At 37.9% G+C, this 72,089-nt stretch overlaps 2 protein-coding genes across 6 annotated transcripts in view; one reads left to right on the top strand and one right to left on the bottom strand.

The window, feature by feature from the left end:
* Ano3 (anoctamin 3) overlaps positions 1 to 1,477 on the top strand; it is a 245,044-nt gene extending 243,567 nt beyond the window's left edge. For all 5 annotated transcript variants that reach the window (XM_052726591.1, XM_052726589.1, XM_052726590.1 and 2 more), the window contains one exon: positions 1 to 1,477. This exon is cut by the window's left edge and continues 1,595 nt beyond it. The gene's annotated coding sequence lies outside the window, so the exon portion shown is untranslated.
* A 10,842-nt stretch (positions 1,478 to 12,319) lies between these two features.
* Slc5a12 (solute carrier family 5 member 12) lies at positions 12,320 to 61,140 on the bottom strand. Its single transcript, XM_052725353.1, has 15 exons — positions 60,802 to 61,140; positions 57,028 to 57,093; positions 54,748 to 54,799; positions 53,844 to 53,911; positions 44,673 to 44,827; positions 44,416 to 44,556; positions 40,983 to 41,112; positions 39,960 to 40,048; positions 37,361 to 37,473; positions 30,668 to 30,735; positions 24,079 to 24,165; positions 20,417 to 20,583; positions 19,571 to 19,674; positions 15,363 to 15,490; positions 12,320 to 12,472 (listed from the first exon to the last, which is right to left on the bottom strand). The coding sequence occupies exons 1-15, from the start codon at positions 61,138 to 61,140 to the stop codon at positions 12,320 to 12,322; spliced, it is 1,860 nt and encodes a 619-aa protein (XP_052581313.1).
* Positions 61,141 to 72,089: the final 10,949 nt, after the last annotated feature.

Genomic DNA, 72,089 nt, shown 5'->3' with positions numbered 1-72,089 from the left:
AAGATGGGCTAAGCTTTTTTCCCTTGAGAATAAGATGGGAAATCACAGAGAACACACACATACACATACACACAGAGAATACACACATACACATACACACAGAAAGAGAGCATGATTTGTTCAATTTGCTTTTGTTCAATTAAGCAAAACAGAAATATTTACAAAATTTAAAATATTGGATTAGGCACACACAAAAATGAAACTACTTTGCACACATACTAATAAATCTCTAAAACTAATCAAGGAAATTAGTTTCACTTACTGGAAGTGTGCTATCCTAATCCTAAAACTTAAAAAAAGATTTGTTGACTTGATTATGGTTGTTTTATAGTTTCTCCCAAGGACATTCACTTGTCTACTTTCTTTGTGATTCTGGGCCAGGTATGCCCTGGGACTCTAAATTCTTCCACAGGATCTGAAAATGTAGCTCAGTGGTAATGTGTGTCTAACATGCATGAGGCACACATGGACTCAACTCTGAGCACCACTAAATACATACATATATACTTAATACATAATACATGCATACATCCATATATATATACATATGAGATAGGTGGTAAATTCCTACAGAAATCCTTGTTCCTGGGATTCTTTTGCTGCAAATATAATGGCTAATTCCACAAATTATCCAATAGAGATTTCAGCTCCTCAATTTTGGAGCATTTGTGCTCCCTTTTCTTTATTAATTAAATGTATACACATGCCTGAGCATAATATTTTCTTTACCTAGCATTTACATCTTTTCCAAATTAGGGATGCAAGACATACATGGGTCGTACAGGAGGACAAACAATAAAAGCTGTTTCCTTGAGAATTCTTTTTCTAGGGTTTTCTATAGTCCATTGGGTTTTAAGTCATATTGATTGATATGAACAAAGAAAGATATTTTAATAAAAGTTGTAGTATATTAATTTAGAAATGTGTTCCCTGATATTTTTGAAACAGATATGAGAAACAGAGAACAAAAAAAATTGTCTGAAATATTTGTTTTGTAAGCAGTTGCAGGACAATCAAACTTGGTTTTATCATAACTGACAATAAAACACAGACAGCCCCTCACAGTATGTTAACTTTAGAGGATCACTCTGCTTAAGTTGAGAGAAATGTTTTATACATGTTTTTCATATGAATATGAATTATTTCTCAAAGATTTATAGCACACTATATTCTCAGGAATTCTGTATGATGTGAATGCTGCTCATATATTTTCATATTCTCACTTGTTATCTTTTTACGCTAATAATTAATGGATATGTGCATGCAGTCTGCCTTGACAAGTTGTGTGAACCACTTTAAGTCTTAACTGTAATAGTTCTCAATCGTCTGAGTCTGAGTAGGCACTTTTAGGTGAGACACTGCTGCCTGGCTGCATGATGAGATTCAACTTGAATGCTAAATGATTCTTGGCACAATATACTATACAATGGAATGGATAGATTTTTTTTCACTCAATAAATTATCATTTTTACTATAATCCGCATATTACAGTTCATTCTGTTTTGGGGTTTTTTGTTTGTTTGTTTGTTGTTTGTTGTTTTTGTTTTTTCAAGACAGAGTTTCTCTGTGTAGCTTTGTGCCTTTCCTGGATTTCACTCTGTAGACCAGGCTGGCCTCGAACACACAGAGAACCACCTGCCTCTTCCTCTGGAGTGCTGGGATTAAAAGCGTGCGCCACCACCGCCTGGCTCTGTTTGTTCTTTAAATGATTCAGTTGGGATCTGTTGAATGGGTATGGGCTGGAAAGATTGCGCATTCTTTAGCCCCTGAAAGCAATAGTTTTGTTATTCTTGGGAAACTCACCACTTTCAGACTATCTCCTGATAATGTTCTCGTCTTAAAGTCATTTGTAGTACTGGGTAAAATGGGTAAAGTGTTTGCTGTGCAAGCTTGGTGACCTATTTCTACATTATCAATACTCACATAAAAAGCCAAACATGGTGGAATATGTCTGTGACCCCCAACTCTAGGAGACTGAAATAGAAGGATCCTCAGGGCCAGCTAGTGTGGCCAATTAGTGAGCTCCAGATTTAGTGAGAGACCCTGTCTTAAAAGATAAGGTAGAAATCAATAGAAAATCCTAGACATTGACTTTTGGTCCACACACACAGGCATGCACACATGCATACACACACACACACACACACAAACACACACACACACACACACACACACACACACACACACACACACACACCACAAAAAGGAAGAAAATAGATGTTTGCATATTAAAGTGCATGTGAGATATCACATTAATACTAAAGATATTTGTGCTAGAAGCAGATGAGAAAATAAATTTGATTAGGTCATATGAGGGCAAATAGGCTTCTATCACACCCAATCACTTTCTTTCTTCACATATATGCTGCCTTTCCCAATCACTATTAAATTCACCCAGGAAAAATAAACCTTAAAACATTGGTTTGAAGAGATGGCTCAGCAGATAAGAGCACTTGATGCTCTTGCAGACCAGTTTGATTCCCAGCACTCATTTGGTGGTGTACAACCATCTGTAACTACAGTTCCAGGAGATCCAGTGCCCTCATCCAGTCTCTGGGGGCAAGAGGCACGCGTGGTGTGCAAACATACGTTCATGCAAAATGATCATATACAAAACACAATAAAAAATATTGTTTTGAAGGAAAAAAGGCTTTATTTTAGTCTATGGTTCCATGGGGATAGAGTCCTTGTCTCAACAAAGGCATAGTAGCAAGCAAGATGCTAGCTGATTATATTTTTCATCCATACACAGGAAGCAGAATGAAGGAACAGGAAATGGGTTGAGGCTATAAACCCTCAAAGCCCATCCTCAGTGACATACTTCATACAGCAAGGTTCCACCTCCCACAGATTCCATAACCTCCTCAAACTGCACTACCAACTGTGGACTAAGTTTTGAAACACATAAACCTATGAGAAGCATTGCTCATTCAGACCACAGAACTTGCAAGGCAGCTCTGGTCATTTGAATGTGATTTCACTCCATAATTTCATAGGGAGTGGCACTACAAGGAGGTGTAGCTTTGTTGAAGTGGGTATGGCCTTGTTGGAGGAAGTATGTCACTGTGGGGATGGGCTTTGAGGTTCCCTACACTTAGGATATAACCCAGTGTCTCAGGTGACTTTCTGTTGCCTGCAAGATATAATACTCTCAGCTCCAGCACCATGTCTGTCTGCATGTCACCATGCTCCTTGCCATAATGATAGTGGATTGACCCTCTGAACTATAAGTGAGCCACCCTAATTAAATGTTATTCTTATAAGAGTTGTCATGATCATGGCGTCTCCTTACAGCAACAAAAACCCTGATACAACAGCTTAAGGGTGTGAGCCAAGGAGCTGAGGATTTGAACATTGTTCTAACAATCTATGTGGAAATAACCAGTATAATCTCCCTGGGACAGGACAAGAAATTAGACACAAATGCAGTGCAAGCCAAGGAAGGAGACTCTTATCTTATAGCCAAGAATCACCAACTTACCCCTTTTTTGGTTTTAGATTTGATGGTTCAACTTGAAAATTAGTGCTGCTTATTGAATAACTTAACTATATAGTTGGATAGGTTAATTGGTCAATTAGAGGAAAGTTTAAAAAAATGTAATCAGACATGTGTACTCCATTGTACCCAAATTAGATTAACTCAATGACTTCCAAACAGCATTCTCGGTTTTATAGAGAGAGTCAGTTAACATCTTATCTCACTGCTTCTATTTTTGGAGCTCCAAAGAGACCTTTTTGAAGAGACCAAATATCCTGGTTTCATTTGGAAAGTTAAATGTTTTCCTATAAGCATTTCTATTCAAAATGAAGTGTGCCAGCAATGCATAGTCTAAAGGAAGGATTAATTGAGATTTAGCTTCAATTATTAATCAGCCCAAGTTCCTACTGCTGTGGAGTTTTATCTTTGTAGAGATGATAAATTTCTTCCCATCAAACCTGCCATCTTTGTTCAAGTGGAAATTATCCTTGTGACTATATTTGATAGATTTTTCCTAAAGACCATCCTTGTTTCATCCACAGTAGACCTTTAAAAAAAGCAAAAGTGAAAGCAGGAGGGTTGTTGAAATGTCTCCTAGTTGGGGCTAATCTAATATATAGTGTCATCCAAGTCTACCATCATAGAATAGTAATCTAGTAGATTCCTAAATCTGCTAGGTGCTTTGTAATGGGTGAGCTGTTAAAGCAACCTGATAAAGTTGCTTCAGCATTTCTTGACCCTAAGTGGCAACCCTAGGTTACAATGGACAATCAGCATCAGTTTTTCTCTCTGTCTTTCCGTAAGAAGGCAAGGCACAATTTTAGAGCCTATCTGCTCTGACTTCTTTAATTCATTTTTCCAACTTAAATCTTTGGATGTAGAAAACAATACTGTTGCTAGAGTTTTTCTGCCTGGCCCACAGTCAGGGCAAATCTCTCTCACCCGCCAGTCCCAAGCCGCTCAAACCCGATCAAGTAAACACAGAGACTTATTTTGGTTACAAACTGTATGGCCGTGGCAGGCTTCTTGCTAACTGTTCTTACAGCTTAAATTAATCCATTTCTATTAATCTATACCTTGCCACGTGGCTTGTGGCTTACCGGTACTTTACATCTTCCTTGTCCTCATGGCAGCTGGCAGTGTCTCCCTTCCCAGCTTCCTGTTCTCTCAATTTTCCTCTCTGTTAGTCCCACCTATACTTCCTGCCTGGCCACTGCCAATCAGTGATTTATTCATTGACCAATCAGCAACACATTTGACATACAGACCATCCCACAGCACCTCCCCTTTTCTTTTCTTAAAAAGGAAGGTTTTAACCTTTACATATCTCCAAAGTCAGCTTGGTATATTTGGGAATTTGGGCATAGCTTCTCTTACTACTTCCTGCTGGAGGGGGGCGCTGTATCTTCTGGGAAAACAAAGAAAATTTTAGGATCATGGAGTAGTCCGTGAGGCTGTATCATCTGAGCCAGTTGCCTTGAAACGGTTCTGGATGTTGGATCATCTGGGCCATGGTGTCATCGGAGACCTTTCAGGGGGTCTTGACTGGTCAAACCTGATGTATCTTACTCTGGAACAAATCCATAGCCTCTTGCTTTCTGTGGAAACAAAAGAGACTCTTTTCCAAAGCAACATATCCTTACATCCAAATTTTGAAGTCAAAGTATCTTTAAAATATACATATTGGTTTAACTCAGTTTCCTTTACAATCAAATATCTCTCTGTAGTTAATAATCCCAAAGACAACACAATCCAGATTCTCTGTGTAATAGTCATCTCTATGTGGCTTATTTTTTATATTAATTTTACTGTCTCTTTAAAGACTTTATTTTTTAAAACCATGTATTTGTTTCTATACTGTATATATCACCTTTTTTTGTCTCTTTTAAGCCTACGTATATTTTACACACATTTTAAACTATTGCATCTGAATCTGTCTTATTGTGAATCTATTGCTTTAAGCTGCAGCAGCTGTGGCTGCTGGCTCCTCCCACCTCAGCTTCCCAACATGGCCTGGTACTTTACCACCAGCTCTGGGAGCTATCATGGGTCTATGCTTTTATCCAAGCAGCGTGTAGCCCAGAAACCTCTTTTGTTTTGTACTAGCAAAGGCTAAATCCACAATGTAGCTTAATGTGCCACTTGCAGAGGCCTCATTCCCGCCATACGGGGGCAGGTCGAGCGCACACGCCAGCAACCCGCCAGTAGCTCAAACCGGCAGCTGCCGCTCATTTGAGAGAAACAATTAGGAACTGTTTTTAGCTCCGTTTTAGAATCTTTTTTCTCAGTTTTTAGGTGGAAACTCTTGCCACCACGTTGGACGCCATTTGTTGCTAGAGTTTTCCTGCCTGGCCCACAGTCAGGACAAATTTCTCTCACCTGCCAGTCCCACAGCCTCTCAGACCCGACCAAGAAAACACAGAGACTTATTTTGGTTACAAACTGTATGGCCGTGGCAGGCTTCTTGCTAACTGTTCTTACAGCTTAAATTAATCCATTTCTATTAATCTATACCTTGCCACGTGGCTTGTGGCTTACCGGTACTTTACATCTTCCTTGTCCTCATGGCGGCTGGCAGTGTCTCCTTTCCCAGCTTCCTGTTCTCTCAATTTTCCTCTCTGTTAGTCCCGCCTATACTTCCTGCCTGGCCACTGCCAATCAGTGATTTATTCATTGACCAATCAGCAACACATTTGACATACAGACCATCCCACAGCACAATACATTTACTCTCTTTATTTTTGACAAAGCAAAATTCCTAAATTACTAGTTGAAAAGAAAACATGAGAGATATATTTGGAACTTCTCAGAAATGTAATTGTGGTGTGGATGGCCAGCCATACATGATGCTAAGTCTCACAGTCTCCATTTTACCTAATGCTACCAAACATTTTAGGCCAAATTCACTATATTTTGAAGCAAGAATTATCAATAGACACTATTTTTCTTGGTGCCTTATCTAAGTGAGCAACAAGGGATTGAATGACCAGAAAGGAAAACAAATCCAATTGCAAAGTATTAGTGGAAGTAATGCTTTGGAGGTGGTGGTGGCAACTTGGGAATATCTGACCTAGGTACAAAAGCATGTCTTCTCTGCAGGTGCTCCTTTACCTTCAATTGTGAATATATCTTGCTTTTTTTCTATCCAGATACCAAACATGTTCACTTCATGTTTGAACACTTAAAAACAAATGAGATTCATTTTCATCCTGTGTATTTGTGTTTGTGTGTCTACCATAAGGCATAAATAAACCAAACACTGCATAATATATCCAAAACATTGAAAAGAACGGCCTTATATAAAATACAGTGAAGTTTATTATAACATGTGTTTACTTCTTAGCTAATAGTTCCATCTTAGTTTCTAAAGTTTACAGAAAGGTTTTCAAAGTAGTAGACCACCTTTCACCCTACTCATAGGAAATATTTCAGAAGTCATTTCCGTATTTTTCATTCTGAATTTATTTTTAAAAGAAATAATTTAAATAATCTTAATTAAACATCATTCCCCACTTTCTTTAAAATTAAATAGTTATATAAACAAGACATCAAATTTAGAAGTATCCCAGGATTCATGAATACAAAACAGTGTTAAATTTTAGAAATAAAAAAAATCTCATTAAATTTCCTATTGATAAGCATAAGTACTGTTATCATTGCACATTTTCTTCTGTAAGGTCTAATTACAATTTCTTGTCTAATTTGCAATGAAAACCTGAAACTCTCAGTTGGTTATATTTCTACTAAGCCACATATTAATACGTGAACATCTATTCTGAAGATTTCTGACAATTCAAACACACAAAGTATTCTATTGGAAAACTACATTTTTCAGTATTTGTTATTCACATGTTTGCAAATCTTTATTGACTTGTTCAGGAGTTTTAAATCATAGCATTCAGTCTTCCCAAGAACTACAAATAAAAATAACCCAACAGTGATTTTCTATCAAAAGTTACAATTGATTTTGAAGGCTCTAGCATTTCAATAGGTACCTTTGGTGATACCCAATTAATTACAGTTGTTCAAAATGGCTCAGGTTACTGTGATTTTAATATTGGGCAAGGTGGTTAAATCCTCATTATATCTACTTTACAATATTTAGATTATAAGCACATAGAATCTGTAATTACACAAATGGACACAGTAAAAATTTCTGCAATATTTTAAGATAATGTATTACTAAGAGAACAGGTGAAGGAAAACTCATGTTTTTTCTGACATATCTATTTTTTATATTCTGAGAAGATTATAATGCCATCAAAATATTTCAATAATATTCACTTTTAAATACTGTGTGGAAGTGTCACAGCCTACAGGGCTTTCTATATTCCTGTTGAAACACCGTTTGTTACCCCTGATAGTCACAAATAGTAAAATTACGCAAAAAAAAAAAATGGTGTTTGAATTAAACAAAAGCAAATCCCACTCTCCTACTGCTGTTTGAAGATTCACCCTTGCAGAACTCCTATGTGCTGTTATTAACTTAGCTTATGATGTTGGCTCAAAGCTTGCATTTACAAATGTAAGGCTTATTAAACCACAACAGGGCATTTTGTTTTCAGTAATGAACTTGTGGATCTTTATGATGAGATCTTTCTGATTTGTAGGAATGTAAGACTTTTAATAATGCTTTATGAATACTCTAACATAAAAAAACTAGTGTTTACCCCCACTCACGTCCAGGTTGTTCATGTAGATCTCATCCATTTCTCTGTCATTGGGCAATCCCTGTGTCTTTCTTAGAGTTTTGTTTTCTAGGTAGCCTCCCTGGAGTTGTGAGTAGCAGTCTAGTCATCTTTGTTTTACATCTAGTATCCTCCTATGAGTGAGTACATACCATGTTTGTCTTTCTGAGTCTGGGTTACCTCATTCAGGATGATTTTTTCTAGATCCATCCATTTGCCTGCAAACCTCATGATGTCATTGTTTTTCTCTGCTGAGCACTATTCCATTGTGTATATGTACCACATTTTATTTATCCATTCTTCAGTTGAAGGGTATCTAGGTTGTTTCCAGGCTCTGACTATTACAAACAATGCTGATATATTACAATATATCAATTGTGATATTACAAACAATAGCTGAGCAAGTGCCCTTGTGGTATGATTGAGCATTCCTTGGGTATATGCCCAAGAATGGCATAGCTGGGTCTTGGGGGAGATTGATTCCCAATTTTCTGAGAAAGCGCCATATTGATTTCCAAAGTGGTTGTACAAGCTTGCATTCCCACTAGCAGTGGAAGAGAGTTCCCCTAGCTCCACATCCTCTCCAGCATAAGCTGTCTTCAGTATTTTTTATCTTAGTCATTCTGACAGGTGTAAGGTGGTATCTCAGAGTCATTTTGATTTGCATTTCCCTGATGATCAAGGTTCGAGGGAATGAGAGCTTAGGGAAATGGAAGATCCCAGCTGGATCAAGAACAGAGAGGGAGAACAAGAAATAAGAGACCATGATAAATGAAGACCACATGAGAATAGGAAGAAGCGAAGTGCTAGAGAGGTCCACAGAAATCCACAAAGATACCTCCACAATAGACTATTGGCAATGGTCAAGAGAAAGCCCGAACTGACCTACTCTGGTGATAGGATAGCCAAACACCCTAATTGTTGAGCTAGAAATCTCATCCAATGACTGAGGGAATGGGATGCAGAGATCCACGGCCAGGCCCTGGGTGGAACTCCAGGAGTCCAATTGTCGAGAAAGAGGAGGGTTTGTATGATCGAGAACTGTTGAGACCAAGATTGGAAAAAGCACAGGGACAAATAGCCAAACGAATGGAAACACATGAACTATGAACCAATGACTGAGGAGCCCCCAACTGGATCAGGCCCTCTGGATAAGTGAGACAGTTGATTAGCTTGATCTGTTTGGGAGGCATCCAGGCAGTGGGACTGGGACCTGTCCTCAGTGCTTGTGCTGGCTGTATGGAACCTGGGGCTTATACAGGGACACTTGGCTCAGCCTTGGAGGAGGGGACTGGACCTGCCTGGACTGAATCTACCAAGTTGAACTCAATCCTCAGGGGAGTCTTTGCCCTGGAGGAGATGGGAATGGGGGGCGCAGGAGTGGGGAGGACAAGGGAATCCATGGCTGATATGTAAAATTAAATTAAATTATAAAATAAAATTTAAAAAAAAACTAGTGTTTGGGAATCAGGACATAATTTTTAATTTGTAATTTTGCTTACCTCATTAGTTCTATTTCTGTACAGCACCTTTGTAATACATGTACTAAGTCAATGTCCTCAAAGAGAAACAGTGAAACGATCACTTAAAATGAACACCATTTTCTTCATACACTACACAGTGAGTGGCATTATTGAACTCTCTGAATGGGCCAGTCACTGGGGTAAGTCCTCACAATAATTCTGTTAAATAAAAATAGTTTCTATTCCCTTTCATTGGCAAATAAACTAATATTTTTAAAAGTTTTTTCCCCAAACAACCAGGATAATTTGTGTTAGTACTCATGTTTGAGTCTAAGTCATTTGACTCAGATACCTCGTGCCAGCCAACAAACTACACTTTTTGCTCCAAATCATAACACAGAGAATGTCAGCCATCTAAATGGGTTTAATGAGGTCAAGGAAAAGAGTCATTCTCACCAATGTCAGCAATTATACTTAAGAGGCACAAAGGCCAGCACTGACTTTAACACTTGCCACACTTCTGTAAACTCATCACTCACAGCACAATGTATTGAGAAGTCTCATTCTGTGACAAAGCAACCCCAAGTTTAACCTATTCCACTGAACGTGGCCCTGTAACACCATTCCGAGTGCCATTTCTAGACTAGGAGATGGGAGGAAAGGGATGCTGGGACTAGCTGAGCCTATTGACCATGCACGTTGTGGTTTTCCTCCACTTCACCACACAATTAACCACACTTAACCCCTGCATAATACGCTTACTTTTTCAGATTTCTTTCTGCTCTCTACCTAAAGGCATATTTGTTTGGATGAGCAAAATGCAACCTCTACTCAGAGTTCGAAAAGGTCTTTATATTTTATCAACTTGTGCCTTATAACTACAAGAGGAGACTAAGCTATTTCTATAATAAAATGGTTGTATGTCATTTTATTTGTGTGCTTTTGATAATACATTAAGAAAATTATAGACTGAAAAAAGAACAAAGGTATTTTAGATCTAACTCCAAGTGTTGATTTAGTGAGGTAGCCTTAGGGTAACTTTTAGTAAAACGAGAAAAAAAATTGAGATATTTTGCTTTTGGAAAGTTCCACATGAAAATTTACAGCTATAAAATGGCTTCCAAATCAATCACTTATGTGTTACTATGAGCATATACATAGGAATGTAAACATATCCTGTATATACATTTACTGCTATTGTTGACATAATCTGATTCCCAGACATTGGTTTTTCTTTTCACTTACTTTTTAAGAATTTATTTTCTATTTCCAACTGAGTTTCACTGCACCCTCATGTCTCAAATTACCTTTTACTTTGTAATACCCTCTGCTCCAGAACTTTGAAGTTACTCTCTAGAATTAAAATGGTATAGTATTTACATCTGATGGAGTGACTTAAGCTTGCACCTGTGACATGAATGAATTCTGTGGATAGTGAGTAAGCCTCCACAGTTAATGAGCTCTGCTCTGAATAGTAAGCTCCTCCAGAGGTTCATTTACAATATGCTGGTTGACATCACAGCTTTCTGTAAAGCGTGACTTCCCCTTTATTCAGCTTTGTAGAGTAGACTTTCAACTTTTGGGTGAGCACAGAGTTTTTTCACTTAAAAAATTTGAGTTCTTTACTATGTGTAGGTGTGTGTGTGTCTGTGTGTGGCTATGTGCACATGAAAGTGGACGCCAATGGAAGTCACAAAAAGGTACCAGATTCTCTGGAGCTGGATTTATAGGCAGCCATAAGCTACTCAACTTGAGTGCTAGGAATTGAATACAGGTCCTCTGAAAGAGCAACAAGTTCTCCTAACTGCTGAGAGTCATCTTTCTAGGTCCAAATTTATCATTTCAAAAGGATAGAAGTAAAGATGAAACATTTCCTCAACAGGAAAAAGCTAATAGTGTATTTAGATGTGATTACCCCACTGGGAAAACTGATTTTTTTCCTCCTCCTGTACTTAGTACATTTATCCTTAAAGTTTAATCATGACAGCTTTAGCGGCAGAATCACTAAAGGAATACATAAAGGAGGCAGTATGAGGATACTAATGGAAGTTAAGTGTGCTAGCTGTGGCCATATGGAAGGCATGGATATGTCTACTTGTTACACACATGTGAGACATGACACGGGAGATAACGTCAGTCCTGTTTCATCAGCCATGTCAGAGAAGCACTGAAGACTCAGATTCCCCTTTATGTTGTCTCCACCTCCATCACAATAGTTTGAATGTTAAAACTTTGAAATGTGGACTAGGGTCAGTAGTCAGGCACATATTTTGTCGGAACAAGGTCCTATGCTTAATTCTCAGCACCAAAACCAAACATAAACCTGCAAATAAACAACAAACCCTGAGATTTAACCTGACAAGAAGCAAAAAGTGTTTGACTCCCTGCATTACGATTAAATTCATTCCTGACTTAGTTATGTAGCATCAGGCACTTGGGGCCTTGGCTAATTTTTCTCAAACGAATTTGGAACTTTCCAAAGAATATCCTGAGAAATAGTCTTATTATCTCTATAAATAAGTATAAATAGGTATTGGGCATCTTTGTTTTCTGAAAGGAATCTGTACACAATTCTATGACAGGAAGAAGTAGCATAGAGTGTGTGTGTGTGTGTGTGTGTGTGTGTGTGTGTGTGTGTGTGTGTGTGTGTGTTTGTGTGCATGAATATATTATCAGTTGATAGTATTGTTCTAGAAATGAGTGGTCTTCTCCTGAACACTGTTGCTGTAGCTTTTGTCCTTGGGGTTGTAGCCTGGAATCTGAGCCAGACTTTCTTGCTTGAGTCCATTCTGTAGGGCAGATTCAACCCCCTGTTTCCAGGCACTGCCACTGTCAAGGTAATCCTGAGAAATGTAGAAAGACACATATTAAAAGCCAATCGTGACAGGTTTAAAAACCAACTCAAGGGATATTGTGGAACTTCTGCACATTTATGAAGGATGATCAAGATAGTTTTGCATTCATTTCTACTTTTTCAACATCTTTCACAATCCTTCCACTGTTCAAAACATACAAAAGCATATCCTGCCTCCCTCCTGAAGAGGTTCAGTATTTCTTATCTCTTCTGCAGTTAGTTCCTCGGCTTGCTCCATTGTCAGTCAGCCCAATTTACTTCCAGCTCAAGCTGATCATGGTGGGTCTTGACTGATGAGAATGCAACTCTTAAAAGTCTCTATTGGTCTATCATAAATGAACTTCTGGGGGATAAAGAGTCTAAGGAAGTTGGTTGTATTTTGCTGCTTCTTTGACTGTAATTTCCCACCAATCTTTAATATTTATAGTTGTTATGGCTTGAATATGAATTTCACTTCAGCTAGGGATGCTGTGGGGGAGATTGAGACTCTTTAGGAAGTGGGGCCCAGATGAAAGAAATTAAGTCACTGGAGGATTTTATTTTGTGTGATATCTTTCTCTGACACCTGCCTGTATTCCCTTTCCTTCTATTTCATCCCCACTGAGAGGTAAACAGCCTTTTCCTTCCCATGTTCCCATTAACTTCCTGATCTGTCCAAATGCATGGAATTAAGCAATCATAGATGAACCCTTTAAGACTGTGAGCCAAAAACAAAACAAAACAAAACAAACAACAACAACAAAAACCCAAAACTTCTCCTTTAAGGTGTTCTGTCAGGAATTTTAGTAATAGATAATAGGCAAAGATAACTAATACAATATCCTAGAGAATTAAAAAGCTGTATCTATGCCATTCTGTATAATGTCCTTCTTTAATTTTCAAATAATAAAAGTTAAACAAAAGGAATATGAGACTCTGAACCAGGGACAGACCCAAGGCTGTCTGACTCTCAAACTCATCATTTCATCTATCACACTTTACTGTGTTTTGTACTTTATTCTTTTTCTAAGACTTTTTTTTGTATTTTTCCTGGAACTCATCTCTCAGGGGTTAAAAGAGTCTATGGAAATTGATCACTTGCAATGTCTACATTCCAGCCATGAGGCACATTTACCTATCAACACACACACTTAAAAGACTATCAGCTCCAGGGACTCTGGGATCAAAATCTATAATTTTTAAAGCTGTTGATATTTACTGTCTTCCATCCTTACAGTCCTTTCCCTCACAGTTGTTGCAAGGGGGAGGAAGGGCACTCCCAGAGGTAGAAGGGCACTCCTAGGAGTGGTGTGGAGGAAGGGCACTCTTCCCTCTAAGCCAATGCCCGTTTTTTTGTTTTTTTTTTCTCATAAGACAGTCAACTTTATTTAGAGCCTCAAACAATTTATACTCTGAGGGTTAAGAAGAATCACATGAGTAAGGTGTTCAGTCACAAGGACAAGCCACTTGTGGCAAAACATGTTTTTCTATAGAGACATAGAAAAAAATAACAACAGCCAGTTAGCCAATTGTAATGAATAATCTAAAGTAAACTCACTCTTATTTTCTACACATGGGAAGGGCATGAAAGCACATTCCAGTAATAGTTTTGTCTCTTTGAAGAAATTGAGGTCACAAGACTCTAGTCTTGGTTTCTTACGAGCACTTAGAATTCCCTTCACATGACTCCATTTTTTTGACTGTGTTCTTTTTTTTTTTTTTTTTTTTTATTAATTTATTTTGCAATACAATTCAGTTCTACATATCAGTCACGGATTCCCTTGTTCTCCCCCTCCCGTCCCCCTCACCTTCCCCCCAACCCCCCCCCATTCCCATCTCCTCCAGGGCAAAGCCTTCCCCACAGACTGAGGTCAACCTGGTAGACTCAGTCCAGGTAGGTCTAGTCCCCTCCTCCCAGGCCGAGCCAAACAATCCTGCATAGGCCCCAGGTTTCAAACAGCCAACTCATGCAATGAGCACAAGATCTGGTCCCACTGCCTGGGTGCCTCCCAAACAGATCAAGCCAATCAACTGTCTCATCCATTCAGAGGGCCTGATCCAGTGGGGACCCCTCAGCCATTGGTTCATAGTTCATGTGTTTCCATTCATTTGGCTATTTGTCCCTGTGCTTTATCCAACCTTGGTCTCAACAATTCTCGCTCATATAAACCCTCCTCATTCTCGCTAATTGGACTCCCAGAGATCCACCCGGGGCCTAGTCATGGATCTCTGCATCCAGATCCCTCAGTAGTTGGATGAGGTTTCTAGTACAACAATTAGGGTGTTTGGCCATCCCATCACCAGAGTAGGTCAGTTCGGGCTGTCTCTCGACCACTGCCAGCAGTCTGTTGTGTGGGTATCTTTGTGGATTTCTGTGGGCCTCTCTAGCACTTTGCTTCTTCCTATTCTCATGTGGTCTTTATTTACCATGGTCTCCTATTCCTTGTTCTCCCTCTCTGTTGTTGATCCAGCTGGGATCTCCCGCTCCCCCAAGCTCTCTTTCCCTCAACCCTCGCCTTTCATTACCCCCACTCATGTCCAGGCTGTTCATGTAGATCTCATTCCATTTCTCTGTCATTGGGTGATCCCTGTGTCTTTCTTGGGGTCCTGTTTTCCAGGTAGCCTCCCTGGTGATGTGAGTAGCAGACAAGTCATCCTTGTTTCATGTCTAGTATCCTGCTATGAGTGAGTACATACCATGTTTGTCTTTCTGAGTCTGGGTTACCTCACTCAGGATGATTTTTTCTAGATCCATCCATTTGTCTGCAAACCTCATGATGCCATTGTTTTTCTCTGCTGAGTAGTATTCCATTGTGTATATGTACCACATTTTGTTTATCCATTCTTCAGTTGAAGGGCATCTGGGTTGCCCGTTTTAAGAAGCTCAGGCATCCACTCACCTGCTCTGTTTCCTGGTCATGCTGAACTCCACACCAGCAGAGAGTTTTGTATTTCTTAGACCAAAAGCAAAATAAATTGCAAACTGGTCTTATTAAAAGTGGGTCGATATCTTTGCCACTTTGTTTGCCTATTAAGAAAAGGAAGAGGGATTAAACGGCTTCAACCCCCAGGCCTTCCATTTCAGTACAAGCCTATCAACTTGATAATGGGTTATTTCTTAACAAAAATTGAGAACAAGCTTCAGAGGTGAAGCTATAGAAATTGGTAGACTGTGGAAAGAGTACAAGCTAGCAGTTATAAATTCACAAGTTGACAGGTCAGTAAAGTTCAGGACTATAAAGTCAAATGGTGATCATGTTTTCATTTGTAAACATTACTCTAGTAGTAAATTTTCAGGCCAATTGAAGAAATAATAGGAAGTACATTTTTTTTCTTCCTCAATTTTTAACTAAATTATATTTTCAGGATCATCTAGGTTAGTATTTTTAAAATTAGAAAGATCATTTTTACTGTTTCTTTTTCTTTCATTATAGCATCAGTATCTTAGACAATTCTCTAAAGTTCTGCCAGCCAAATCACACTTCATTTCTGATCCTCAAAACATACCGGTTCGGTCACTTTAAATCCTACTGAGGAACAAGTCAGACTGACATTTATACTAAGACTTAAAGGATGATGAAGTCATCCTCCCAGAATCTTTTCAAATTTTCTGGCTAGGAAGACTAGTGTAGATGCCCTATCCCACAGAGTGCTGGTGAGTATGAGTGTCAATCCACCCAGAGGTCCCTGGAGGAAGCATTGGAGTAAGAGTTAAATACATTGATCAGATTCCTTCTATGAGCTATGAGCCTGATGTTATGTCTGACTAAAATGTTGTGCCTGTCCAAAAACCGTGTTTCACAGTATTATGTCAGTTTGTCAAAGGTGTTTTACTTAACAGAATTGCAATTGAATTGATATTTGTCAAATAGTGCCTTCCTCAGAGAAGGTACATTTGACTCATGCATTGTTAATTATGAACTTTATATTAATTATTAAATGATGCAACAAGAAAGTGGCCATTTGTGATTTTAAGACTGGTAGTACCTTAGTCTTAATGACAGGGAGAGGAGAGAGAGAGAGAGAGAGAGAGAGAGAGAGAGAGAGAGAGAGAGGACAGAGAGGTGGAAAATGATGTGCAAAACCTCAGACAACTGTAATGAAGAATGCCAATGTTGTTCTGCATCAAAGGATTTCATTTAAAACCAACCCATAAATATTTGTCTGCATATCATGTCCCTACATTCCCACAGAGGCCAGAAAAAAGCATCAGATCCCCTGGAACTGAAGTTATAGACAGTTTTGAGCTGTACTGTGGGTGCTGGGAATTGAACTTAGGTCCTCTGGAAGAGCAAAATTTTCTATTGATCCATCTCTCCAGCCCTGACTATCACTACTTTTATTGAAACTTTGGTTCGCCTTCCTCTGAACAAAATCAATTTTGTGACCCTGTGAGAACAGCAGAAAGCATGAGTTATAATCCATCCCCTACTTTCCCCATTGTGGTCACCATGTACAGTGCACAAGCTTCAAAGCCCTACAATGAAACCCTGAATATCCAAATACAAAATAGGATTATTGCTGCGGGCCACAGGAATGTATCATAAGAACTCAGCTGGTTATGGCAAAGTCACTACCTGGAGGGATCAGGGAATTCCTCCAGAGGAAGCCAAATTCCAAGTAGCTTTTGGTGTTATTTGGCTTGTTAAATATCAGCTGTATTCTGTTATGAAAATCATGTGTGCCTTCATAGCCTTTCCCAATTGACTTTTCCCTAAGAAGGACTAACAGTGTGGACTGATCACTCTCTGGACATACACATTCCAGGTATTTGGAGAACAGCCTCAGGAAAGGCTTTCTCTGGAATCAGATATCTCCCTTAGCCACTCTCAAGGACTAACAGTAATAACAAGTCTCTTGATTTAAGGTAAATTCCACAAGGAGATACTACCTAAGTCAGGTGGACGTTAAGTAATAGCTTTATACAATTTAGCTCGGACCCGCCTTTCTTACAGCCTTACTAACTTTATAGACCTTAACTCCTTACCTAACCACTTCTAGGAATATTTAGATAACTTTCTGTGTTGACAGCTATGCTCAGCCAGAACCCCAGTTCAAGCCTCCCTGTAATTATCATCATTGGCAGCATCCGGCCAGATCTATCCCCGGATGGAGGAAAGCACCTTATCAGAGACACCTGTGTACTCTCTAAGAACAGACTTAAGCATCCAATCTACCTGTTTGAGAAGACCTGAAGGATGTGCCAATTAAGCTTAAATTCCTCCTTTCCCAAACCTTACCTCTGGTTCCAGATCTCCCGTTAATTATCACCAGAGGCATCTACCTGTACACAGGTTGTCTAGCAACTGAGCACACTTTCCCCCACCCTGCAGAAAAACGGCAGATAGCTTGGACAGATAGGAGCCACAGGAGAAAAGAAGGCAGTTTTATTTTCTCCCATTGACCTAGCAACTTATAGATTCTTAACATTTTCTACTAACCACTTTTAAGACTATAGTTGAGCACATAAGATCCCTCTTCTTAGATATTATCCGAATTTAGCCTTTAGTTAATTCATTTCCCCATTGGTTACTTCCCTTTGGGATTGCATAATAATTAATGGTTATTGCCTCTCTATGTGATTCTTATCACCCCTCCATTTGACCCTGGAAGCCTGGCTTTGCATTGCCAAGGGATTACTGCTTATAAGTGTATATATACCAGGACTTCCAGTGCACTGGAGGACAGAGAAGAGAAAAGAGAATGGAAGAACTAGATGGGAGGAGCAAACTGAGATGGGGAAGAACTAGATTGAAAGGCTAGAAGAGAGGACTAGAGGAATGAGATGGAAGATGAGGAAGAGCCAGATGGGGAAGAACAAGATGAGGCAGAACAAGATGAGAGAGAAGGAGATGGGAGAGGAGCTGATATGGGAAAGAACTAGATGGATGAGAACCTAGAAGGGGCAGAACTAAAAGAGGGAATTAAGATAGAACCTAGAGGGGACAAAAGATAAATTTAAGGAGAAACTGGGCAAGAAAGGAGCTAAAAATGAGAGTAGAGTATAAGCTTGTAGAGAGAGAACCGACACAAAATAATAAAGTATATGGACTAAGGAGTTTCGTGTACATTGAAACATTTCTTTTCATCAAAGATTAATTATCAGCTGCTTGTAGATTCTTCCTGGACTCTGGGAGGGGACTATAGAGGGGCTGGACCCCCAAAGTCCTCGATAGATTATTTTGGGAGTCAGGTCAAAAACACTTAGTATTTAGTCTTCCTTCATAGGTGACGTTACAAAGAATTTCTTATACCTATATGATGGAAGAATCTTGTTTCAAATATCTTATTTATTTTTGGTTGTTAAACACATAGAGATAGACAGACAGACAGAGAGAGAGAGAGAGAGATCGATAAACTTAGAAACTTAGAGGCAGTATGTATCTTTTTCTATGTCTACTATATTTATTTAGGTTATGATTTTATAAGATTATACATTTACTATGTTTTATCAAATTGAATATCATAAAGATGATTTTGTCACATTTTGTCCAAATGGCATACAAAAAAAATAATCAAAATATTTTTTCATGACTGAAGGCTTTAGAATCAAGTTTAAATATACTTATATATACTGTAACTTTTATTTTTATAAATATTAGCACATAAATCATTCAAATTTTTCCATCTCTTCTAATATTTATGATTTCTTTGTATTATGAATCCCCAGGGGAGTCCTTGCCCTGGAGGAGATGGGAATGGGGGGCCGGGCGGGAAGAGGGAGGACAGGGGAATCCATGGCTGATATGTAAAATGAAATTAAATTATAAAATAAAAATAAAAAACATTCTATTAAGAAAAACAAAAAAATAAATAAATCTAGAGATGTTGAGTTCATAGAAAGTAAGAGTGGATCATTGGCTGCCAGAGGCTGGATGAGGCAGGGATGAGGAAATGTTGGTCAATGTTATCAATACATAGCTAGAGAGAGAAAGAATTTTCATGTGCTTCTGCAGAGTTGTGGGACTACAGATAATTGTAATATACCCCATGTTTCCCAAAAGCTGGAAGAAAGAATGTATATCTCTTTGAGAAGAGGACTCAGAAGCAAATTGGTGAGGCTGCCAGGTAGTCTACAAGTGCAAAGAGAGGACTCCAGATATCCCACCTGTCAGGAAGCTGATGATTATTCCAGCAGCTATGCATCCCAGGAAGCCCAAGGCACTATAGTAAAGGTAGGAGAGGGAGTACCATGTGTCTGCTAGGGCAGGTCTGTGAAGAAAAACAGCACTTGTCATCAACTCTGTTCATCATTCAGAAATAAGGATATGATCTCTTCGCTGTTCACTTTAGGTTCTGGCATATCTTAAAACCCCAAATCTTAATATTTGATTCTTTAATGAAAAACAATCATGAGCTTGTGTTGCTTTGCATAACTATACACACTCCATATCATCACTGACTTACAAATACAAATAAGTGTATATTATATATATATATATATATATATATATATATATATATATATATAGAGAGAGAGAGAGAGAGAGAGAGAGAGAGAGAGAGAGAGAGAGAGAGAGAGAATTTCTCAATTAGGACAGTGTCTTCCACTCCTTTTAAGTTATTTACGACTCAATTGTTCATTAATTCCAGAGATACTGGAAAAATAGTGACTTGTCTGTATATAAACTGACAGAAAATCTCCAAAGGGACTTTTCAGTCCAATTCAAGTTTTATAGACTACACAGAAAGAATGCAGCCTTCAGATACCTTGCACTAAGATCATGACCCCCATCTGTTCTTCAGTCCTCCAGTATACTATTTTCATTCTTGTTTGCCTGAATGAAGAGGAATAGCCATCTGCAGAACTCTGTGTAGCCTTGCACAGCACCCTTTATTGCTAAACACATGCAGATAAGCAAGAACTAGCTCATAAAATTACTGATGAGAGAGGTCTCTCCTCTTATTTGCTGACCTACTTTGGGACTTAGTACAATTTTTAAAGTCAGCATACCTGTTGGAAAGCTGTGGTCCTACTGTTGTTGTTATATTTAATTGTACACACTGTTCTGTTGATAGAGGTAAAGGTAATGTCTTAGAGTCTGGTGCAGGGTAAATGAAAGCCCCGATGGCAACCCAAAATGACAACGTGATTCCAGTAAGAAGGCCTCCTAGAGCACCCTTGGAGAAAAATAGAAGATAATAAGAAATTAGACAAGGCTTTTTTTGTTTGCAAAAATATTGATATAAGGTGTAATGTATTGTAGAGAGTCTAGATACACTTACTTATTTACTTACTTATTCATTCACTTATTTTTGGTGCTGGGTATGGATTCTAGGGTCTTATGCATGTGAGACCAGTTCTCTACCACTGAGTCATAACCTTCAGCCACATGAAGCAATTTTTAAGTAAGAGTAAGTTGTACCTTAAATAAATTTTTTCTGTCTTTGATTTGTTCCCCCTTTTTACTTGAAAAGATGTTGAAACCTCAATGTTCAATAAAAGAGTTTCAGAGCTATGGAAATCTTTATACCATGAAGTCATTTTTTTTTTTTTTTTGGTTTTTCGATTTTTCGAGACAGGATTTCTCTGTGTAGCTTTGCGCCTTTCCTGGATCTCGCTCTGAAGACCAGGCTGGCCTCAAACTCACAGAGATCTGCCTGCCTCTGCCTCCCGAGTGCTGGGATTAAAGGCGTGCGTCACCACCGCCCGGCATGAAGTCATTTTTTATTGACAGACGCTATACAGAAAGTCTGGCTGCTATTTCTTTCCACAAGTTAGAAGAGTTTCCTGATGCTTAAGTTTGGTTTGCTTGTTTGATTGATTAATTGATTGATTCTAAACTCGAGTAAGTGTATTTTTATTATCCCTGCATTTAAAGACTATGTTTATTAATAAATGGTTGAAATGGATGAATAATTTCTCCTGTAAGCAAATAGAACAATTCTCACAAAGACTTGGGTTACTGGAGAATCACAGTGGATGTTTTTGCTCACCACTATAGAGTTGAAACTTTTGTAAAGAAAACAGATTGTTGAAGTTCCTATATGTACAAATGAGTCCTTTGTAAGGGCCCAGAATCTTCCTCCATTATTGTTTGGTAAAATTAAACCAACATATACAAATGAATATTTGTGCTTTGGCACACACAAGCAGTCTGTGAACTTCTGCAAATAGCCAGATACATGTTTTAGGCTTTATGATTTATGAAGTATCTGCCACAGCTATTAATCTCTGCCATTGCACCACAAGAGAATCATGGGCAACACCAAATAAAAGAGGCTGGTCATGTTTCAGTGAGGTTTTGTTGATAGACATTAAAATTCAGTATTAATGTACCTTGAAATATAATTATTTTTAATTTCTTCCATCTACTTATAAATGCCCATACATTTTTAAATTGCAGGTCATACCCCCAAACAGGAGGCCAGCTATGTTTGTCCTAAGTCAAAAATTCTTGACCCCAATTTAACTGTAAAAGACAGCAGGAGGGTCAACCTAGGTAGCTGCCTAGACAGCCATGTTGAGGCAGAATCTGAAGCTGTTCTTATAGTCCCTAGGCAGAGGATTAATGATAGAGTAGTTGAGATCCATGAACAAGGGAAGAGATGGCACAGATTTATAATATTTACTATCCTCTATCTAGAATTAAGTCTTTTTCCTGAATAATCAAAAGTACTAGAGTCTACTAACATAGATTATCTCTTTTTCATTACTTATTTTAATTTTGAGATTATAATATAATTACATCATTCCACCTTACCTTTCCTCTGAACCCTCCAAATCCCCTTCCTTGATCTCTTTCAAATTCATTGCCTCTTTTTTACTAATACTAATTGTTGTTGCATATATATATATATATATATATATATATATATATATATATCTTGCTCAATATGTATAATGTTACTTATATGTATATGTTTTCAGGGCTGACTATTTGGTATTGGACAACAAATTAGTGTGCCCTTTCCTGGGAATGGCTATTTCTCCAACTCTCACTAGTTGAAGCTTTGTGGTCTTTCCCCTGTCCACATTGGCATGTCTATTATTATTGTCCATATAGTATGTATTCTACTAAGAACTTACATAGCTATGGCATAGAGACAGTCTTTTGACTGTTTGGTTTTAGTGACTAGGTGCTACCTCAAATTATAACTGAATGGCACAAATATTTTAATAAACCCAAATACCACAGAAATGATTTTGACAGTGTTCTCCTAATAAGACTGCAGGATATTTTTTGCAAATGCCTGAATGTTCACTATATATCTAAGCTAATTACCTGCAGTAGTTTTAGTGAAAATGACCCCATAAGCTCATCGAACCTGGCACTACTGGGAAGTGTTGCCTTGTTGGGGTAGGCAAAGCCTTGTTAGAGGAAGTGGTCATTGGGGGCCTTGAGGTCTCAGATGCTCAAGCTATGCTATGTGTGGCTATCACTTCCTGCTGCCTGTGAATCCAGATGTAGAACTCTCAGTTTCCTCTGTCTCAGCACCATATCTGTCTGCATGTAGCTGTGCTTCCCACCATGAGGATAATGGACTAAACCTCTGAAACTGTAAGGTAGCCCCAGTCAAATTTTTTTCTTTATAAGAGTTGCTGTGGTCATGTTGTCTCTTCAAAGCAATAGAAACCCTAACTAAGATACTGCCTAATCCTACAAGAGCTATCTAAAATAGTATCAACAAAAACCGTATAGTTGTATCCATTTAAGTAGCTGGGACACCAAACTCAAGATTTATACATTTATAAATGCAGGCAGACTTTCTGGAGTCTCTACAACTGTGTGTATAAGTGTGTAGAGAACAATTATAGTGACACTTGTACTAGAATGAGAAAATTATATTTTAAATAGTTTTAAATAGAATTATGTTACTTTTCTTAACAAATTGTCATCCAACCTATACCTAGCATACAGTCTACCTACATATATCTGAAGACACACTATCAGCAAAGGAAGTACCAGATGTAACAATATCTCTGGCCTGTCCTTTCTATGTATTAATCATTCAGCATATGACCACTCAAGGTTGCCTCTTCCCTTATTTGCCTTTTGCTTCTAAACAGTTTTCAATATAGTCTTATATAGGAGGTCCCATTTAATTCTATGCTTGTGTATATGTAAATGTTTGTGAAAGAGAAATACAGGTAACATGAATTCTTTGGATTTATTTTCTGGAAAAAATAAACAGCCTTCCCAAGCAGAAGGAAAAGGAGATAGAAAATGAAAAGAGCTGCTGTGGATGTCTTTCTGTATGTTGTGAATATGTGTTGCTCTGACTGGTTGATAAATAAAGCTGTTTGGCCTATGGCAAGGCAGCTTAGAGGCAGGCAGGAAATCCAAACAGATAGACAGGAAGAGAAAGGAGAGGCAAGGCAGACGCTGCCAGCACCTCCAGGAGAAGCAAGATGAAAATTACCGGTAAGCCACAAGCCATGTGGCAAGGTATAAATTTATAGAAATAGGTTAACTTAAGATGTAAGAGCTAACTGGCAAGAATTCTGCCATAGTTTAAAAATAATATAAGCCTCTGTGTGTTTATTGTGTGTTTATTTGGGACCAAGCGGCTGCAGGACATAGGTGGAAGAGATTCCGCACGGCCAGAGAAAACTCCTGGCTACAAAGAGCCTTATTTGAACTGGGCTTATAAAGAGAGGTACAGAATCCTTACCTTCCAGTTCACAAAAGGAAACAGGATACCTAGAGAGAATAAACCTAGCATCGGTCCCCCGCACATGCCAAGGATACTGAGGGCAGCCTGTAGGAAAAAGAAGACCAGATGAGCCCGACAATTCCACTGCCTCTGTAGCTTACCATGACACCACCATCACTTCCTTGAACCTTGGGTAAACTTGAGTCCCATTTATTAATCATGTATTTTCTTTATAAAAAAATACATATATACATATACATGCATACTCATACAAACACACATACACATATACAACTAAATGTGTACATGTGTGTGCATAGGTTTAGAAAACATCAATTCAGGTAAATTGCATTGGTGGAAGCCATTTTAACTTGTTATAATAGCAAAAGGACTTTTTTCTTTTCACTTTCTTAGCATGCACAAGGCCCTGGGTCTAATTCCCAGCACCACAGAAGTTATTTTGTTTGTTGGTTGGTTAAGGAATTTACTAAATCAATACAACTCTATAACTTATTTTTTATATCCTACATGGTTTATCAGTTGATTGAACTTGGTTTGAAATTTTCTATCATTTATATAGTAACAGTTATCTGGATCCCAACCCTTGCCACCCCACCCATACCACTTCTGAGATACTGAAGAATTCTTCAGTATGTGGAACACTGTGAAGAGGCCTCCTCCCTTCTATTTCTCTACATTCATGGCTCCATCTCTTTTGAATAATAAGAAATTTTGAGTAAAGCATTTTAATATCTTTCATTTTTTAAATGACCCAAATGAACTGGCTTAGAGTTTATGTAATACCTATACTATAAACATAAGTAAAGACAGATTTTCTACAGTCTCTATAGCTTTGTACATGTAAGTGTATGTGTAACGTAAGAGAAAAATAGCAGTTTGGAAAGACTGAAAAAGTGTGCTTTCAGCATGAAGAATAGTTCCTTCTATGAGCTGGGATGCAAATTCACTGAATTGTGCAAATTAGAGTATACACACACATGTTCACAAACAACACACATCAAGCTACTTTCTCTGCAGCACTTTTTATATCTGTAAAAGTACCATGGGGATTTTATATCAGGGCCAAGCTTTAGAATGCCCCCAAGAACTTGCAAAAATTTGTATGTTAGGTGTCATTCATGTCGGTCAGCCAAGGAGATCTGTCTGTGTACTCCAGACAATGCCTCCTTTAATCCTCACACTCACACAGTTCAATGACAGTAACCAAAATTTGTAAAAAAGAAACTTGGGGCTAGCAGAAACACATTCAAGTATATTTTCATTTAGAAAATTCAGATTTGTCTGGCTTTAAAATTTTACATTTTCTTTCCCCAAAGCAGTCTTTAAAAAAAAAATATTAAGAATGCAAATCACCATATTGCCCTCCTGGTTTTACTTAAAGGAGGAAATGGTTTTGAAAGAATCTATCTTTAACAATTAGTCCATTTGAATTCTTACTACACCCTGTCATATATCACCAGGATTTGATGAACTTTCTGTTATTAACTTGTTATCATTCAACTTTCACTTTCCTCTTGCTATGCAAAAATATACAAGGCCAAGGGATCTTCCCATTTCCTTCAGCTATAATATAAGTGCTTTTCCCAGAAATATGAGCTGCAAAATAATTTTTTGGTGGTTTGAATAAAAATGGCCTTCGTAGGTCCATAGGGACTAGCACTATTAGGAGGCGTGGCCTTGTTGGTATAGGCATGGTTTTTTTGGAGGAGGTGTGTCACTAGGGGGTGGGGATTGAGGTCTCCGAAGCTCAACCTATGTTCAAAGTGGCACTCACTTTTCCTGATGCCTGTGAATCCATATTTAGAACTCTCGGCTCCTTCTCTAGCACCACATTTGCCTGTATGCTACCATGCTTCCCGCCATGTCGATAATGGACTAAAACTCTGAACAATAAATCAGCCCCAATTAAATGTTTCCCTCTGTAAGAGTTGCTGTGGGTCATGGTTTCTCTCCACAGAAATAAAACCCTAACTAAAATAGATTGCTTTTCCAGATTCATTTTCAAACAATTTAATCCCTATTTTAGCTTGGATAAAACAGGGCCATGTGCAATTAAGTTTCTTTTCCCCTGAGTCCAGTTATTTAATATTTGTGACATTTCTTTGCTGGTGGTAGAATTAATTCATCAATGTTGTGGCAGCTGAATTTTGAAGGTTATTGCTAGCTATCAAGAGAAGAGTCAATAAAATCTGAAGACATTTATCTCCCTTTGAGGGGCAGGGTTGGCTTATAAAGACAAACTTGCAATGTCTTATGCCTCAGAGCAAAAAGCAACAGAAAATCAATCCAAGAGTCTATTTTTAAACAAATATACATTCAAATGTTCTCTTGTGTATCTGTAGTTTACAAAGGCAACGGACTTCCATTTTTACATTCTTTTTGTTGTCATTCAGTATGTGTAATCGGAAGCAAGCTCAAAGCTAGTCTAACCTAGGTTCTACTTCAATGCCCAGAACCCATCTGAGCTTGTCCTACAACTGGAGGACAGTGTCCAGGATTTTGTGCTTCAGCCCTGGAACTGCTGACAGGGCTTGTGAATGGCATTTAGCTATGCTTGGCCTTAGCTTGCTTAAAATGTCAGAAGGGCATCTCATCATACCCACATCTTGGACTTTTTTTTCTGGTGAAAATGTAATATAGACTCCAAAAGAAAACTCAGAAAAGTGTTTAAGCATGGTGACATGTATTAGGAGTGGCCCTGAACTGCCCACTACTCTCACTGTTATCTGTCTGTGCTGTGCCCTGCTAGGGAGCTTTGATTTCTGTGCCATGACTTCCAAATGCCAGAGTGCTGTAAGATCTAGAAAGGCCTGCTTGAGTTGAGATAAAAACATGTCTTCAAACTGTTCAGTTCCTTAGCAGAATTCCAGGTAGTCCTGTGGCCAACAGTATACTGTGTAGAAAGACATCTTGCAGCATTTTAAGTCTCACGATCTTAGAGGCTTTCGAATTTTAATCATAATTAATCTCATCATTACTTCTTAGTTTAATCCCTTCCTTGTAGGTAGAGTTTTCCTGCCTACTACGTGGAGTGGCCTTAATAATTTCACCAATAGCCTACCCCCTACCAATTATCTCATCTGATGACGCCCTCTTCTCCTTGCTAAGTTCCAGCCACACTGGTCTTTAAGTGTGGTTTCCTGAGGACTAGCCTCTTTAAGATCCTTAACATGCTGTAGCTACTGCCTGAATGCCCTTTGCTCACCTTGATTGTTTTAGTGACTAAAACCCTCTTCTTGAAGCCTCAGCTGAAATATCTTTTCCTCAGAGAAAACTCCCAGTTCCTCAATTTCAGTTACACTTCATATTGGCTCCTATCATTATTCTCTCTTCTAGCCTTTCTTTAGAGCAAAGTGTCTTACTGTCTGTTTTCTCTGAGGAAAAGATATTTCAGCTGAGGCTTCAAGAAGAGGGTTTTAGTCACTAAAACAATCAAGGTGAGCAAAGGGCATTCAGGCAGTAGCTACAGCATGTTAAGGATCTTAAAGAGGCTAGTCCTCAGGAAACCACACTTAAAGACCAGTGTGGCTGGAACTTAGCAAGGAGAAGAGGGCGTCATCAGATGAGATAATTGGTAGGGGGTAGGCTATTGGTGAAATTATTAAGGCCACTCCACGTAGTAGGCAGGAAAACTCTACCTACAAATGGCGTCCAACGTGGTGGCAAGAGTTTCCACCTAAAAACTGAGAAAAAGGATTCTAAAACGGAGCTAAAAACAGTTCCTAATTGTCTCTCTCAAATGAGCGGCAGCTGCCGGTTTGAGCTACTGGCGGGTTCCTAGCCTGTGTGCTCGACCTGCCACCATATGGCGGGAATGAGGCCTCTGCAAGTGGCACATTAAGCTGCATGTTGGATTTAGCCTTTGCTAGTACAAAACAAAAAAAGAGGTTTCTGGGCTACACGCTGCTTGGATAAAAGCATAGACTCACTATTTCTGAGAGTTGATGGCTCCCAGAGCTGGCGAAAAACGTATCACCGCCATGTTGGGAAGCTAAAGTGGGCGGAGCCAGCAGCGCCAGCGCCCTTTCAGGCTTAGAAGGCTACAGTTTAAAGCAATGGGCTCAAGCTAATATAAAAAAAATAAGCCACGTAAAGATGGCTACCACACAGAGAATCTGGATTATGTTCTCTTTGATATTCGTAACTGAAGAAAAACATCTGATTGTAAAAGCTGTTGAGTTATGCCAAAATGTATATTTTAAAGGTACCTTGACTTCAAAATTTGGATGTAAGGATATGTTACTTTGGAAAGGAGGCTCTGCTTTTGTTTCCACAGAAAGCCAGAGGCTATGGATTTGTTCCAGATTAAGATACATCAGGTTTGACCAGTCAAGACCACCTGAAAGGTCTCCAATGACACCATGGCCCAGATGATCCTACATCCAGAACCGTTTCAAGGCAACTGGCTCAGATGATACACCCTCATGGACTACTCCATAATCCTAAAGTATTCTTTGTGTCCCCATAAGATACAGCGCCCCCCTCCAGCAGGAAGTAGTAAGAGAAGCTACGCCCAAATTTCCAAATATATCAAGCTGACTTTGGAGATGTGTAAAGGTTAAAACCTTCCTTTTTTTAAAAAAAAAAAAGGGGAAGTGCTGTGGGATGGTCTGTATGTCAAATGTGTTGCTGATTGGTCAATAAATAAATCACTGATTGGCCAGTGGCCAGGCAGGAAGTATAGGCGGGACTAACAGAGAGGAGAATAGAGCTGGGAAGTGGAAGGCTGAGTAAGAGAGACACTGCCAGCCGCCATGAGGACAAGGAAGATGTAAAGTACCGGTAAGCCACAAGCCACGTGGCAAGGTATAGATTAATAGAAATGGATTAATTTAAGCTGTAAGAACAGTTAGCAAGAAGCCTGCCACGGCCGGCCATACAGTTTGTAACCAATATAAGTCTCTGTGTTTATTTGGTTGGGTCTGAATGGCTGTGGGACTGGCGGGTGTCAGAGATTTGTCCTGACTGTGGGCCAGTCAGGAAAACTCAAGCAACACTTCCTCTTCTATAAGTAACCTGGCTGAAATTTTACATATTTACTTAGTTCACACATGACATTATTGAATGTCAGAATGTGGGACATAAGAAATGAGCAATAGATTTGAAACTAGAGAGCAAAGAACTACAAAGCAAGGGTGCCCCCAGGAAGCTCTCCAAGGCCCTCATCAGGGGACTAGCCTTCCTACTCTCATCTGATCCATCCCTGCATCCTCCAGTATCATACCATTTCAAGTGAAACAGCTTTACTTATCATTAGTTTTCCCACAGCCTTCAGTACCCTATGTGCTTGATCTTAGGGAAGGGAACATCATATGCGTAGCATTTTTCTCATGGGACCTGACTGTGGAAACTGTCTCCCTTGGAACATTCACAGGTTGAAACTTTTCAAGACATACTTTGTAAATTCCTACACTAAAACAATACATAAAACTTTAAAACCAAACAAATAAAGAAAACACCAAACCAAAAACAATCATTTAAGAAAAATTTATTTAGCCTTTATGGAGCTGAAAGCTCTGGCCACTAGTATCACCCACAAATACATGCCTTAAGTATATTGTGGTTTTGTGAACAATAAATTAAACCTGGTTCTATCATTCAGATTTCTGAAACTTTAGTTTTTGTCTGCTTCCATATGTAAAATCAGAATCTGAATATTGATTTACTAAATTCAGCATAGCTAAGCTGCTTTATAGTGAAAATAATAGAAGAATTACATCTGCCTTTATTTGCTCAAATGTGGCAAAATTAATGAGTGGATCACCATAGACCAGTGGTTTTCCATCTTCCTCATTCTGTGACCCCTTAATACACTTCCTCATGCTGTGGTGACCCCCAACTATAAAATTATTTTCGGTGCTACTTCATAATTGTATTTTGCTAAGATTATGAGTTATAATGTAAATATTTTTGGAGACAGAAGTTTGTCAAAGGGGTTGCACCCCACAGGTTGAGAACCACTGCCTTAGAGATGCTCACCCCACCTGAATGACAAGATAGGGGGTTTCTTTGGTAGCCTGCCAGCATCTATGCTGTGTGAACTGTGTGGTACACTCTTTAACCCAATCAGGTCAGTTGAGCCAAATTCTCCGCTGAACAAGGACAGAGGGATGAGTCCAGCTATCTTAACTCACTCACTTTAGGTACCATTTCTATCCATCAGTCACTGGGGGTGTCCTGGCCTTCTCTGGCGCCTGCAACACCTTGATTACAAATGATCAAAGTGCAAAAATCTCTCAAAAAATAATTCAATTACTCACAGTATCATTAAATTGGACAGGATGGATTTTTTCTTTTTTTAGTAACTACTGATCACAGTGGAAAAGAGAAAACAAAGGCTCTTAAAGAGAGAGGGAATGGGAGAACGCATGTTCTACAAACTGAGAAAATAAACCCACCGCAAGCCAGCCTATCGCGACTTTACCCTTCAGAGAGTAATTTTGGTTGAAATTTTCATGTATGGTTTGTTTGGATCTGGTGTCTGCAAATACTAATATTGGGCCTTGGAGTAATCACACAAGGCTATAGAAAGGATAACTGAGGGAAGCATGCTGTGAAATCAAATGGTTTTTCCTTCTTCCATTACCTGCACAACACTCCCCATGAAGGATGCAACCACAGCCATGGAGGTGCACAAAATACCAAACAGGAGACCTGAAAGAAAGAAACCATATGATGATATGTTCTCCTGAGGTCATCCCTGAGCACCCAGCACTGTGTCCTGATGAAGGACTGGAGAAGGAGAACCTTCTCTGCACACAGACAGCACAGCCTCTACCCAGCACTGTGTCCTAATGAAGGACTGAAGAAGGAGAACCTTCTCTGCACACAGCCAGCACAGCCTCTACCCAGCACTTCAGTAACTGTTTCTCAGGGCAAATGAACTGGAGTACAGGATCAAAAGATTTCTGTCTATCATTCCAAAAGTCTGTCATGTGAAACAACATGAATATGGAAAGGGCCCAAGCAATTCCAAACTCATTATGTGGACACTAATTCCAGGTCAGCCACTCTCCAGGGATAAGCAGAAGGAGAAGCAACTGGACTCTTTGAGATATGGATAGATTTTCACCTTTTATGTGGTGAATCAGCATTAACACACTGATTCACAGGATCAAAAACCTGAAAGCTTTTCTGGTTTTCCCCTTGGTGCTTTATTCATAACACCTTAGTAATGCTATAGTACTATTGCAATTAACAATTGATTTGTTTGTGCATCAACATAAGGATTTATCTGTTTATACACCAGCATAAGGAACTTCAGGTAGCACTCTTCTCTGGTACCACAGAAGCTTGACATTTAAATTATTGTATTGTTATAATGACTTTTAAAGATGATGTCTTCTTTTAAAATAATAATGGTTTTTACACATTTCCATTTTTAAAACACCCTAAGGGTGTGTTCCTATAATAATTCATCAACAAAATAAGAAAGAAAAAACTAGTGTCAGAGATTGTAACAGACACAGTGGCAGTTTTAGTTTTAGTATTCTTAGCCAGTATGATTGCTAGTCTTAACAGCCAACTTGACAAAATCTAGAATCACTTGGAAGGGAATCTCAATGAGGGATTGTCTAGATCAAGTTGGCCCCTGGGTATGTCTATAGAGGATTATGTTAGTTGCATTAATTGAGGTGGGAACCTCTTCCTTCCACACATACATATGCTTCCTGCGCACGCGTGCGCGCGTGCGCACACATACACACACACACACACACACACACACACACACACACACACACACACACACACACACTGTGAGTACCACCAATCTCTGAATAGAGGATCCTAAACTATATAAAATGGAGAGAACAAGCTGAGCACATCAGACATATACTCATTCTCTCTGCTTTTGGCTGCAGAGCTAACTGGCTGTTTCCAGTTCCTGCCACCTTGACATCCCTGTAATGATGGACAGTAACCTGTGAGCTAAAGTGAATTCTTTTTCTTCTAAGTTGTGTTTGTTAGGCTAGTTTATCCCAGAATAGGAGATGAAAATAAGACAACTAAAGATCCAACCCAGCTGCTGATATGACTCTTGGTTCAATTTTATTGGATTCTTACCATAGGTTGTGAACTTCGCCAGACACCATGGTTGTAAAGTCAAAACTTTATTCTTGACCCAAAGAGTTCACATTCTGAGAAGGGACTACACTAAAGGAATCCAAAGTGTATCCAAAATTAATTTCTCAAGAATTGTACTTGTGGATTTTGTCAGTGCTACATCAGATCCAATGATGAGACAACACAGTTACAGAAATAACTTCTTCTTCAGTCATACTTTTCCATGACTATTTGCCATGGGGATTGCACTGGATACACCACCCATTCTCCCTCTGGGATCTCTAATTCATGTAGTGAAAAAGATCTACAGACTACACCCAGTTAGCAAATATGATTGCATCCATCTAATCTTGTTCAAGCATAAATAAAGGAAAAAAGTATGCTATCATCCCACCATCTGTGCTTAAATGAGGCCACAAGGAGTAATGGATATAATTAATATTTCTGGAAATAATTTACCAAATAATCAGGAAAATATCACCTAAAAACTGGCAACCTCAATTACTACAGAGATTATATAGGCTCATTTAAACAAAGAAGTATGAGTACAAAGAAAAAAACAGTCAACTAAAACAGCACATACACACAAAATCCAACACCACTAAATTTATATGAAAATGAATTCAGATGCAACACCAAAACATTTCAAGTAAATTTGAAACCTTGAGAGTTGACAAAGCACATCTACTGAAGAACAACGAGTATATTTCTTAAAAGAATTTTACAAGATTATTCTTAATTATCTCACACTGAAGCAGCCCAGGGACATATGCTAATGAACAGCCATTGATACCCCAAATCCATGATTTTGTTTTCTTACATTCACCTAAGCACGATTGAAGTGTAGGAGAAAGGAATATTGTAACTATATTGAACATATACAGACTTTACAAAATCTGGGTCACTGTGAAATTCCATTTATATGAAATTCTAGAAAAGTTAAAAATCTACATTGGAAAAACAAAATCTGGTAGTTGATTGTCTCTGGAGGAAGCTAAGGTGAGAATGATGAGAAAAGTCATGGGAAAACTTTCTAAGGTAATGACCATGATGACATATCTTGCTAAACAATTGAGGTTCATAGTAGATGCATGTGTTTGTTAGTTTTATGTCAATTAGACACAAGCTAGAACCATTAGAGTGAAAGGAGCTTCAATTAAGAAAATGCCACCGTTTATTCTCCCCCCTCCTGCCCCCCTCCCCTTCCCCCCAGCCTACCCCCTATTCCCACCTCATCCAGGGCAAAGTCTCCCCCGAGGACTGAGATCAACCTGGTAGACTCAGTCCAGGCAGGTCCAGTCCCCTCCTCCCAGGCCAAGCCAAGCGACCCTGTATAAGCCCCAGGTTTCAAACAGCCAACTCATGCCATGAACACAGGACCTGGTCCCACTGCCTGGATGCCTCCCAAACAGATCAAGCCAATTGACTATTTCACCCATTCAAAGGGCCTGATCCAGTTGGGGGCCCCTCAGCCACTGGTTCATAGTTCATGTGTTTCCATTTGTTTGGCTATTTGTCCCTGTGCTTTATCCAACCTTGATCTCAACAATTCTTGCTCATATAAACTCTCCTCTTTCTCGCTAATTGGACTCCCAGAGCTCCACCCGGGTACTAGCCGTGGATCTCTGCCTCCAGTTCCCTCAGTCATTGAATGGGGTTTCTAGCACAACAATTAGGGTGTTTGGCCATCTAACTTCAAAAATACCTTCAAAATTTTATGGTCATATTGGCAATCTTGAAGTGAAACCTGGAAGTTTAAGGATTAGAGTAACATTTTTATGTAATGTATTAAATGGTAATTTTTCTGTATGTCTACATGTATAAAGATCATTTCAAGCAAAAACAATGAATAAATTAAAGCTTCAAAATTTATTTTACCACAATGAAAAAAAAAAAAAAAGAAAATGCCACCGGGCAGTGGTGGCGCACGCCTTTAATCCCAGCACTCGGGAGACAGAGCCAGGCGAATCTCTGTGAGTTCGAGGCCAGCCTGGGCTACCAAGTAAGTTCCAGGAAAGGCGCAAAGCTACACAGAGAAACCCTGTCTCAAAAAACCAAAAAAAAAAAAAAAAGAAAGAAAGAAAGAAAGAAAGAAAGAAAGAAAGAAAGAAAGAAAGAAAGAAAGAAAGAAAGAAAAAGAAAGAAAGAAAGAAAATGCCTTCATAAGATTCGGCTATAGGCAACATGTAGGGTATTTTCTTAATTAGTGATTAATGTAGGAGGGCCATGACCATTGTAGACAGAGCCACACCTGGATAGGGAAATGGTTCTGGGTTGTATAAGAAAGCAGACTGAGCAAGACACAGGGAGCGAGCCAGTAAGCAGCACCCTCCACTGCATCAGCTCCTGCCTCCAGGTTCCTGCCCTGTTTGATTTCCTGTCCTGACTTTCTTCTATGATGGACTGTGATATGGAAGTGTAAACCAAATAAAACCTTTCCTCCCCAAATTGTTTCTTGTCATGGCATTTCATCATATAGTAGCAATAGTAACCCTAGTTAGGATAATGCATTTGTCAAAACTCAACAAGTATGTACATAACAGCTTTCCATTTCATCATATGCATGTTTTATATGAAAAGTCTTGAAACATATATTAAATTCTAGTTAACAATATGCAAGCTAAAATAATTATGGAAAATGAAATGGTGTGTGCAATTTACTTTTAAATAACTGAATGATATAATGGATTCTTAAATTGACAAAGAGCTGGATGGATATGTGAAAAAGTTCAGAAGAAATTAATGGATAATCACATGTTTATATGAGAAGTTGATATATTGCCACATTTTTTATAATAACATGTAGGGAACAAAACATAAGACCAAAAGTAAAAATAACTATTACTGAGAGATTTTTATTTGAGGAAAGTTCAAAGTAACATTAAGAGAAACATGTATTTCAAGTATGCAGAGGAAAAAACTATGACAAAAAAGAATGAAGAAAAGTTAAAGATAAGAGAAACAAGCAACCAAAATGAGAAGACTAAATAAATGGATAATGAAACTACTATTATATACAAAATCATACCTCCATAAAAATCAACTTAACTTTTGTGAATAGACAAGATTTGGGTGAACAGCTGTATATGGTCTTAGCAGAATAAAAACAGGCAAAAAAATCATAGGATTTCACATTACTATTCAACAGTTTAGGAAATGTTATGTGGTTTGTGGCCATACCACTCTGAATTTAATATCTACTCTGAACTTGGTAGCTAAGCAGGGTCAGGCCTGGTAAGTACTTAGATGGGAGAAATTATTATGAGGAAATCATACCATCTACAGTATCAATAAAAAGAAAAAGGACAGCAAAAGACCAGAGAGAAAGATATGGAGAAAAGAATAAAGATTTGAAGGAGACAGTTTAAAGTTCCAGACCAGATAGTGCAGAGAAAGTACCTGCCATTGTTAATGCAATCAGCATCTTTAGAAAGAAACCTCAGGGTCAACACTGGGACCATCTGAAAGCTGCCCTGAGGGGAGGACTCCACTCATCAAAGGCCCTAACTTTTATAAATGCAAACATTTTTCAAAGTAAAGATCCTGGGGTGACAATGCTGTTGTGAAGTTCTATGCTTGCAAATAACTGTCCAGGGAACAGTTTTCTCCCAAGGTCAACAGCTAAGGTGCCCACAGCACCCTAGAGCTGCGGTCAGCCACAAAGAAGAAAATTTGTCCTTTGCTGGAAAATGGATGGAACTGGAGAACAGAGAAGTTATGGACAGTGAATGTGTCCAAAATACATGATAGGTGAAAAATGTGCTTAAGAAGCTCATCACTATGTACAATAACTATACACTATGAAAGTAACAAGAATATAAATGAAATAAGTAACCCATTGGAGAATATATTGTGTAATCATTGAGCGCCTGTGTTTTCAAAGCACACATAGGAAAATACACAGTGTAGATTGCTACAGGAAAACAAGTAGGAACAGAATTAGGTAGGTATAGTTTTACTTAAAACTAAATTGTTTTTCTAAATTACCTGCACTTTCTATATTGATCATATAAGGTACATAACTTATTTGTACTTTAAAAGTAGCAAATTTGAGCGCTGGAGAGATTGATGCTTGTTGGTTAAGGGTACTTACTGCTCACAACTGCCTGCAAGTCCAGTTCTAACAGATCTGACCCCCTCTTCTGATCTCTATGGGCATTACACTTGCAAACCCTTACGCAGACAAACATATACATATAATAATAAAAATAAAATTGTAAAAAAGCAACAAAGTCTGTGAAAATGTAATTCAGTGTGATAACTGTTTCAGTGATTGTAATATGCAGTTTTTAATAATTAAAATCATTGAGAATTTCATTTTTGTATATAATATATTTGAACCATATTAATCCACCACTGTCTCCCTCCAACTAATCCTGGCTCCTCCCCAAACTTTCTTCCCAACTTCAGGTCCTCTTTATTATTTTTCAGTAACCTGCTGAATCCAACTAGCACTGCCCATATACTCATATATGTTAGAACATCCATTGGTGCATGACCAACCTATTCTTATAGGACCAAGAAAATTGAATCTCCCTCACCTAACAACCATCAACTGTCAATCATCTATATCACACCCTTTGCATTTCAAGCTCAGTAAATATCTGGATAAGAGGGCAGAAATATTATAAGAAACAGAGGTTGGGGAGAACTAGAGCAAAACAGTGTCATCTGGACATAACAGGACCTCTGCACCCATGAACTCACAGCAGCCATAGTTGACTGCATATAAGATCAAGCCAATCAATACAACATTCCAGCATGGATGGGTGAGCAACAAACAAGCCCACATCTCTAGGTAAGTAGATAATATGCAATTTCTAATTAAACAAGGAACATTCATCCCCTTAGAGTACATTAATTGGAGTTTGGTTTCAAGGGATAATTATTAGATAAAGTGGTCAGTCATATTGAACAGCGCATCTCTTCATGTAAAACATCTGGTAAGATCAACTCAGCATTATCAAGAAACACTACTATAAAGATATTAGAGCATAAAGTACCTGAAAAGTAAGACCAGAGCAAAGTGAACTAGCTAGTCATTCTTTCCTGGTATCTTTCTGATAAGATATTTGGAAGTCTGAGGATCTACATGTCTGTGTCTCAGCATGCATTTATGTCTATTCATGCTTCCTGAATAGCACATGCAAGATTTTGATATTTGGACCATTTAAATTTCATAATATGGAGTAGAATTTCCACCAGCTATACCTACATAAGCCTTTACTGATCCAGGTACTCATCTTGTCGGAGAGATGTGGAAAACAGCTCTTGACAAAATCCTCAAAGGTCACTGTTGCTAAGGCATTGATGCTGGCAGCCACTGTGCTACAGAAAGAAAAACAAATAAACAAACAAGAAGATAGTCCGAACTAAAAGGATGAGTTATATATCAGCCTTATCATCCAGGAGAAGCAGACAACACACAGTCTTATAAACAAATATACCAACATATGTCCACATTCTAGAATTCAGGGAACAACATGGCCTGTTTACTCATCCTTCAAATCTTTATCTATGAAAATACTCTCTGAAAGAAGCTAAATTTTCATATTATAACTCAAATTAACTTCCCTTGACATATGGTAACAAATAGAAAGTAATAAATGGAAGGGCTTTTCACACGTTACTATACCAATGTGTGAGCATGTGTATGTATATGTGATGGGGGTGTCACTCAAAGCTTGAGTGGAAGTAGCAAAGTAGTGACTATCCTAACCCAGAAATAAGTGCAATTTTCTATTAATTAGCAATGTATTTCTCTGTGTATCTGTTTATTCATACATTAGTGTTGAAATTGAATGTCATAGTCCTTGCAGTCTACCTGGAAATACAGACATTCAATAACCAATTTGCAATTTACCAGAATTGTAGAATTATTATGAAGGACAGTGATAAGGTGCTGTGACACTGATAGGAGATGGGCCCTTTAAAAATAATGGTTAAGAAAGGCAGGGAAGAGATTCATGAAAAGTGGGTGAAAGCTCTTGGAGAATAAAGGGGAAATCATGTACATACACATGGAGGTGTGAAGGTGATCACTGCTTTCTACAGCCTGAAGTTTCCAGAGAGGCTGGAATGGAATCAGTGAAGGAGAAACAAAAAGGAAGCCCTGAAAGGAATAAAGACCATAACCAGATAGCAATGCTGCTCTCAGATTTCTGACTTGACAGAATTGTCTTGATAGACCCATCAGAGAATCAGAAAGTTGGTGTTTTCTTTGCAAAACACAATGAAAGCTTATTTAAATTCCTCACATAGAGCAAGAATCTTTGAGTTAGTTCAATAAATAACTGAAATAAATTCAAAATTACCATCCAAGAATGGTTCCTTCTAAAGAATATAATAATGATTTCAACTCCAGTTATTTGTCATTATTCAAAAAGCATAGTTATATAAGAAGACAGACAAAGGAATATAACTAGTAGAAAAAAAGGAAAACTCAAAGAATATTGGGACTTTAATAATTTGAGGGAAAAATATCCCAGAAAATCAAGTAGAAATAATTGAGATAAAAAACCACAATGTATAAAAAAAAAATGTGCAAAAGAAAACTAATTACCAGTCTCAGCCCTAACACACAATATTATATGTTACAATCATGAAAAGCACTGACATAATTACATCTGTAGACCATGAGAGAAACACAAAAAAGAGTTTATAAGATATTTCAAATATATAGAAGAATTAAGATTAAATAAAAGTAATCTTTCAAGTCATTGGTGGAAAGATGGCTTATTTACTAGAAAATAAGACAAACGGCTGATAATTTTAAAGGGAAACATATCACATGCTCTAATTAATTTTTATATCACATATATAGGATAGATGGTTCAATAATTTAAATAGTTTATAACATTATAAATATACTGTGTTATTCCTAATCATAGAATAGATTTCCTTACTGAACATATTTTGAACCAAAAAAGATAATATCAAATATGATTTATAACTTCAATATCTCAAGGATTGCTTGGCAATGAGGCAGCATAATGCAGAGTTATGTTGCTGGAAATAATGCTTTATAGGACAATGTAATGGAGTCATAGCAGTTGAGTTGAAGCTGCAATGGAGACTCAAGGATGACAGAAAAGACAGCAGCATGCACTGGTCATTGGAATAAGCTATGAGCAGCTGGAAAAGCCAGCTTGAGGCATTGGCCATGTGAACTGCAACAGCAAGGACACAGAGTCAGGACTTCTCACACCTTAGGAGTCCATCTTCCACTCTGATGCTCCCCTGATAGAAGACATGGAACATTAGATTTAATGCCTGCAGTTCTGGATCTTAATCTTGGCTCTGGCCAGTTACCCCCTTTATTGTGTGCTACCAGAATTTGAAAGTTTAGAATTTTCTTTTTGATTTTTTTTTCACGTACTCACTACTGAGTTTGCCTTGACTGTAATGGGGAGACTTTAGGCTTTTGGTCAATGCTGGAACAATGAAATCTCTTGGGTCTTTTACGATGGAATGAATATAGACAAAGTTGAAACAATAACCAGTAAGTTTTAAAGTATTAGTTAAAAATACACCTGCCTCAGGCCTACACAGTTTACTTACTATAAGTTAGTTGTATCCCTCATCCTTATTAAGTCTGTTTCCTTATCTGCAAACTGGTGAGAATGTGAGTAAAGATTCTTCTTCACATATGGTGTGGTACCAGTGATCAATGAGAAATACAGCATTACAGTAGGCCAATCAGCACTCAGCAAGAGCTCAGTAGACAGCTGATTGTGACTGTCATCATTTCCATTGGTTCGTCATCACCACTACCACCACCATCATTACCATCTTCAACTTGTCAACATACTAACCTCAGAGTTCCACTGAAGGCACAAGCCACAAAAAGTCCCGGCAGCCCTGGCATAGTGGCAAATATCTCCATGACGAAATATGGCATCAACTAAAAGAAAAGAGACAGAGATAAAGGAGGGAGGAGAGAGAAGGGGTGTATTAATTGTTACCACAGCAATGTCTGAAATGTTGGAATATCGATTCCCACAAAAGGAGATGAGAAACTTACTTCCCAGTGTCTTCAATGTGTGGATTTTACTTATCTATTTTCATTGAATTTATAATTAAATTCTAAGAACCCATCCTTAACATATGTCTTTCAGGGGATCTAGGTATAGGTAGCTTGTGAGAAAGAAGAGTAGACATGGCAATGTGGCATAGCTGAATTCATATGGAGAGAAAGGGGGAGTGAATGCTTCCCATGAGCATACTGTCTCTGAGTTTTCAAAACCACATCTTGCATTCTATGCTTTCATGATATATTTGTGCTATGCTGGGAATATGTGATAATAGGCATTGTGAGAATAAGAATTATTTGTTCAATTTTATTTATTTAATGTTACTTTGTTTAATTTTTGTGTTTTTGAAACATGACCATGGTAACCTCTCAAATTCACTATGTAACCAATGCTAGCCTTACACTCCTGATCCATCTGGCCCCACTTTTAAAGGCTCTAATTCCAAGAACATAACATTGTGCTCATTTTTGTCCACTTTTCAATTAAAGAAACATTAATCAATCCAGACTACTTAGAAAAGGAGTATCAAGTATCATCAACAGCCAAAGCCATGGGTTCGAGCTGACTTTCTAGTTAGTGCTGGCCTGTTTTCAGACTTTGTCTTCATGAACAAAGGGAAGTGTCCTTTTCCTGTTGACCCACTTCTACATATTAGATGCACTGTGTGGTGTCACCCAGGAGTTCAGGTAAGAAACCAGAAGCTTGTGCTTGGCAAGTGAGTGAAGGCCCAGACAGAGTAAAGACCTCACCATTTCTACTCAGCATAATCCAGACATTCTGCTGTAAAACCAAGAATGTGCATACCTGGTCTGGTGCTGAAATAACTCCAGAAGTCCAAGGGTCACAGTCTTTGAAGTTTGAGTACATGATCAGACCAGAGAAGACAGCGCACACCACAATCATCCAGAGACCCAACAAGTTGAAGTACAAGGCACTGGAAGAGGGACAAAGGCTGGTCGGTAAGCTGTTTGCCACACTGTAGCAGGGGAAGTTCATGACTAAAGACCGGAGGAGGACTCACTCTCTAGCTTTTGGAAGCATTACACTGTATAATATCACATTAAAGGAGTCATTACACTTTTTAGAATAATCGAAAATTTGAATAAGCTAAGATTTAAATGGATTTTCCTTTGAAAAGGGTTTTTTTTTTTTGCCAAAACTGTAATATGTGTGGTATATGACCTATTTTCTTGTATAAAATTTTACATGCTGATCATCCCTATTACATAACTTTAAGTGATTCCCCACCTCCACTAAATTAATGAAGCTCTCAAACAAAAGTCAAATTACATTTTAATAACTTCTTCCAGGAAGATAATAATAAAATAACATAAAAATAGACAAGTATTGGTTATAGTTGCTTTGGAGATGAGGGCAGATGAAAGTTAAAGTCAAGTATTTTAAAGATAATAGGAAGAATAAAAGTTAAGATCATCTTACACATTATTTGAAGAAGTTAACACTATTCTCCAGTAAACAAGCACAATTACAGCTGGGTCCTCTTTCAAGGTCCTATACGTTACTTTGCTTTCATGCAGGCATTTGAATTTCAAGATTTTACTCATATTCCTAATCTGAAAGAAGGCTTTAAAATAGGTATCCTTACATTGTGCTGATAAAATAAAATTTCACTGTGGTGAGATTTAGACTGCCCATTTTAAAAAAAATCTAGTCACAGTTTGAAGATGATTCCACATTCAAATGTAAGAACACACATTTCTTTCATGGCAGCATGAAGTGATGTTTTGAGACACATGAAAAGGCATATGCATATATGTGTATGCACATGCTCACATGCACATATTATTCCAATATATGAGTGTCTGTGTGTTTCTGCATATACACAAGAGAATGGCCCTCCTTAAGCATTAGATTTTTTAATAAATGACAAGCATGTAAGAAGCACAATGTGTTACTCTTGGTGTTTTAAAAATGATGAGAAAGATATAGTTACCAACTTTCATTTACTAATTTTTTAGGAACCAGAAATTCAACATATCACAAGAGAAAGTAATAACTGGCACATGGCAAACACCTATTATGCTAACAATTCAGGAGTCTGAGGAGAATGAATTCTTGTCCCCAGAAGTCTAAGGCTGTTCTGGAATAAACTGACCTGATTTCAAAACTAAATAAGTATATTAAAAGGAAAGAAGAAGGGTATTATTTATTTCACCAAAAGATTCTTTTCTTTGTAGATATTTGACTCTAGTTTATCTAAAACCAGATTTTTACTTGAATTTTAAATGGATTTTAAGATCAAAGTCACATGCATTTTCAATAGTTCAGCTATTTGATAAAGTGATGGCCATCTGTGTGGAAGACTTGCTTAATATCATTTACTGTCATGAGATTTTCATGTATCACCAGTGGTTTGATAGAATGATAGATGATGAATTTGTTCTCTTCATTTTGCATTATATATGTATATGTATGTGTGTGTGTGTGCATGTGAGTGTGTGTGTGTGTGTGTGTGTGTGTGTGTGTGTGTGTGTGTGTGTGTGCAGTGACATGATAGTTCCCACTCTGGAATTCAACATACAAAGTGGTTGAATTATTTCAAGACAATCCTATGTCTCATTCAGGGAAAATAAGAAATTGTACATTGAAGTATTTTTAAATTGTGTGAATAAATAGTCACAGTGACTGGACTGGGGCAGAGAACCATGGGAAGCATCCCTGGGGCTGTAATTCCATTTTGTGTGAAATTTGGGACTTTTTGCTGGTTTTATAAAATAATAGAGAAGTGCCTTAGATTTCTCTCTACAAAGTGGGCTGTTCTGTAACTTTTAGTGGGACTCAGACCGTCCAGCTGTGCCTATTCTCATATCCTACAATAAGCTCTACTTGCGAGAGCTGAAGCAGCCACAGACACATTACCTTACATTTTACAGCTCTCAAATCTCTCCTTAGAAATGTTAAGGTTAGCAACATCTGTTAAAATCAATTAAAATGGAGACCAGACCTGAAGAACCCTGAAGCAGAGAGACAGATATAGAAGGAACTGAACTTTGATTTGATTTGAAAATGTAAGTGAAGCTTGCTTTGTTCCATTTTTCCAAGTGTCTAAATTTAGAAAAATTGAAGCTTAGGGCAAACCTATGAGAAGACTCCAAACAACTCAAAGAACTAGGGCTTCTCACAAAGATGAGCAAATAAGGTGGTTATGTAGCTGTAATCAACAGCACGTATTCTTTGCTTTACTTCCGTGTTCATACTGTAAAAGTGCCATCCCTGTAATCCTTCAGTGGTGCCACAGACAGACAATATTTGAGTGAAGCTGACTGATTTATCAGTTGCCATTTTTTTAAATAAGTGCTTTAAAATGTCAAAATGTATCTCAATCTACCTCCTAACACATAAAAAATAAACTAAAACTGAAGACAGCACACAGTGAATAAAAAATGATCAGGGCCATCTCTTCATGGAGACTATAAGCAAGAAACATGTGATTTGCACCTCATCCCTACTCAATGCACCTAATCTAATCTATTTATTTCTCAGTAAATGAAAACAGACATTGATTGAGCAAAAAAGCCATGCAGGATATGCTGAGATGGAAATAGTCATGTTTGACTGAAATAGTTGTTGAAAGGGCTGGAAAGTCATGTGAGAATACTTGCTTCACAAGCATGCAGACCTCTGTTTGGATTCTAGCACTCATGTAAAAAGCTAGGCATGGCTGTGCATGTAACCCAAAGCTGTGAAAGGCAGAGACTGGAGGATCACTAGACCACCAAGCTAGCTCCAGCTACAAGGAAAGATCATGTCTCAAAGCAATAAGACCTGGAGGGGCCTGATAGCATACACCTTTCACCCAACACTCAGGAGGCAGAGCTGGCAGATTTCTGTGAGTTCAAGACCAGCCTGGTCTACATAGTGAGCTTTAGGACAACTAGGGCTATACAGAGAAACCCAGTCTCTGATTGATTAATTATTTAATTAGTTAATTAATTAATTAAACTGAGATGGAGAGTGATGAATCAAGGCATCCAACATCCTCCTCTAGCTTCCACATGTATGCACTTACTATCCCCCAACACATACTTCTGCATATACCACGCTCATATGCATACATACATACACACTTAAACACACATACAAATGTACACAAAGACTTTGAACAGGTTAAATAAATCTCTTCCATTTATCTATCTCATTTACATACATGCATACTCACACAATGACTCACCAAGATAAACGATAACATAGAAATTGTTCTTAATCAATAACTTACAGCTTAGCATGCTTTTCTGTTTTGCAAGAGATGCATCTCTGGATGGTTGATTGGTTCACTCCATAGATTCCAAGCCAAGTAAAAGTTCCTCCTACTGTAATTGTCCAAAATGTGTGCCGTCTGAGGGGATCTACATCAAAGCTGTGACACAAGAAGGAGGGAGTAACAGAGACATTTCTTTGGTGTATGGCTGTTATCCTTTTATAAAATCACGTAATAAAATTTTACAAAGGATGACAAAATAGCATTGCACATACTCAACTACATTCATCCGGGATCCATTTCTTGCTTGCTCTAATACATTGTGGAACCCACCAGCATGATTTGATCCTTGAATGAGAACTGTTAAGAAGCCCACAATCATGACAACCATCTGAAATGCATCTGTCCACACCACTGCTTTTAAACCTCCCTGAAATGGGGAGAATGGTATGAGTTATTGAAAAATGAGGTCTGTAACCCCTCCAACTCCAGTCTCACTGTTACTGAATCATGCAGAGCTCATCCTGAGTGTTACTGAACATCTTTTAAGTGACATGTTCTGAGTTAACATATGATGACAAAATGGTAAGTGAAGGGGTTAGGTCACCTCTGGAATTCCATGAGTTCGTAAGTTTAATGGGAGAACTGGAAATTAAATAAGAATCTGTCTGGAGAGTATGAGGGAAAAAGGAAGTGTCTCAGAGGAAATGAGAGAAGTCTGGGAGATACAGATGGAAGGTGTGGATAGACCAAAAGGCAAGTTGATGAATTTTCTGGAAGTCAGAGCAGATAGATTTAGATAAGACTGCTAAAATGATTCCCTAAGAACAAAGACAGTCATATGATGACATGTTTCACAATAGCCATTGGTCAGCTACTGTGAACGGCAAGTCTGGAGGTAGAACAGAAAGTTCCCAGTTTATTCTCGTTTCCCATGTACAAGATGATCAATGATTTGAAACAGGGCAGAGATGTAAAGAACTCCATGGCTTTGAGAGATAAGATTCTCATACTGCCTGATTCATTAAATACAGATGAGGAGACAGTGAAATAATTTAATAATCATAGAGGTCCAGTTGGACAACTTTAGACTTTTTATGTAACTAGTGATAGCATGTTTTAGAAAATGAGAGGGAGAGACAGAGATACAGAGACAGAGAGACAGAGAGAGAACAATTAAGAAGAAATAAATAACAGTTTCTACATATGTGTGGAGGAAGATGTTTTAAGAGCAAGATGGTGATTAAACAGCCAGGAAAATATGACAGCATTTCAGAAAGATTAATCTAATAGTTCAGTTTAGTATAGTTATTGGGCAAGAGGTTAAAGCAGTGATTATACCAAATCTGCCTCCCTTTTAGTGGAGGGGGCAGGGAGAGAACAATGCTCATTTTCCTCCCCAAGGATCTTGAATAAACTGAGGCTAGGATTGGGTCCTTCTATTCCTGATTTTTCAAAGTTTCACACATGATTCTAATGTAGAATTCTTGCTGAAAATGTGTGCAGAAGGGAAGGAGGAAAGTGAGAGTTTGCTGTAGCATCCCATGACTTGAGTCCCCTAGGACCACAGTGAGCATGACAAAGGCAATTAGGGAAAGATGAAATAAAGTGGCATATAAGAAGTGTTTTGCAAGTGAATAAGTGCCAGTAACATGAGAGGAGATGATATTTTTAACACTGAAAAGTAGAATTATCATCCTGTTACTCCTCCAGAGTGTCAGTAACTTCTATGAAAAGTTGGCATATTTATCTTTAGCTTAACAAGAAAGGAGACACTGGAGTAACCCATCATTTATTTGGTAATTAAAATGAAAACATAGCCGGGCGGTGGTGGCGCACGCCTTTAATCCCAGCACTTGGGAGGCAGAGGCAGGCGGATCTCTGTGAGTTCGAGGCCAGCCTGGTCTACAGAGCGAGATCCAGGAAAGGCGCAAAGCTACACAGAGAAACCCTGTCTCAAAAAACAAAAAACAAAAAACAAACAAAAAACAAAAACAAAAAAAAAACATAATTTTAAAATAAACATTTAAGTCCCACACTAAAAGCATTGTGTTTACATATGATTTTTCAAATCATGTTTTGAAGAATGATAAATCTCCCTCCCCCAGCCCACATACACATCGCCTATACAACACTGACTTGATTTTCTTTAAAGTTGTTAAACCTACCAGGCATGTTGTCACAAAAACATGGGAGGCAGAGGCAGGCAGCCCTCTGTGAGTTTGAGGCCAGCCTGGACTACAGAAATTGTTCCAGGACAGTCAGAGCAAATAGTGAGACCCTGTCTCAAAAATCAAAAAACAAAACCAAACAAACAAAGATGTTAAATCTTTCTGATTCAAACCTCCATTTTTCAGTACTATGAAGTCCAAATATCAAGTGCCTCCATTTTCAGAGTACTTATCATTAGCTGTATAAGATCCTCACATACATGAACAACAGTGGGTCATTCAAGTGTACAGACTGTCAAATGTCCTTCTAAAGTCAAATATAGTCACTGTGAGGTCTTACCTGATTGTAATAACTATGAAGTCTTATCTGACTCTTTGGTAGGCAAAAACTCCTCTCTCTCTCTCTCTCTCTCTCTCTCTCTCTCTCTCTCTCTCTCTCTCTCTCTCTCATCTCACTATATTTAATTAGTCTCTGTTATACGAGATATGATGTTCAGCCTACTAAATTGCAAATGACCTTGATAGCAGAAATCACTTCTAAAAATTTCTTCCACTGATTATTTCCCATGTGTGGTGCATCCACAAGATCCAAGAGTAAAAAAAGTACAATATGAAAGTCACTGTTTGTAGCAGACTTTCTTGGACCATGAGCCAGCTCTCGAATCAAGACACAGAGGCTTATTATCAATTATGAATGCTCAGACTTAGTTTAGGCTTGTCCCACTAGCTCTTACAAATCATGTTTCTCTTCATCAACATTTTGCCTCAGGGCTTTTTACTTTTCTTTCATTATGTATGTCCTACTCCATGTTTGACTGACTGGCAGCTGGCTGGCTGGCCCTAGATGTCTACCTCTCTTTCTCAATCATTCTCTCATTCTCTCTTCTCTCAAGTCTAGATTCCTCCTACTACCTATTCTGCTATTGGTAGTTCAGCTTTTTATTCAACCAATGAAGTGCCTTAGGCAGGCAAAGCAACACATTTTATGCCATTAACAAATGCAGCATAAACAAATGTAGCACACCTTTATAAAATTAAAGTAATATTCTACAACATAAACATATGTGAAATATCTTTTAGAGTTAAAGTAATATTCTACAACAGTTCCCACTTTTATCTAAATAAAAAGAAAGGTTTTGATTTTGACATGGTAAGACTATATACAATTAGAACAATTATCAAGCAAAAATTATATTCACAATATCCAGTTCATCTGCATTTAGCAAATTCAAAGAAAATACTCCATTATTTATCCTATATTGATAAGTCCAAAGTTCTGTACCCAATTTACCTTCCATAATAACTAAGGAATACTGTAACTATAACTATTTAGTCTTCAATGCCATCAAAGACCCCAGAAGGATATAATATTATCTGAGTAAACAGGAAGTACAATGCAAGCCACTTCCAAAACTATAGAAATGACAGGAACATCTGGCTCCCTGGACAGTCACCCAAGATCCATCTGCAATGTTGGTGCATCCATCTTCAGCCTACAGGCCTAGACGATCTGGCAGACTTCTCTATGAAGCAAGAATTTTGAAGGAATGTCCCACATTTTTGTTTGTTTGTTTTGGCAAAATTCAATAGTCTTTTTCCTTTGTGCCCCGCTTGCCCAGTTTGTACAGCATACTTTTAGCAGTCAAGGCAAGGTCAGTTTCTTGCCCAAATGGCTAGCTTTGCTCCAATGAAAGCAAATTCCATATGGAGGTTCTTTGATACCCATCATATTTTTATGAAGTAGATTGGTGTTGCCAGGAGCAGACATGTCTCATTGTCATTAGAAGCCTTAGGTTATCAAGTATCTTAAATGCCATATTCTGTAGGTCTCTGAAGCATTTGAAGATCACCTATCTACAATATATCTATTTAACCTGGAAAACATACCTAATATGACTACAACTTTAATTATTATAGATGACAACTAATTTGCGTTTCTTAATTATACATTATATTTTTAAATGAGCTGCATAAGCACAGTGACTCAAACATGAGTAAAAACACATATGCAGTATAACAAAAATAATTTAAAACTTATATACCAAAATCCACACCAATGCAACCTATATGAAGTTAATAGTTATTCTTTTATCCTATATCCCCCTAAATGATTACAAATATCCATAACCCACCAAATGACCCAAAACCATCCACTCCATCTCTTGGGAATGTGGGCATTTTGTTCTCTAGACTGCTTCCTGTTGTCTGAAGGCAATGACATCTGTCGAGGACACTGAGAAAATTGATATAACAGTCAAGCCCTAGGAAAACGAGTTGTAACATTTGTTGTCCAGTCTCGGAACTGTTCCCATGCAGAGGGATCAATATATATGTCACCTGTCCAGTAGTCTTTCTTTGTTTATTTCTTTATGTCTGTAGTCAAGATTTTCAGGAGTTCTCTCCATCAAGCCTGTTCTCTATTAACCTTGAAAGAATCCACATCCTTTCATTTTCTGTGGAAACAAAAGCATAACCTCTTCCCCAACACAACAAATTTTCTGAATTCCATTTTAAAGTTAAAGCATCCCTAAAGTACCTAGGCTGGTTTGATTCAGCAGCCCCTTTTACAATCCAGTGTCTCTCAGCAGCTGTCATTTGCCCATCAGCATTCAAAAAATTCAAAATCAACACAACACCATACAAGATCCAGATTTGCTATTTATTTCCCATCTTTTTGTGTCTTATTCTTTAATATTCCTTTGTTCTCTCTTTAAAGACTTTACTTATAAACTATTTACTTCTTTCTATGACTGTCTATATCCATTTTCTTTTCTTTCTTAACCCTATACATGTTTTTAAATACACTATAACCTTTTTAGAGGTTTTTTTTCCCCATCTGGACCTGTCTTTACTGAGTGTCTCTAGCCTTTTCTGACCTCATGAGCCAAACATTAAACTGCTAAGTAGATTTGCACTGGCAGCTGACTCTGTCCCACTTGGGTCCGTGAGTGTTTAACCTGAAGCTTCATTTAACCACCCCAGCTCTAGGAAACTGATGCCTTCAAGATGGCAGGCATTTCTGCTTAGCTTGCTATTTCTACTTAGCATCCCACCTACTTGACTGCTCAATGTACAGCAGAGCCTCTTAAAGGTGCCCTATCCATTTCTTTCTTTTTCTTTTTCCCCCCAGCTTTCTTAGGCCCTATGTGGAAAGTCAGGCCCCATGTTAGAATGCCAAATGTAGCAGGCTTTCTTGGACCATGAACCAGTTCCCAAATCATGACATGGAGATTTATGTTCAATTATGAATGTTCAGCCTTAGTTTAGGCTTGTCCTTCCAGCTATTATAACTTAATTTAACCTGTTTCTCTTCCTTTACATTTTGCCTTGGGACTTTTAATCTCTCTTTCATTCCGTATGTCCCACCCCATGTTTGCTGGCTGGTGGCTGCCCGGCTGGTGGCTGCCCGGCTGATGGCTGCCTGGCTGATGGCTGCCTGGCTGGCTAGCCCTGGGTATCTCCCTCTCTTTCTCCCTTGTTCTCTTTCTCTCATTCTTCTCTTGAGCCTAGATGCCTTCTTCTACTTATTCTCTCTATATACCAGCCCCAACTATCCCTCTACTGCCTCACTATTAGCTGTTCAGCTTTTTATTGGACCAATAAGGTGCCTTGGGCAGGCAAGGAAACACGTTTACATCATTAAACAAGTGCAGCATAAAACAAATGTAGCACATCTTTACATCATTAAACAAATGCAGCATAAACAAATATAATATTCCTTAACATAATTAAAGTAATATTCTTCAACATTAAATGTAACACATATTTAGGTAGTTGAAGTAATATTCTACAACAACTGTTGGATAAATAAATTGTCTTTTTGGTGAGCATTGTCACCTCTCGCCTGGCTAGATAGAGAAGAGATTCACCAGATGTGTGATGAGGTGAGATTATATGAAGAACTCAGCTACATCTAATGAAATAATTTCAATTCCACACTAACAAGCTTGTTGTCCAACGAACTGTTGAAAGCAAGAATTTGGTCAGTCAACATTAATAAATGATAGTTTTAGGCATACAGGTTGTGCAAGAAAGACTGGGGTGTAGAGTTGGTTAAAACATGAAACCTTGTTCTCTGATTTTTATGTAATATTAATTTTTCTATATTATTATTTGTAACATTAAAAACTTACCAATTGGAGGAGATGGGAATGGGGGGCTGGCTGGGGGGAAGGTGAGGGGGTCGGGACGGGGGAGAACAAGGGAATCCGTGGCTGATATGTAGAACTCAATTGTATTGCAGAATAAAAAAATCATAATAAATTACTGATCAATAAAAAAAAACTTACCAATAAAAATTGTTATATAGAGTTTAGGTTTAAGAAAAATGACCCCTTCCAAATTATGAAACAATAACATGTGAATTAAGAAGATATCTATCATATTTAAAGCTTTCAAAAATCTTGAATTTGGGACATTGTCAAATTGCTTAAAATTTGACTTTTATGAATACAAGAGAAAATTTCAAAAGGATCTATTTAATAAAACAGCTAAAATGAAAAAGTGGAATTTAAATAAAGCATCTTCAATGTATCTAAGCAATAGAACAAGAAAACAAGTATTGACAAAATAGAACAAATAGACAAATTTACATATAAATCATACTAAAACAACAATTACCAAAGGCTAAAACTTGTGAATCTTTTGTATGGAATGCTTAGTAAAGGTGTGTTTCACACTTCAGAGTCTTACAAATGTTGGAATATTTGTATAGATTTTATCATGGAGTTGCTAGTAACCCCAAATACAAAATCTAAAATGCACAAAAGTCTAAAGCATTTTGAGCATCCTTCCCACTCACAATAAGTACCAGATTTTGGTGGTGTTTTGAACTTTTGGATTAGTTTGTGTTTTCTTTCTTATCATCAGCAACACTACTTAAGCCAGCCAGCTTTTCCACAGTATTTCCTTTAGATGAATCTAAGGAAATATGTTAGTCATAAGTACTCAGATTAACTGATATTCAGTTCCTCAAAGATAGCTTTGTTGAAAGCCTAATTGTAATTTGAGAGTTGTTTGCCCTCAATCGTTGAACATACTATTCCACTATTTCCAGCTTCTATAATAAATAGTAAAAATTGCCAGGAAATCTGCCAGAAGAGTTCATGCATAGGCTCTTTTTTAGGTCTTCCATATGTACACTGGTCAGTGGTATCACTGACATGCCTAGAGATGGACTTTTCTTTATCTCTAAAGATGGTACTTGCTAAACTTATAGATTTCTACTCTTGTCATTTCTAACATGCTTCAAGACATAGTGTTTATAAATATTGTCTTTTCTCCATTCTTGGTAAATATACCAAGTCTCTCCCTAGTCTCCAGTTGAACATAAATTGAATTTCATATTGTCATCAATATCTTTTGTTTCTTTTTTTAATTTCATTATCTTTCTGAAACATGCTGTTATTTCTTCAGCTGTATCGTCCAAGATGACACTCATCTCTTCAAATGTGTCCCATTTATTAAAATAGTAACATGACCATTCATGATAGATATTATCGAACTAGTTTATGCATATCTCTTTATTCAACATCTTGCAATTCAGTATATAGTATTCCTGAAAGGAATAGCTCTCATTTGAGGTTTTGCTGTTCCTCACTTGTGATGCCTTGTTACATTCTATTTCTGATGATATAATATTTTAGTATTTTAATTGGGTTATTTTAGCGTCCTAAGCTAGATTCATTCTCCAGAGATGTTTTGTACTTTTTTTTACATGCATGAATCAAAGTGAGTTACTAAAGTTGAATCACATCAGATCCATCAAAAGATCTAAGCTTAATAAGAAAGTCCCAAACTTAGCTGGTATCCATAGGAGCCTAAAGCTCACTAATCCCAAAAAGGACACTTATGCGCTTGCCCTACAGAGAGTCTGATCCATCTTGCCCAATACTGTTCACACCTTCCTGGTGATCACACATCTAAATTTTTTCTATATTGTACTGTTGTATTATTTCTATGTGGGTAGGAGTGGTGGAAGATGTTTGGGGGGGCTATGATATTCTGTGAAATCTCAGCCACAAATCTAAAAATTATGTCTAGAATCTAGTTTCCTTTCTAATAGAGCAACAAACCTGTCATACATGATCAGGGTGGATAGAGGAATAGCCTCTTCTTAAGCAAAGTATGAGGAAGTATGCAAGAATTATAGTTGTGAGAACAAAAGCAGAGAGAAATAAAATAAATGTTTCAACATTGAGAAATGGTGGGGTCCACAATATGTAAAAGGGAAATAAAAGCATTTTGAATTGTGTATCATGGTGATATATGTCACAAAGGGTATGTGTTATGAGCATAATGTCAAATACATGGATAGCCAGCTATAATATGTCAATTGTTTTATTCTTCTTTGCTGTGCAGATAGACAATGTACCTAGCTAGTAATAAGTAGTAAAATATAACCAGAATATTATATGATGATTCAGAAGAATAAAATATTTCAATTGTATTAAATGGGTACAAAGTAAGTGCACATTAAATATTACTGATCTAAATTTATTGCCAGAACTATATAAACATTCTAACAGTACCACACAGCTTAGTTGAAAACTGAGAATTCATATGATCAAAATACTATATGTTATCTTATATAAGCAAGAGACAAAGTAACCACAGATTCCTCAGATGTATTAAATGTTAACTGTCCTTGATCATTCACATGCATGTACTTTGTCATTTTTCTTAGAATATCCAGAAAAAATATAAATGTTATGGGTTGGTTTTTTTGAAGTTCAAAGGGTCACTTATCCTCTGATCAAGAATGTATTTCTTTCACTAAATTATTTCTCATTAGACATGGTTTTCTTGATGTCAACTCTTTTATTCTCCTGAATAAAGCTTTATTATTTTAGGATTTTAATTTGGCTACTTTATAGTCCTAAATTTGATTCTTTCCCCAGACAGCCTTTACACTTTTTTACATTGCATGAATCAAAGTGAGTTACAAAATTCAAGCCACTTCAGATCCCTGCAATGACCCAAACCTAGAGAAATAGTTGCACACTCAGTTGCTATCGCAGGGACCACAAAAGAATAGAGCTTTATTCTTCTGAATAAGCTCAGAGCCCAAATACTCTTTATAATGATCACTGTCAAGACTTTTAAAGAAAATAATAGTGCCTTTCTCAAGAAATTACATCAGAAAAAGGCAATATGTCTTCATTTGGTTTTGGAATAGCTAGTCCCTCCATAATTAGATGCCCTCTTGTTGGAGATTTACTCTTATCCCATGTTAGGAAGTAGTTCATAATATTTTTTTCATGACCCTATACATACCAGACTACAGTAGAATGTGCAAACGATTCCTGTTGCAAACACAGAGCCCCAGAGATCAAACCCAGTCACTACAAAAGAAGAAAAAACATTAAAGCAAACTTCTCTGTGAAAAGTAAAACAAGTTTGACCTCCTCTGCTTCTGTATCTTCAATCCTAGGTCCAGCTTTGGTATTGCTTCTTAACTATGTCTACTGAGCAATCTGAAGCCACCTGCGCTAATTTTGAAGTTTTTACTTCTGTCATTTATTTGTAAGGTTATATGTAAGCATTGCATGGAGGAAGAGCATGAATTTCGAGCTTGCTGCTAATTTTTAATATTAAGTGTATATTTGATATACTTCTAGGCAATATAGGAAATAGCCGTGAAGCTAAGTTTTTGAGAAACTAGTACTTCCCAATGTAACAACACAGCTCAATTAATTTGACTACCACGTTCTTTCAATATGAGAGACGTCACTGAGAAAGCTAAATTCTATTTTTGTTATTTTTCTTTATTTTTATTTCTAGGAATCTATTATTTTGAAAGGAACAACTATACATCTCAATGTAATTATAAACATCTTTTGCTATTGTGCTTTGATTTTCTACTCTATGAAGTTGTCTTCAACACAGATGAACTTAGTACTTATGAATATACAATACCAAATCTGCCATCATTTCAAATATTGAAAAACAAACCTGAAACACCCAAACAAACAACATGCAATTGAACTGTCTGTTCACAATCAAGCAGCTCTGTAAAGCAAAATCTATTAAGTAATAGTTTATATTATTTTCAGTACTCAGTACATTTTTAGAGCTTCACACATGTAGTGATATTCAGATATCTCTCCCATTAGGTATCAAATATATATTCAAAGCTGAGAATTCAGGAATCTTGAGGTGAAATATGCCAATAACTCACCTTGATTGAGAGCCAGAGCAGGGGCGTAGACCACGACTCCTGTGTAGAGAATCTGGTGTAGACACAGGAACAGAGAGAAAGTGGCATGAGAGGGAAGCCTACCTAGAAAGCTCTTTATTGACCTTGTTCTGGATAAGTTACTTCCTTCAGCTCTTCACCAAACATTTCATTCTCACACAGTCCTATTTTAAAGTGGCTTACTCTCTATTTATAGGGGGAATTCACCTATAAGATTAAGAAAGAGTTGAATTTTAAAGATTCCTACTAATTTTAATGTGCTGTATTTGTATTTGGTATTTTCTAAAGGATAAACAGCAAGTCTGGAAGCTTTGATGGGCGGGAGGGATGGCTTCCTCAAGCAAGAGGACTGAGTTTGGGTCTGCAAAATCCACACAAATGCTGGCTAGGCATGGCAGCTTCCTTGCAATCCCAGTTTCAGAAGGTAGAGGGATCTTTGGAGCAGATTGGCTAGAAGTATGGTTGTATTGGTGAGTCTGGGAATGATTAAGACACCCTGTTTTAAAGAATAATATGAAAAAGCAATCCAGGAAGATACCCGACATCAGTTTTTTTCTACCTACACACACACACCTGTGCACCTGTGCACATTCAAATGAGCACACATACACACATGCACAGGACACATACAAAGACATAAAAAGAGGAAATAAAAATCAACAGCAATTTGCTACAAAAACAAAACCACCAACAACAAAAACAACAAACAAACAAACAAACCCTGAGTTTAAAACAGAGATGGGAAAGTCTCTGAGAAGGAACTATGCGAGGAAGACTGACATGGAAGATGGCCGCCATTATCGGAGCTTGCTCTAATTTAGATGATTGCAATTGATTCACTGGTGGAAATTAGTTCACTTCCATTTTATTTTAAACCGAATTTCATTATCTAGAACTATATGAATATGAATCCCTTGTGAATGCCAAGGTTTTAAAATGCAAATATGGGCTGTTCAAGAAGTATTGCTTTTTACAAGTTGGTTGTACAGTGTCAAATGGTCAGCCCTGAAAGCATACCTTCAAGGAGAATCATATGGACTTAAAAGGTATATTTAGGAATAAATGTGTATATACATGTGCATATATGCATGCAATAACAATTAGTGAAAAAAAGAGGCAATGAATTAGAAGAAGAATGGGGTTGGGTATATGGGAGGGTTAGGAGGGAAAAAAGAGAAGGGAGAAATGTATTTAAATTAGAATCTTAAAAAAAAAGTAAGACTGATTGGGATAGGAACCTTATGTAGTGCACTCACCATTTAATTAAACATCGCTAGGAGCTGGAAAGGGAAGCATTATTTGCCTCCTATTTTGGGTAAATCCTTCAAGCAGAGGCAGGGTTTTAAGAGGGCAGGAGGTTATCCTGTAGCAGCGGGTACTAGGAGGGTAGCAGAAAACAGCTTTTGTGTGTACAGATGAGCTTGGGCAGCTTAAAGAATCCCAAAGCCCATGTGGGGAAAGAATCCATAAGAAGGAAGCGGGTATGTTAATAGGAATTACTGCAGTAGAGGCTAGGGGCTTAGAGAAAAGTAAGTTTTTCTGGTGTGACTCAGTTTATCAGTTTACAAAATTAAGCCAGGTGTAGTGGTGCATAATTGATCCCAGGACTTGAGATACAGAGGCAGGAAAATTTCCAGCCTAGGTTACATTGGGAGAACTTGTCTCCAAATAAAACAACAACATAATTACTTATCAGATCTTTCCATAATTAAATCTTTAAAAGGTTGAAAGGATGAAATCAATTTGCAGGAAAATCTTTTCTCTGTGACTTCTGATACAATTTGTTTTTATTATATATATATATATATATATATATTCATAATATACATACAATTTGTATTTGCATGTATATGTGTATACATGAATGCATTTGTGTGTACATATGTATATACACATGTATCTCATTATATGTGTGTTTGTTTTTTGATACAAGGCCCTGGTTAACATCACTATGTAAACCAGAGTATCCATGAACTCAGGGAGATCCACCTGTCTCTGCCTCACAATGCTGAGATTAAAAGCCTGGGCTACCATGCCCAGCTTACAATTTGTTTCTAGTTGTTAGTCCAGAAATATGGAATCTATATTGGGTAAATTCACCTGAAGATAATTACACATTTAAAAGTGCTTTCTTTAGAAGAAGATAATAACTTCTTAGTATCAAAGCTGTCCTTTAGTTGAGAGCACTTCCCATCAAAATAAACAGAACTGAAGCTATTTCTTGTCACCCTCAATTCCCAATCCTGCCACAATCCTTCTCACCGTCTGCACAATGTAGATGACCGTTGCTGCATAGCGAACTATTTTGTTGAATCGTAACTGTAAGTACTAGAAAACAGAGAAAGACACGCAGTTAGTGAGTTTTAGACAAAAGTTGTGTTTAGGTTTGTATTTGTGTGAAGAGACACCATGACCATGGCAACTCTTATAAAAGGAAATATTTAATTGTGGCTTTCTTACAGTTTCAAAGGTTTAGTCCATTATCATCATTTTGAGGAGCATGGCTACTACTTCACTGTAGAAATCCTTCAAGACAGAATTTATTATTGACAATACAGAGTGCTTAAGAAATTCCTCCTATCATGCTGCTAGCATGTGGCAGAACTGGCTGTCAAAGCCAAGCAGGTTGACATTAGAGTTTATTCTGTTTACCTCTGGGCCATACTGCCAGTTCTTGTAAAGCACAGGCCAAACCCAATATAATCTCGCAGGTACTTTACATAAAATCCTCATGTGCTCCTGTTACAGTACTAACGGTTTTAAAGTATCCTGGACTAACTATAGTACTTTTAAAACAAGTTTGTATCTAAATTTAACATGTAAGTTTAAAAGGAGTATTAAATCTCTTCAGTTATGCATTTGCAGTTTATTTAATTGCCTTTGTAGTATCTCATTCACTTTACCAAAACTAGTTACAAGTTGCAAGGATTGGAGAAGGCAGGTTGCTCCATGTAAACGTATCATGCAATCATTTTAAAGTAAACATAGAACTTTTGGTAACCTAACTCTGTGTTTGCAGGGCCACATTCATTCAAATTTGGCTCCAGAACAAGTTATCTCTTACTACCTGAGGTGAGCCCTGTGATTTTTGTGCCAGCAAAGACTGTGTTAATACAGTTAAATACTTAGAACAGTACTTAGTCCACAGCTAAATGCTGTGCAGACAACCTTGGGTTATAAATGTTTTATGTATGTATTGTTAGTCTCACTTGCAGGAACGGAAGCCCCATGAGGGTAGATCATTAGTTTAACGCATATCCTCCAAGCCTGAAGATGTACACAGGATGAGTAAATGCTTTATGAGTATTTATGGAATGAACGGCTAATCATAGCATATATTCCAAGAGGAAACATGGACATAGAGTTGAGAACGTTCAAAACATTTCTAGAACAAAATTAGAAAACCCAGCAATATCTGCTTCAGTCAAATGCTCACGCTTGGATGGGAAAACCCAGGCCACATGTGCATTTTCAGAAGTACATTACGTTTAATGTTGTGTGTGTGTGCATTTTGAGAAGTACATTACGTTTAATGTTGTGTGTGTGTGCATTTTCAGAAGTACATTACGTTTAATGTTGTGTGTGTGTGCATTTTCAGAAGTACATTACGTTTAATGTTGTGTATGTGTGTGTATTTTCAGAAGTACGTTACGTTTAATGTTGTGTGTGTGGGTACATTTTCAGAAGTACATTACTGTTTAATGTTGTGTGTGTGTGTACATTTTCAGAAGTACATTACATTTAATGTTGTGTGTGTGTGTACATTTTCAGAAGTACATTACGTTTAATGTTGTGTGTGTACATTTTCAGAAGTACATTACTGTTTAATGTTGTGTGTGTGCGCATTTTCAGAAGTACATTACTGTTTAATGTTGTGTGTGTGTGCACATTTTTAGAGCTAATCATAAATTTAGCTATTATTTCTTGAGTTTGTGTCTCAGACTATGCCTGTTGAATTTCCCAACTGAAATCAATTTCTCAGCATCAGGATAATTAATGTTGAACATTTGGGATATGGCAGGCTCTCTGTATGTCTTAAGACTTCCTTTAGAGTATTCATTTGCCTGAATGGCTTTGGAAGGCTAAACAAACACTTTACAATAGTTCATCTCACTGATTTTTTTTTTTTTAACATGCAATTTTTTTTTTTATTAATTTATTTTGCAATACAATTCAGTTCTACATATCAGCCACGGATTCCCTTGTTCTCCCCCCTCCCGTCCCCCTCACCTTCCCCCCAATCCCCCCCCCATTCCCATCTCCTCCAGGGCAAAGCCTTCCCCACAGACTGAGGTCAACCTGGTAGACTCAGTCCAGGTAGGTCTAGTCCCCTCCTCCCAGGCCGAGCCAAACAATCCTGCATAGGCCCCAGGTTTCAAACAGCCAACTCATGCAATGAGCACAAGATCTGGTCCCACTGCCTGGGTGCCTCCCAAACAGATCAAGCCAATCAACTGTCTCATCCATTCAGAGGGCCTGATCCAGTGGGGACCCCTCAGCCATTGGTTCATAGTTCATGTGTTTCCATTCATTTGGCTATTTGTCCCTGTGCTTTATCCAACCTTGGTCTCAACAATTCTCGCTCATATAAACCCTCCTCATTCTCGCTAATTGGACTCCCAGAGATCCACCCGGGACCTAGTCATGGATTTCTGCATCCAGATCCCTCAGTAGTTGGATGAGGTTTCTAGCACAACAATTAGGGTGTTTGGCCATGCCATCACCAGAGTAGGTCAGTTCGGGCTGTCTCTCGACCACTGCCAGCAGTCTGTTGTGTGGGTATCTTTGTGGATTTCTGTGGGCCTCTCTAGCACTTTGCTTCTTCCTATTCTCATATGGTCTTTATTTACCATGGTCTCCTATTCCTTGTTCTCCCTCTCTGTTGTTGATCCAGCTGGGATCTCCCGCTCCCCCAAGCTCTCTTTCCCTCAACCCTCGCCTTTCATTACCCCCACTCATGTCCAGGCTGTTCATGTAGATCTCATTCCATTTCTCTGTCATTGGGTGATCCCTGTGTCTTTCTTGGGGTCCTGTTTTCCAGGTAGCCTCCCTGGTGATGTGAGTAGCAGACAAGTCATCCTTGTTTCATGTCTAGTATCCTGCTATGAGTGAGGTAACCCAGACTCAGAAAGACAAACATGGTATGTACTCACTCATAGCAGGATTTTTTTTATAATAAGTTTTTTGTAAGTCTTCTGCTGTGACTTACAGAGTTTTTATTGACAGTGAAATTCTATGGATTTTTTTCTCTCTTAAAAACTGCTTTATCATCACTCTTAAATACTGGTCATGAAAATTCAGTTTTGAACATGTTGGTTTTATTGAGCACTGTTTCAAAGCCAAAATTCCATGGTCTTATTTTCCACTCATTACAATTATTTACATATTTTTTATTATTTTGGGATTCCTTCCTACAAGAATATTTCTCACTTTTCCAAAATACTCTTACTTGCTTCTTAAAATTGGAATTTAGTAATAATTAGCATTAGAGATCTACTGTTTGATAGATGGGCCATAAAAAAGATCATATACAAATTAGCTTCTCAGTAGCTTTTTATTTTAGTATTAAAACATGCCTAACTTACCTATCTAGATCTCAGTTTTCTCAGCTGAAAAATTACAGTGTTAATAGCATTATTCTGTTTGCCTTTCAGAACAACCATGCTAATGATAATAAAGATTATATCTTTTCATTGTCTTTTTCCAACTAAATATAAATATTATAAATATAAATATTTCTCACTTTTTTTCCAAAGTATATATTTTACACATTGATCCTCAGTAAATCATGGGAATAGCTAGTGAGAGTAACATTATTAATTGCCTTCTACAGAATGACAAAACATAGCATCCCCACCCATAATGCATTCTGTCTTTTTAACCATGTTGAATTGCCTTGAAAGTACTACCCCATTACTGGTGTCAGGATTATATGCGTTTATGGAACATCAATCCACCAAGGAAAAGAAAAACCCTCCAAGTGGAAAGTAAGTGGCATCTCCCGAGGCACTGGACCAGGAGGAGGTGGTCTCTTACCTCATAGGTGCTTGTGATGCCAGATCTGTAGAACACGGGAAGAAAGAGTTCAGATGTGCAGAGGACCACAAAGGCATATGAAATGATGAAAAGGAGGAAGGATGCTCCGAAGCGGTAAACTTCAGCAGGAGTCCCCAGAACAGTGACAGCTGACATGAAGCTGGCTGTCAGAGACAGGGCCACGGGGCCAAAGCTCATTTGTCTCCCTCCTACCAAGAATTCCCGAGACGTTGCTTTCTTTCTCTCCTTTATGGCAAAGAAGACACCAATTCCAGAGGAGATGACGAAGAGGCCTGCAAATACAACATAATCCCAAGCTTCGAAGTTCTTCACCTCCATTGCTCAGAAGTGAACGCAAGAGTCTCTTTCAAGCAGGGCTCAGGGAGATGTTTCCCACAACAAATGCTCTTTCCAGAGGGAAGAATGTGATTCTCTAAAGAGCTGAAGGCTCACCTATACGTGTGTAAATATCCAGATGCTAAAGGATCCTCAAAGTTCTCAAAAGACGACTGTGAAAATAATTGATGGTGGTACTGGTACCAAGGGGGAAAAAAATGAGAAATATAAATCTGACTCTGGTCACAAGTTGTCTGTTCCTCTCCTGAAGCACATGCCAGAGAAGGACTTCAGATATGTTCTGAAGTTAACAGCTGGGGGTAGAGTTAGTAGATTGGCCAGATAGCATGCTTTTTTTTTTATCTCCTAGATATTTTTAAATAAAAGTTAAACATTATTAAGAAACATGGAAGTGATAAATTTTGACTACTTCAGCATTTTCCATTCCTGAAGTGGAATCTGAAAATGCAAACACCACTGTCAGTGGCATCTGCCTCCTGACTAAGGGAGTGTGGAGCATGCATACCTATAATTGCCTGGGCAGTGGGGTGGAGGGTAAAGAGCAAAGAACTGGCAATCCAGAGACCTTTGCTCATGTCGTGGCTCAACAATCACAACTGAGTTACTGTTAACAAAGCATTTCATTCCCCTGAGCTTTCCCTGGAACACTGGGATAAAACCTGAGACTTCGAATCTCAAACTTCCTGACCTTTTTGTTCTAAAAACTCTTTGCATTTACAATACAATCCCATAATTGTATTCAGACAAATCACATACAATCATTTCTCACTTGACTCTCAGACTCAGAAAATGGATTTACCAGTAACTGATACATTGTAGTCACTTTATTTTCTCCTTCACTCCTTCATTGTCACTTGTTTCTTATACTTATATCCAAAGGCTAAGTTAGAGTTAGGACCAAGTCAAATAAGAGGATAAGGAAGATGCAGTAGGAACTTCCTGCTTCTGCTTTATGTAGACTCTTGGGCAACTGGACGCAGTTATTCTAATCTATATTCAGCAATTTCTGCCCACCCCAGCCTGACTGTGTGTGCCTAAAAGTCTGATGCTACAAATTACTGACTTCTTGGAGACAGAGGCAAAAGGTTTACTTCCTGTACCCTTTCAATACAAGCCATTGTAGAAAGTAGTCATAGACCAACAGGAGAAATGTTAAATTATCTATGATGTTCAAAGACAGAACACTTTCTGTCAAATAGAAGAAACTCTTTTTGTTTGTTTGTTTGTGTTCTCAAGACAAAATTTCTCTGAGTAGCCCTGGTTGTCATGGAACTCACTTTTTTAGCCAGGCTGGCCTCGAACTTAGACATCTGCTGGGGGATATCTAAAAAGGGAAAGTGCTGGGGGATGTCTCTCTGTACTCTGTGAATATATGTTGTTCCCATTGGTTAACAAATAAGCTGCTTTAGTCTATGGCACATCAGCTTAGAGGCAGGCAAGAAATCCAAGGAGAGAAACAGGAAAGAGAAAGGCTGAATGGGGGAGGCCAGACTGCCATCCTAGGAGCAACACATAATGGGATGCAGATAAAGCTACGGAACACCTGGCAATACATAGATTAATAGTTACGGGATCGCCGGGCGGTGGTGGCGCACGCCTTTAATCCCAGCACTCGGGAGGCAGAGCCAGGCGGATCTCTGTGAGTTCGAGGCCAGCCTGGGCTACCAAGTGAGTTCCAGGAGAGGCGCAAAGCTACACAGAGAAACCCTGTCTCGAAAAACCAAAAAAAAAAAAAAAAAAAAAAAAATAGTTACGGGATGAGTTAAACTGTAAGATCTAGCTATCAAGAGGCCTGCCATAAGCCATACAGTTTGTAAAAAATGTTAAGCCTCTGAGTAATTATTTTATAAGCAACATAGGACCGGCAGGGCCGGGTGGGACCTGAGAAAACTTACAGCTACAGAGATCCACTGTTTCACCCAAGTGCTGGAATTAAAGGCATGTGCCACCACCACCGGGCTAGAAGAAACTTTTAATTCTGCTTTGAGATGACTGAGAAAGTCTTTCATTATTAGTTTCAGCTAGATGATATTCTCATTTCCTAATTCTTTTTGGGGACCTCTGTTAGATGTGAGAATGTTCTGACAGCAGTTACAAGAAACATGAAGACTTCCTATCCAACACTAACCTCTTTGGGTTCAGCTATTTAAATTTTTCCCTAGATTTGTACAGTTGATGGGATTGCTATAAATGGGACACTGTGGCACAGCCATATCTGGAAAAGCAAAAGTCATAAAGCCAGCACAGCTGCTTGACAGAGATCCAACAAAGCTGAGCCACATGATGGGCACCATGCAACTTTTGTTTTTGATCTCTAAGTGTTGCATGCCTGGGGAGGAGCTCTTTAATATTTATACAACTGGGGCACATTGGAATGATGGAAAATGTCTTATGTATCTTGGATGCCTTCTCCTAAAAGTATGGCTTCTAAGATTCCCCAGGAAAGTCTTGAGCATATTAACTCTCTTGTTTTTAGGGAGATATCCTTATCTCATTGAAGGTTTCCTTATGCCTTGGAGGTTATGACACACATAAAGAAACCAGAGACCTCTTTATGAGGCTCTGAGATATTCTCAAAAACATCTGCCCCTATACCTTCTCAGGAACAAGATTACCAAAACAAAGTAAATTTTAAAAGGTCTGTAACACTGTTCTGTGGGCTAGAGGAGTTGGCCACAGATTAGATTACAAGCCTCTTCCTACTGTATACAAAGGCAAATACATGGCATACACAGCAACAAAGTTAGATTAGCTGAAGCTGCCTTTGCCCTACACAGGGACTTATATTGATGGGAAAAGAACAGTGTAGAAAGATAATAAAAGAATGAGGTGTCAGGACCTGCCTTCCTTAGAAAAGTTAGCTCTTGGTCACTGTGCTGTCACATGACCAAGAAGCAAGAGAATGCCAGGATAAGACATATAAACAAATTCTATAAAGATATACAATGTAAAAACATTGTATTATACCTGAAGTTGAATAATAATAGCAGCAACATTGTCCTGAGGATTTTTCTTGGGCACTCTAATCATTAAGAGTTAATACACTGTTCAGGACATGGCAATCTTCCCAGGCTGGTTTGGAGATTTTCACTCCATCTAGTGTCCTTGAAGCCATAAGAACTGCCAGCCTCTAGAGTCTTAAAAATTGGGTTATGAGGTTGATGAATAGAAATTACTATAAAAGATAACTCTGTTTATCAATGATGATTGAACCTGAGGGAAAATGATTGTAAAAGATAACGTTTTTTCTGTCAGGGTTCATCAATGATGACTAAACTTATGATCTCAGATGTTCAAGAAAAAAAAGTTAAACACATGTCCAGAAACAAAAATGATATGATTTATGTTTTGGAACGACATGAATCTATCCCTGCTTACTGAATTCTTCATAAATAAAGAAGCATTCTGACTGCTAGTTAGTCAGGCTACAAGATTCTCACCACCACATTTCTTCCTTTGCCTACTCCTTGCCTCCTCTGGGGAGCCTGTCAACCACCAGTGCTTGCCCTAAAAACACCGAGTATTTACTGTCTTTGCCTTAACCTACACTTCTAATCATTTTTATCATGAAGTACAGGCATTCCTTTCTTTTTAACTTTTATTTAATTTTTTCTCAGTTTACATACCAACCATAGTTCCTTTTCCCTCCTCTCTGTTTCTCCCCACCTTTCTCCCCCCACCCCCCATCCACTCCTCAGAAAGAGTAAGGTCTCCCATGGGGAGTCAGCAAAGCTTGGCATATCAAGCTGATAAAAGACCAAGACCCTCCTTCCTTCCATCTCCCCACCCCCACATCAAGGCTGAGCAAGGTATCCCACCATAGGGAATGGTCTCCAAAAAGCCAGTTCATGCACCAGGGAAAAATCCTAGTCCCACTACTAGGGGCCCCACAAACAGACCAAGCTGCACAACTGTCACCCACATTCAGAGGGCTTAGTTGGGTCCCATGAAGGCTCCCCAGCTATTAGTCAGAGTTCTCGAGCTCCCATTAACTCAGGTCATCTGTCTCTGTGGTTTTTTTCCATGATGATCTTGACCCCCTTGCTCCTAGAATTGCTCCTGCCTCTCTTCAACAAACTCCAGCAGCTCAGCCCAGTGCTTGGCTGTGGATCTCTGCATCTGCTTCCATCAGTTGCTTCCATCATTTACTGGATGAAGGTTCTATGATGACAATTAGGGCAGTCACCAATCTGATAACAGATGAAGACCAGTTCAGGCACCCTCTCTACTACTGCTAGGAGTCTTTTTTTCTTTTTATTAAGAGATTTTCTATTTGTTTTACATATCAACCATGGATTCCGCTGTCCTCCCTCCTCCCACCCCCCAGCCTTTCCCCCCAACCCACCTCTTCCAAGGCAAGGTCTCCCCTGGGGAGTCAGCAGAGCCTGGTACATTCAATTGAGGAGAGGTCCAATCCCCTCCTCCTGAGACACAGAATCTGCCTGTGCCAATTAGACCAAGAACTAAGATTGGACCCAGAGGTGCCCCTGAGACACAGACACACCAAACATAGAGTGGACCAATAGCAACTTGCTCAGACACAGGCGCCTCTTTTACCTATTAGAGGAGGAGATGGGCAGATGTCAAGGCAAAAATACATACAACAACAAAAAGAGCAATACTGTTAGGAGTCTTAACTGTGGTCATCCTTGTGGATTCCTGGGAATTTCCCTAGCATCAGGTTTCTCCTTAACCTCATAATGGCTCCTTCTATCAATATATCTCTTTCATTGCTCTTCCTCTTCATCCCTCCCCCAACTCGATCATCCTGTTCCCTCAAGTTTCTTGTTTCCTTTAATTTATTCAGCTTTGCAAATATTGCATATTTACAACCTGGAGGTTATGGTAATGTCCTGTCAGGTAAGTTTTCTAGCACTGCTTTTTTTTTTCTTACACTGGGTATCTGATTGTTATCCATGCAACATTTTAAAATAATCGTTTCACTATTTGAGCTTTTCCATCATTACACCCATTGTGATGATCTGCAATCAGGAAACTTTACATTATTACTGTAATTATTTCTGTGTCATGCACAGTGAACATGATAATTGTGCATGCTGTGGCTGAGCCACTGACCATTTCCCTTTGCCTTTCTTTATCAATATGCTACAATGACTCATAAGTGTTCCACTAAGAGGAAGAGTCATGTAACTCTCACATTAAATCATTACTTTGAGGAGAAACTCTTAGAAAACTAAAAGTCCTATGAAGGTGAACATTAGAAATAAAAGCAGTCTTCATGCTGAAGTAGAGAAAGCTGTAGTGGTATGGATAGACTCAAACTAGCCACAACATTCCCTTAATCTTAATTTAGAGGAAATTCTGCTCTCTTTGCTTCTGTGAGGTCCAGGAGTAGTACAGAAGCCATAAAAGAAAAGTTCAAATCTAGCAGAGGTTATTTTATAGGATTTAAGAAAGAAAGCCATTTTAACAACATAAAAGCTCATGATTAAACCAGCAACTCTCAATGTAGAAGTTGCAGTAAATTATCCAGAAGATCTATCCAAATTAATGGATGAAGGTGGCTCCACTAGATAACAGATTTTTCAGTGCCAAGGAGTAACTTACTATTACATTAAGAAACTATCCACAAAATTAGCAGCCAAAGAATAAATTCCAATGCTTGACATTGAAGAACAAGCTAAATCTCTTGTTAAGGAGAAGTGTAGCTCTCTTTAAGTGAAAATCAATGCCAATGTACCATCCTAACTACCCCTAAGGTTCCCTAAGTGGAATAATAATGCTTTGATAACAATACATTTATTTTATAGCATGATTAACTGAATAATTTAAGCCAACTGCTAAGCAAATGATCCTTTAAAAAACATTGCTGTACATTCAAAATGTACCTGGTCACCCAAGATGCTGACAGTGGTAAATACATACAATGCTTTTTCATGTCTACTGATATAACAATCATTCTTCAGCTCATGGACCAAGGAGTAATTTCCATTTTCAAGTCATTATTTAATAAATACTTTCGATAAGGCTATCTTCCCCACATAGTGATTCCTCTGACAGATGCGAACATGAGGAATTGAAAACCTGAAAAGATTCACCATTCTAAATGCTACTGTAAGAATATTAATGATTACTAGGACAAAGTCAAACATCAAAATTAACAAAACTTTGGAAAAAGTTGATTACAAAATGATTTTGATGATTGAAGATTTCAGTGGAGAAATTAACTGCAGATATGATAGAAATGGCATAAAACCCATACTTAGAAGTGAGGTAAGGGGATATGACTCAGGTGTTGAAATCACATTCAGTTGTTGGAAAAGCCTGAATGCATAAAAAGATGCTTCTTATTGATGGATAAATATACTGCTGTTTGTTTGTTTGTTTGTTTGTTTTTAGGTGAAATCTACTACCAGTAAAGAATCTGTTAACACATTATTGATGCAACAAAAATATCTATAGAAGATTTATAATAATATAACCTTACTTACCAAACTTGTATTAACGTTTCAGAGTATTGACTCCAATTTTGAAAATTCTACTATGAAAAAAAGTAAAATACTAAAAAACACCATTGTATGCAAAAGAAAAATTTTCAAGAAAAGGGGAATCAGTCTACCTGAGAAAATTTACTATGCTCTCATCTTTAGCTGTTGTGACAGCCACCCCAACTCACAGCAAGCATCACTGATTAGCAACCATCAACATTAAGGCAAGATGGCCCTTCACAAGTAAAGACATAATTTGCAGAAGGCTCTGATGATCTATTAGCATTTTATCAACTGTTCTGGCTAGTTTATTTCAGCTTTCTTCAAACTCAAGTCATCTGAGAGAAGGGAGCTTCAACTGAGAAAAATGCCTCCATAAGATCAGGCTGTATGCAACAAACTTGTAGGACATTTTCTTAATTAGTGATTGATGGGAGAAGGCCCAGCCTGCTGTGGGTAGGGGCATCCTAGGCTAATGGTCCTAAATTCTATAAGAAATCAAGCTTTAAAAGTCAGTAAACAGTACAAGCCAGTAAGCAGTGCTCTTCCATGGCCTCAGTCTACTTCCAGGTTCCTGCCTGGTTTGAGTTCCTGCCTTGCCTTCTCTCAATGGACTATGATTTAGGATATATAAGCCAAATAAACTTGCTATTCCCCCAAGTTACTTTTGGTCTTGGTGTTTCATTATAGAAATAGTAACCTAACTATGACAGCCATTGAGGTATTTTTTATCCAAATACATACGTTTTAGAAGTTATTGTACGAGTCACAGACCACAATATCATAAGAGCACAACTTTTATATATATATACTAAGACCCCCCCAAATTCATGTAACTAACTTTACTGCTATAACTGCTTTCTTGCAGTGATTTGGTACTACATCCATCCTATGTCCAAGGCATTTCTTTATTTTGACTCTGCTGCAGACTTCCCTTGTGGTGGTCTCAGCAGAAAATCAGAACCCTGTTGGACTTTCAGAGATCGGAATGCTTTGTTTAATATTAACATTACTATGTGTTAATATTCAATCTACAAGACTTGTAAACACTTTGTAAGAGACAGTGAATTCTTGTTCAAAACATGTCCATTACATCAAAGAGGTCCAAGGTTAAGTACTGCAAACTTGTAACTGAAGAATCAAGGAGCACTGGTAATTAAAGAATTAAGGGCATTTTTAATTAAACTAAATCCAGAAACACTATTATCCATGTGATTCCTATTAGTCTTGGGTTGCAAAGTGGTTTTCCAGGATGTGAATAATGCTTCAACAAAAATAATACATTGCTATTAATATGTTAATGATAATAAACTATGATATCAATCTATTAGTCTAATGTTCTGCTGTTTTCCTATATTTTTTTTTTACCAATTCTTACCTTTGGTAGCTTTTAATATGCTCACACTCTCTTCTTGTTCTCTGCTAAAATTCATTCCATGAAATATTCATCCAGTTCATAAGGCACAAAATCGTATTTTAATAACTTTTTCGGGAGAAACAAAAGAACTCTTAAATTCAATAGTATATTCTTATGTCAAAAAATTCATGTGGGAAGAAGGGCTTGTATACTAATTTGACATGAAGAAAACCAGTATTTTCTCACCATGCTCCAGGAGTCTCAAGTGTAAACATCTGTGACAATAAATATTTATTTAAGATTTCAAAAGGCAGATTTCAGAGTCCACATATTAAGAACAGCAAAGAACAGTATCTAATAATAAAGCAGACTGACAGAATAATCTTCTAGTTAACAACACGGTGCTTATAGAGAACATCCAGATTAAAGGGCCATTGGGCATGAGGAGCAAGGTCCCTTGCTCCTCAACCCTAGTATCCTTAGGAACTCCTCAAATGCTGAAAGGCAAAGGTGGAACCAGGAGCATGGCCTACTGTGGATCCGATTTGCTCAATCAAGCATAAAGAGAAAATTTTGCTAGGTTTGGGCTTGTAGATATAAAAATAGAATTTTTTCATTGAACCCCAAGAGGGAAAGGAGCAAACTATTGCCGACATTTACATTTGTTTTACTTTGGTCCTTATGTAACTATAAAAATGTGTAAAATCATTGACTTTATTTTACAAATGAAGATATCTTTGATTATAAGAGTCCATCTTAACCTTTATGTCTAGCAATGTTTGTTCTATGAAATCATAAACATAAATATTTGGAATGTACATAATTTTTATACTATCTTGACAGAGTATTCTCTATGTAGTAACTTTCTTTTTATTTTCTCAAGAATTGTAGTATAAAATTTGCTTCCTCAGATATTAGTATAGATATTAGTGCTTGGTCTTTATTCCTTTGCTTATAGTGTCTTGTTCCATTCTTTCAGTTTCTAGCTAAATCTCTGTTTGCTGATGAAATGACTACAGCCAAACCTCCGCTGTGTGGGATAGGTAACATTTTTGATCTTATACCTTACGCATTCTCAGGTCAGCAATCTCACTAATCAGTACATAAACCTTACTGGTTGACAGGAATTCCTAGACACAGGGAAATGCAGGGAACTTTGAGTCATAGAAAGATACTGAGATAGAAGCCACTCAAAATGGCTTTCTGCCAATACACTGCAAACAAGTGCCAGGAAGACAAGAAGTACTTCCAAGGACCAGAATGTTCTGCAGACCTCAGGACCTTTGTTGGGTTAGACTATAATTCTGGTCAGCACTAAAACCAGTGTTAATTGTGTTTCCTGAGTTTCTAGTTCTTACTGTCTCTCAGTTCCTGCTTTCTTTTATGTTGCCAACTGCAATATGTGTGTGCTGAGGAAGTATGTAAACCTGGTTCCTTCTCCAAAATATGCACAATTTGATAGGGATATGAAGAAGGAATGTAGAAGGGACATTGTAAGCAGAGACATGGCATTTATTATTCATTACACAAACTGTACATGCTGAAAGTGAGAAGTCACACTAGACAGGACTACCCTCAGCAAGCAGTTTGTGATGTCACCCTTAAAGGGGACATGTCAGGCAATGAAAAGGCAGAATTGACTGACTTCCTGCCACTGCCTCAGGCTACCTTGTAGGCCAGTGATGGAGTAATCTGTTTCGAATCACAGAAGTTTACAAGAGGTTCCCACATTCTAATACCTATTCACTGAACAAGTTTGCATGTGAAAAATATTTGGGAAAGAAGCAGACCATCCGCTAACATCCTACAGAAGACCCCACCCCGCTACGTGCAGCATTCGCACACAGGAAGAAGAGCACTTCACACTGCTGCCAGTCTATGCTTTGATGTTTGCATTTCATAAGGTAGAGTTCTTCATATGTTCATTTCCTGTCACTCAATAATGAAAATGTCCCACATGTCTGTTTCGTTTAAGTCAATATCAATATTGACAGGAAAATAAAAACCAGGAGAAAGTAGGCCTATTTAAATTAGGAGAGCAACAGAAACAACTGCTTTTGCTTTTCTTCATGTGTGAAATTGAACTTTCCATGTAATTTGCCTGTAAGGATCAGCTGACAACATTTCTTCTGAAAAGGAACAATGTGACTCTTAGGAAGTTTGTGTACTGTTCAGCTATGCTTGCACCTCTAACAAGAACCTTATGTGTCAATCAAAGACCTCTTAGTACAAGCAATCAACTAAATTTGAAAAACTGACGTGATGCTTTGAATAGAAAATGAAGATCAAAAATCAGTTGATAGTCTTATAAGGAAGAGCTAAAAATCAAGTTTTGGAAAGATATGATATAGTAGTCAAGTCGTGATTTCTACCAGGTTGTGACTTGGGGGTTTGTTTTTACCAAATCTACATTATAAGTTATGTTCTTCTCTTCAGATTTAAGGAGAGTTATGGTATTTCAAATCCATTGCCTTCATCTGTAAAACTGGTAAAGAACCAGGAAAGGTAGTTGTGAATGTTAAGTAAGAGATGCTTTTAAAATGGTTAGGATATAAACACTAAGAGCATAGACAGGACTTAGTAAGTGATAACAGTATAAGATTAACAGAGGGTATGAAGTGTTCAAGTGTTCCCCCCATCCCCCAAAAAAACTTCATTTCACTTAAACTTTTAATGTTTTCTTAGCAGTTCATCTACAGCTAACTAAGGCTATTTTTCTTCCAGTTAGAAGTTTGATTTTGGACTTTGGCTTTTGTTAATTATTGTTTTATCTGGTGATAGATGTTACTGCTTATCTGTACCAAAGTGCACCGGACAAAAGCATGAGATATAAATAACTTCCTCTGTGTGTTTAGGAAAGATAAACTCACTCCATAATTTAGTTGAGAAAATTGAGTCATTTACTTTTAGAGGGGAAATTGGAGACATTCTCAAGAATACTTAAGACACAAAACATCATGAATCAAAGTATTCTAGAAGTTGACTTCCCACTGTGTATTCACAAGGAACTAAACACTCATTGAGGGACTACATTAAGCAATCTTATTCCCAATGCAAAGTTTTTCACAATTATTGATTAATTCACTGTCTGAGCAATACATTATATTCATATATCCAGCTGTTGG

Source organism: Peromyscus californicus, unplaced genomic scaffold (genome assembly GCF_007827085.1).
Source record: "Peromyscus californicus insignis strain IS unplaced genomic scaffold, ASM782708v3 Scaffold_7__1_contigs__length_154581171, whole genome shotgun sequence".
NCBI lineage: Eukaryota > Metazoa > Chordata > Mammalia > Rodentia > Cricetidae > Peromyscus > Peromyscus californicus.
Note: the sequence above shows the minus strand (reverse complement) of the source record. Positions and strands in the feature narration are given on the sequence as shown.

Coding starts and splice junctions, on each gene's coding strand:
- Slc5a12 (XM_052725353.1), bottom strand. CDS start 61,140: ATGGAGGTGAAGAACTTCGAAGCTTGGGATTATGTTGTATTTGCAGGC. Junction 37,474..39,959: donor GCCTTCAGTGGAACTCTGAG/GTTAGTATGTTG, acceptor TTCTTTCTGTAG/CACAGTGGCTGCCAGCATCA. Junction 24,166..30,667: donor TCATGGGGAGTGTTGTGCAG/GTAATGGAAGAA, acceptor TTTTTCCTACAG/GCTGCCCTCAGTATCCTTGG.